General features: G+C 43.7%; 4 protein-coding genes and 1 pseudogene across 15 annotated transcripts in view; 3 read left to right on the forward strand and 2 right to left on the reverse strand.

Moving 5' to 3' along the window:
* LOC4348309 (glycine-rich RNA-binding protein 10) overlaps positions 1 to 7,542 on the reverse strand; it is a 9,533-nt gene extending 1,991 nt beyond the window's left edge. The window contains exons 1-4 of one of the 2 annotated variants that reach the window (XM_015759334.3): positions 7,483 to 7,542; positions 7,088 to 7,209; positions 6,887 to 6,955; positions 6,673 to 6,779 (exon numbers count right to left, since the gene is read on the reverse strand). In XM_015759334.3, coding sequence (XP_015614820.1) covers positions 6,673 to 6,779; positions 6,887 to 6,955; positions 7,088 to 7,196 — 285 coding nt within the window. In that variant the 5' untranslated portion in view covers positions 7,197 to 7,209; positions 7,483 to 7,542. Of the gene's footprint in view, positions 1 to 6,672; positions 6,780 to 6,886; positions 6,956 to 7,087; positions 7,210 to 7,299 lie in introns of both variants that reach the window. The other variant, XM_015759335.3, reaches the window with a different exon arrangement.
* Positions 7,543 to 16,242: 8,700 nt separating this feature from the next.
* LOC136353519 (uncharacterized) lies at positions 16,243 to 18,162 on the forward strand. The gene is made up of 2 exons (XM_066304521.1): positions 16,243 to 17,053; positions 17,525 to 18,162. The coding sequence occupies exons 1-2, from the start codon at positions 16,243 to 16,245 to the stop codon at positions 18,160 to 18,162; spliced, it is 1,449 nt and encodes a 482-aa protein (XP_066160618.1).
* An 8,104-nt stretch (positions 18,163 to 26,266) lies between these two features.
* Positions 26,267 to 38,723, forward strand: LOC4348311 (UDP-glycosyltransferase 83A1). Its single transcript, XM_015757401.3, has 2 exons — positions 26,267 to 26,843; positions 37,561 to 38,723. The coding sequence occupies exons 1-2, from the start codon at positions 26,303 to 26,305 to the stop codon at positions 38,475 to 38,477; spliced, it is 1,458 nt and encodes a 485-aa protein (XP_015612887.1). The 5' UTR covers positions 26,267 to 26,302; the 3' UTR covers positions 38,478 to 38,723.
* Positions 38,724 to 42,693: 3,970 nt separating this feature from the next.
* LOC9271085 (uncharacterized) lies at positions 42,694 to 45,517 on the forward strand (annotated as a pseudogene).
* Positions 45,518 to 47,120: 1,603 nt separating this feature from the next.
* LOC4348312 (uncharacterized) lies at positions 47,121 to 49,177 on the reverse strand. 11 transcript variants are annotated; one of them, XM_066304755.1, is made up of 4 exons: positions 48,395 to 49,177; positions 48,235 to 48,300; positions 47,522 to 47,651; positions 47,121 to 47,424 (listed from the first exon to the last, which is right to left on the reverse strand). In XM_066304755.1, the coding sequence occupies exon 1, from the start codon at positions 49,055 to 49,057 to the stop codon at positions 48,476 to 48,478; it is 582 nt and encodes a 193-aa protein (XP_066160852.1). In that variant the 5' UTR covers positions 49,058 to 49,177; the 3' UTR covers positions 47,121 to 47,424; positions 47,522 to 47,651; positions 48,235 to 48,300; positions 48,395 to 48,475. The 11 variants fall into 11 exon arrangements, with proteins under 11 accessions (XP_066160852.1, XP_066160853.1, XP_066160855.1 ...); XM_066304759.1 differs by having other exon boundaries at positions 47,266 to 47,424; positions 48,415 to 49,177; XM_066304757.1 differs by having other exon boundaries at positions 47,266 to 47,424; positions 48,235 to 48,297.
* Positions 49,178 to 71,903: the final 22,726 nt, after the last annotated feature.

Genomic DNA, 71,903 nt, shown 5'->3' on the forward strand with positions numbered 1-71,903 from the left:
TTGCAATTTTTTTCTGGTTGGATGGAATGGTCACTCTTATTGCGGGGCCCCGATCGGGTTGCGGGGCCCCGGAGGGGCCGGGGCCGGGTGATGTTGCCCCCGTATCTCAAATCGGGGCCAGGGTCGGGTGGAGAAGTCGGGGATCGGGGCGGGGGCGTTCCAGACCAACCCGCCCCGTTGCCAACCCTATTCAGACCATGAAAACAAGCAAACAAGGAATAGATCAAATGAAATAGCAGCTCATCAAATTGCACCAGAAGCCAAGAAGTATTGAAGAACAGTCTCTAAGAGAACCAGTCACACGATAATGATGTTGAAGATACAGAAATTGCAGTGCCAGGATATCTTTACTATTTGAAAAAATTCAAATGGTGGATGTCTCTCATTCGCCCTATGCTCCTCTCACCAAAATCATGAGTTGACAAACCACATGAACTCACCAATCCCCTTCTTCACATGAACTCGCCAACCCCAACAGCAACACTCAATCTATAGCGGCTTTTCTTTTTCCTGGGGGTACCCCTTCAACAATTTTCCACATTCCCCCCTTGATCGTGGAAGCTGATCCCCTTGGTGGTGACATGCAGCTCAACCAAGTGCACTACTTCACTACATGCTCCATTATGCACCCTGTGCAACTGTCCTGCCAAGATCCCAAGACTATCAACATTCAGTTCCACACTGGCTGCAACCAAAGCATGGCCATCCTGCACATCCATTGGCTTTGCTATTGCAGATGGCGGCCACTATATTCCAATAACGGATGGAAGAGACTCAAAATTGTATGTTAATTGTGTATGTATCATGAGTTCATGACCCTCCTAACATAACAAAATAAAGACTACCAAGTCTAAACCCAGTATAAAAGGTTCAAATAGATATATGCACTACATCTCCATAAATGAAACATGATATCAATCGATAAGATAATAAATATTTAGATCCTCATTATCATATAAATATTCAGGCAAGGAAGCAACAATAATCAGTTGAAAATAACAAGTTCAAACTTCAAATTTAAATTTTCAAATTTTTGTGCAAAATAGCGGTCACTATTGCGCTTGTCAGGCAGCAATAGTGGCCGTTATTTTCTTCTCGGGCTGCAATGGCAGCCACTGTGTTCCACGCCGCTATTTAGAACTGCTAGCTCATTGTGGCAGCGGTATGATGTCACCAAGAACAGTATGGATCCGACCATTGTTTCCATCATATATCAACCGGTGAACTCGTTCCTTAACATGGCCAATTTACTTGTATTAAGAATATGATGCTAACTAGTGATTGAAATATATACATTTATTTGTTCAGGGGTGATCTCGATGTTTGGGAACATATAATGGAGTTGGAGACATCACTCATGGTGCAAGACGAGATAGAGACCAAGTCCCCTACATTGTGGAAAATCCAATTCGGCCTCCCAAGATAGCATTGACTTCAAACAGCCGCCAAATTTGCAAACTAGCTCCGTTTTGGGTCCATGAGTCTTACTACTTAAAATCCGTAGTGGTGGTCTTGATTCCTGACACGGCAGACGCATGGATCGCTAGATAGAATAGCTCGTAACACCTCCGCATCGCTCCTCACCTATGCCACGCACGCCTTCTACCCACGCAGCGTCTTCGCCTCATCCATCATCCCACTCTCCATGTCCATCGATACAACATATCCATCGTCGTGCTGCCGGTGCCCTCCCATTCACGCCGACGGCCCTCTCGCTTGGTTCGCCCCTCCCCTCCTCACCATCAACACGCTGCTGTAGCCGTGCCCACGCCCGCCGGTCTGACACAACCCTCGCCATGCCGCTACATCCCTCGTCATTCACCCAACTCCTTTGCCGTCAGCCTGCTAGATCAGGGTTGTCATTCTTCGGTGCACCAAGCTGACTCCCCTCCCTCTAGCCTCCGCTCGTTGGTCATCCCTCCCCTCACCACTCAGTTTCACGCGAAGCCAATTTATCAACAGCAAGGGTCGAACCGCCATGACCATCTATCTCAGCCACCACCTCTACCGCCAAATCCACCATATCGCACGCTCACCCTGACCCTAGCAACCCCCGCACGGCACTAGGCTGCTGTCGCTTGCTCACTCATCCGACCAACATCACACAGCTCCCACCACATGTCGTGAGAATTTCAAACCTCATGCCTTCCTTTTCCCCACCGCTGCACATCAGTCCTTCCTCTATCAGTCTATCCTCGGTCACCATCCCCATTCCCACATGGTGCAAGGCATGAGGGCAGGCAGTCTGGCAATGGGCGTGGAAGAGGGGAATAGAGGAACCCACAGCAGAATGGGCTGCAGCCTTGCCCTAGCTCGGCAGGCAGCCAACCTTTTGCTGAACCAGCAGCAATGAAGGTGAGGTCAATGATTCATAGGCCGAAGTTCATTTTCTCCGCATTAGATGTTTTCCAGGCCTTTCAGTTAACTAATCTGAATACTGCTATTGTCTCGGCTGTAACCGATCTAAATTTTTTGGCATGCGACACAGGAAAAGAATTAACACCTGTCTTTGTGCTAGATGTACTAAAAGGATGTAGTTCATGTGTTATGTTTACCATTTCCTATGTAGATTTTGTTGAAGGATTAAGAAAATAAAAATTATCATATTTGATGGACTTAAAAATTCTAATTCTCTTCCATGATGTTTGTTGACCATTTATCTCATGTATCTTTTTCAGATCATTGTGCCTGACTAAAAGGTTGGATCTGAAAGATCTGTCTTGCACACATCAACGTTTGATGGAATAAGTAGCTCCTAAATCCACTCGTTGATCTATATTTTCTTTTAGCGGTATTATGGATGTTAGTAAAACTCAAAATATAACTGGCACAATATGCCTGCATAGTGTTTTCATACATTTATGTAAAAAAGATAACTTGAAAGAACTGCTCGATTTTCTTCATTTTTCATAGCATTGATAATTTAATAAAATGTGAGGCTTTACTACTAAGTATATGTATTACTGCAAATGTTTCATCTCTATGTATGGGTTGAAAAACAAAATATTATTCTCTTTTGCATTGTTAATGACAGTTTGATTGACATTAGGGTCTTTAATTTTAATATGTTCAGTAAAAAGCGAAGATGGACATCATGGCAGAATTGCTTCTTCCTGAGATGCTCAAAGATCAATAACACAATATTGTTTTGATTGAGTCATGACACACATGAGTTCACCACTATTATGCCAATGATTTCCTTCAGCACTACAGTATTGTGCTGAACAAACCACAGGAATAATAAATCTCAAGTAGATTTTAGATTCTGATGAATTCTGCCATACAAAGTGATGTTATCAATGTTCCAGTGACTTCCATAATTTAGGAACATATTTACTAACAGATGTACTTGTTATAGTTTTCTGATCGATATTTCTGCTTAGTTAATTTTCTAATATAGTCAAGCAGAATTGTGCCAATTTTATCAATTTGCCAAGCTGTTTTGCAGCAAAAGATAGTATATAAGTAGTCCTAAAGATGTGTGCTACTCAAAGATAAGCTGCTAATCTTTTAGTAACTTACATTTCACAATTATAATCTTTTTGTGGCACTAATCTTCTCTGTTTGATACATAACATGTAAATCTCACCAACTAATCCTTTGCCTATGCAGGGTTTTGCTTGAAGGATTCTGCTACTCACAATTATAATCCCTTTTTACCTCTTGAACTATTGCGGGGACTCATCATAAGTGCATGGACAATTCCTCTACTACCATGCAGTGCCCTTTCTCAGGATTAGGCACTCATGTATGCCAACCAAATGTCTTGCAACAAGCTAATCATTCTGTCTCCCATCTTATTTTTACAGCTGTAGGTGCATGTTTTTGTGGATAGAGGTGCAAGTTAGCACAGCAGGTGAGTCCTCGAAATTTTTTTATTTTTTAGACTTTTTTACTTTTTAATTTTATTAATAGACCTTTCCGAAAAGTATTTCCAAATCTGAAACGTTTGGCCAAGCCAGACTGCCTGGCGTGGCCAAATCACTTTGTCACACCATGCGCAGCTGGCATGGCAGCGTTGTCCTACCATGCCAGCCTCTTGTCACGCCACCGTGGCTGGCGTGGCAAAACAACGCTGCCAGCCAGCGTGGCCAAAAGGTTCAGTTTTCGGAAAGGTCTATTAATAAAATTAAAAAATAAAAAATGAAAAAAAAATCTGAGTCTTCATGGCTTTGTGTTAACTGTGAACTCCCTTATATCAAGCAATTGTATGTACATTAAAAAACGTAAACCGTGTCATGTGGCTGCAAAGAAAATTCCATTGCTAAAACACTTCTGAGTAATCAAAATTAATGTAGGGGAAGAATAAATATGTTGTAGTGCATGAACTATGTAGCGGTCACTAATTTTACTGTATATTGTTGTCATCAACATACTTTCTATATAAGCAATTCAAGTGATTATACGCTGACATTTGTTCTATAGTCAATAATGGAGTTCTTTTTTTCCTTCCGATGACTTATCAGCATTGTTGTCGCTAGATAATTGAATACAATTGGGCTTTACACTAAATCATAAAAGTTGACATTTGCATCTTTGATTCCCCGTCCTCTTGTTGATAGAAAGGCTACTAGCAAAACAATTGAAGAGTGCAAAGTTGATTGTTCTCTTCGGCTTGATGCAGATACGAGTATAATGGAATTGAGAATTGGACGGATTAATGGCAATCTACCATACGGAGACAATCACCTTGACAAGGCTCCTCTTATTTTAGTTGCAATAATGTCAGAGGTGAGCAGTGTTGTGATTTTTGAAGTTTTTTAACGTCTGATTCACAGCAAACAGACAATGTCAGCTTGCTACAGTACCTAATTAACGGTGATTCATTCATGTTTCTTAAAGATCAGCATATTTATGCAAACTTACAACTCGGTGTATTGAGAATCTCTTAAGAGATGGCTATGAGCATTAGTGCATTATCCAGAAATTTACTTGTATTTGTTTATGTCTTAATGAATTGGATTTGATCATGTAAATTCAGTTGTAATCTCTCGAGATAATATTCAGTTATATATATATATAGCCTATTATAGGCATATAACATGAAGTTTTGATGATGGATATTATCAGTAGACGAAAATAGAGAAATGTCACACATCAGGACCCTCTATAGTCTAGACACATTATCAGTACATAAATATCTAATTGCAAGTGCATGCTCCTTGATAATTTTCATGCTGTGATGTCCTTGACTGCTTCCTGATGCACTAACTAATTTTTGTATTTAAAGAAGCATAATTTGATTTTGTTTTCCACAGCACAACCATATTGAGCTTCGATAAGGTTGATCTATATTTTCCCCATAGCAACGCATGGGCACCTAACTAGTATGATGGAAAGCCCTCGAAGTCATCTTTTAAAACGGATCTAGCCTCGTCTCCAAATTCCATCTGAACCAGCCACAATTGAAAAAACAAGGTGTTGCGCCACCTATCATGGGCCATTGGGCTTGTAACTTCGTCTGGGACCCCGGTCCAAGTATTGGCCCAACATGAGTGCGCACCAACCTGGTAGAGAACGACCCTAGGTGCCCTTTGGTCGTCCTCCCACCTCTTTAAATAGCTAGGTACCCATTCAGGGTTTCATAGATTTTTTTTAGGTTGTGTTTTGCTCTTTAAATGCACCCAGATATTGGTCGTGATCAATTAGATCATAGTTTGTCTTCAGAACCTCTTTGCTATCAGTTCACCACTTCATTATCTAGCAAATATAAGTTTGCTTCTTCATATTTGTGCGCATTTACCTATCTAGCTACCTGAGTTGCCTCAATCTATTTCTTCTTGTGTTCTCCGTTTGCATTGCAGGAAACATTATTCGTGAATAGGTCAGTCGGGTGTGCCACGGTTGATAACGACAAGGGCGTGGTTTAGCGTTTGCGGGTTTAGACCTCACATCGTCCACGTCATTCCCCACCTGCAATTGTGGCCACAATAGTGTGACACTACCACCAATATTTAGTACCATGGTCTCAGAGCAGATATCTATCTACGAAGGCTTTGTCTAACACACTTGCAAAGAGGCACCAACGACAACAGGCCATTCATGTCTCTGCGTGTGGACCATGACAACAGACTGCTCAGCACAGCAAAAAGGACATACACACACACACACAACCGGTTTGATGAAACCCACAGACAACCATGAAGGTGCACGGCACCCAATGCAAATTGCACATGGCTCCTGGATCAGTGCGAGCCATGAAGGTTCAGTGCATATGCAATTCTGAATGTTCACATTGTGTTCCCACTGCACCACTTCTATAGAAACTTTATATTCATTTACCTTATCAATTTGCAGAAAGCCTAATATGCGAGTGCGAGAGCCAAGCTCCTCAGTGCAAACGCTTTCCAACCACTTAAACTTTCATCCATCACCTAGTCAGTCCAACAAATCTTTGCAATGCAAGAGAAAAATGGAGTTGACGGAATTCAGAATTTTAACTTTGCAAGGCAGTACATCAAAGTAAAGATCTTCAGTACCAACTAGAGTGCCTTTGAAGCAACCATACCACATACTGATACACCATATGCATTGCATTCATAAGTCAAATTGATTTAAATATTTACCAAATAAGGATGCCAGATTAATTTAGACATAAAACACCTATGCATTAAACCTCAAGTAGAAGTTGAATTGCAAACCAATAGATATAACAAAGTTTGCACAACACACCTTCCCGTCCATGCCAGTAATGGCAGCTGCAGCCTCATCCGTGGATGTGTAGGTTACAAAACCAAATCCCCTCGACCGTCCAGTGGTACGGTCCACAATCACCCTAGCTGAAAAATATCACCACTACTGATTGTTCATACGTATAGGAACATGCTTATCATCAATATGAACAAAAAAAAACAAAAACCAAAAAACAAAAAAACAAGAGACATACCTTCAATGACTTCACCGTAGTTAGCAAACGCTTCCTTCAGACTCTGGTCATCAGTACCATAAGAGATTCCTGCAGGAACAAAAAGCAGTTTAATGGCAAAATATCAGACAAATACCCCTCCAAACAAGAGAAAATATATTTTTTAGAAAAAAAAAAGAACGAAATGGATGAGCAGTGAGGAACAGAGAAAACGACAACAACCTCCGATGAAGAGCTTCGAGGAGGACATGCATCGGACCGCCTGGAACAGCGGCGAGCCCGAGCCTGCGGACTGCCTGACGAGGTTCCCAACCTTCCGCAAGAAGGCCATATCTCAGAATCCCCTGCCAAAAATCACACGAAAATTGGATTCAGCAACAGCACAGAATCTCTCGGAGGCAACAAATACAATCGCGTGATGGGGAAAAATAAACATTAAGGGCCGATCGGTTTCATCCCAATCGGCGCTCCAATCTCCGGACGCAAACAAGCAAACGGCCTGGGATCCAGCCAGGCGCTATTCCTAAGGTGGATTGGGGCGGGGAGAAGCAGGCGGACAACCAGTGGGTGGATCCGTTGATGGTGTTGGGGGGATTAGGGTTGGAAGCGTCTCTTACCTGGAGAAAACGGAGGCGGCGGCGATTCGGGTGGCAAAACCCTTGAGGCGACTGCTGCTCAGGAAGGGGAGAAGTTGGAGGATTGAGGTTTAGGATTTTTCTTCTCAGGGGCATTTTCGTAAATTGTATCAGCAAATATTTATTGTATCGGCTCAGCAGAGCAAACTAGTTAGGACTCAGGAGCAAAATTTCATACTGGATAAATCCATATGATCACCCCCTCGACTTTTTCTTTTTCCTTGGTTTAAGGGTTTTTCATATTATTGCCAAAATTAATCTTGGTAAATTTTGGTAATGCTAAAATTTTGGCAAGTTAACAACATTATTAAATTTTGGTAGAATGTGATCAATGTGTTGTTGCCAAAATTTCCTATGCATTACCAAAGTTTGGTAACAACTAAATGTAGCTATATATTTGTCAATTTTACCAATAGCTTAAAATGGCACCAATCTAAAAACTCTCCTTTACCTTTACTCATGAACCCTAATTTATTTTTGCAAATCAAATTAACATATAATCTCCAATATTACCTTATCTAAATTGATGGGCTGCACAGGTCCTACATTTGCACATCGTGCTCCATATGGCTGGCTGCAGAGGATAGGGTGGAGTCCACCGGTGATGGAGGTTTTTTGCTATTTTTCTTTTGCTCGTCGTCTCTATGACATTAAAACCAATACAATTAATTTTGAACCACAATACATTTAATTTTGTTGATAATGAACCTCTATCCTGGTATAGAATAAGCTCCCAATGTTTCATCTCAATGTATACTCTTGCTTCACACAAATATTTTATATAGATATATTTAGGGGAAGCAAATTCTATATTTTAGTTATGCATGTCTTTGAGCCAAGCTAATCCCTTAAACTTAATTGGGAACTTTACATTTTGACTATATGACACGTGGTGTATATGCGATTGGTTGGTCAACAAGTGGAGGTTGACAATCGAATCATTTGGACTAACAATGTCATTTAGTTGAATAAAAGAAATAGATCTCAAGAATTAAAAATGATGTTTGAGGCTCAAGTCAGATCAAGACTCCTAAAGACTCAAGATAAAGATCTAAAAGATGGATATCATGCCTTGATCTACATCAAGAGATTGATGAAAGGCAAAGGATAGATGGCATAAGTTGAAGGGCATCAAGTAGCTTAAATAAATGAAAGTGACCGGACATCATATGATGAATTAAGTATTGACTAAAGAGAGTGATGTTCATTTTCAACAAACTAAGGCCACGAGGATGTGCACAAGGCAAAGGTATAATAAAGCTAAGTATGTTTTTTTAGCCTTTTTACCGGTCTTGGTGTTTATAGTAAAAGTTTTTTTAGCCTTTTTACCGGTCTTGGTGTTTATAGTAAAACCGGATTGAGTATATGAATGCCATACTATCAAAAGAGATGCAAACGTGTTTGGTTAGGTTGCATTCGAACCGGTCTGTTCGAAACAATTCTCTCTAGAACGGAAACGAATCAACTTATTAGTGCATGATTAATTCAGTGATAGCTAACAAAAACTTGAGAAATGGATCAATATGATTTTTTAAAGAAACTTTCCTATAGCGAAGCCTTAGTTATGTCTCAAGTGCTCAAAATTATTTATCATTGTGTGAGTTAAAAAACCTAAACCAAGATACCAACTCCGGATTATTTCACATGTCACAACACTTACACTTGGTTTCTTTTAAACATCTCTTGAAGTTTTTGAATCATCTTTACGCTGGGTTTGATTTATCTCTCAAAACAAGCTTTCCATAGAGCCCAAAATCATCGAAATCAGACTCAGGAGTAAAAAAGTTCTTGCCTTTTTATTTGAGCAGCATCAGACTAATCGAAATACATCACACTATGCGATGATCCAGAGAATCCGAAATATCACCAAACTTGGGTCTTTGCTTAAGGACGAGAAACATGTGCTTAGACACATCAGACTATCCTATGTTAAATCAAATTGTTCGATGTCTTAGAGAGTCCAAAATATTATTGAACTTCACTCTCTATCTCTCGTTCTTATTTGTCTTTGGAGGGCGATAAAATTGGACTATCTGATGTGTGCTGAAATATTCCCCCCAACGGTCATATTTTGGGGATCTATTTAAACCCCCAATCAAACCCTTTGTCAGGTTAGCCCTTTTCATTCTGATTCTTTGTGGCTTTGAGGCTTGGGCTAAGTGCTTTGATTATTGATTTATCTCTCTCTTAAATCCCCTTTGATTTTTGTGATTTGAATCTTGTGGGTGTGGATTTGAGTTGGGTTTCTAGTGGTGAGAACAAATCTTGTTTCTTGATCATTAGAGTTCATATCCCAACAAATTTCGTGGTCATTTGTTGCTCTTGGAGATTGAGGTCTCCTAGATAGCTAAGAGTCACTTGTGAGCATCTATGGTTTGTGAAGACTTTGGCCCTATTCGTTTCCTCTGAAGTTTGAGGATAAACTTTTGGATTAAAATGGCACATTTTTCAAACTGCTAAACGATACATTTCGTGCGTAAACTTTCTATATGAAAATTGTTCTAAAATATCAGATTAATCCATTTTTCAAGTTTGTAATAATTAAAATTCAATTAATCACACGTTACTACCACATCGTTTTGCGTGAAACACTTAATCTTCATCTTCATCTTCAGGAGATTCAAACACCACCTTTGTGAGGATATGGCATTTGTGGCTCCTCAATGGAGACATTGGATCAGTGGATCCGAATTTTTAGTAAACAAATCATGTGTCTCCTCTTTTGGTTTGTATGTTCTTGCCTTATTCATATTGTGCTTTAGTTTATTCTTACCCGATCTATTTGTATGCTTAGTACTTGGTGACCATATATATTGTGTATATATTTTGTTTATCACCTTTTGATTCATATACATATGATTTGTTTAAGCTAAAAGTTCATAGATAGTGTTTCTCTCATAGTTGTTGAACATTCCACTTCATATCAAAAACTCCGATGTCAAATCAGAAACTCCGATTTAAAACTTTAGGTTCATATCGGAAACTCCAATGTCATATCAGAAACTCTGATTTGAACCCAAAGTTTTGATTGCTTATTAACCCGCTTTAAAGTTGTAATAATTTTCATAAAAGACTTATTCACACCCCCCCTTCCCCTCTAGGCAACACCTTCCTTTCAAGGTGATCAATACTTACTAAAAATTTCACCCCTACTAAAAATTTCACCCCATCCAAGAGACACCCCATCCAAATTGCGCTTTCTATCATATAAGATAATTGTTGGTATTTCTTAACGACATTACTAGAAATATAATTCCCAGCAATGGTGTAGAAATACTCCTGGTATATTATGGTTACAGAGTTCATCCGCAAGCGCACGGATAAACCATTGTAGCATTTCACTCGAGAGTATTCCAAGGGTATCATATTTATTTAATCTCGTGGGAAGATCATAGTAGAGATAACCGAACTAATAATTTATATGTTACTTGTAATAAACCATAGTCTAAGCGGGGGTTAAGATAAATCAAAGGATAGAGTGACACACAAGCAGGGAACTACTCATTCTCATACTAAGGGCCCCTTTGAAACATAGGATTGAAAAAATACAGGAATAGGAAAACACACGGGAATATGATAGGAATTCACGTGTAAAACAGAGGAATGTAAAACCATAGGAAATGTATAGGAGTATGCGTTTGAATGGGGTATAGGAAAAACACAAGAATATTTACTTAAGAACTTGGGCCCACTTTCTATTTCTAATAAATATACTGCAGCTAACACAAATTATATCCATTCATTGCTTGTTCTCCTGCAGTGAAGAAAGAGATTAGGAGCTTGATTGCCTCGATCCTACGCAAAGCAAGTGAAAAACGAGCTCAGACTGGATGGAAATTTTCCTGTGTTTCTCCCGTAGAATCAGCAACGAAGGAATATTTCCTTCAGTTTTTCTATGACCAATTCCTACAAATCAAAGGCTGCTACAGTGAATGAATCCATAGGAATTCACATCCTCCGTTTTTCCTTTGTTTCAAAGGAGCCCTAAAATATCTAAGCTAAGTGAAAAGAGAATAAAAGAGAATCTATTCTTATACTTCTAGTATACATAGTATATATACATTCTAGTTATATGATTAACTAGCTAATACCCTCTATCCTATGCCCTCCTGGTACTTCGAGAAGCCACCCTTGACTGCCAAGTTCCTTACGACAGTCCGTTATGACCATACAACCGGGGCTAAATGCGGAGGAGTACCCTCCCCAGGAAATTAACTTAGGACTATATACACGCGCGGAGAAATACCCGTACTGAGCTGTCACCATCAGTGGGCCACCTCTCATCCGCAGCATATAACCCCAAATAATAATATCCCGTAATCTAGACACCACACCTAAACTACCATATACTACTCTAATATCATCGTCATGACATAGAGTAATTGCATAAGCAAACATTATACCCGTACCTATGCATCTACCAGATAAGCTAGCAGTATAATTAGTATAACATGAACATAAAGTAAAGTTGGCATTTATATACTCGGAAAGTATTTCAATACCATAAATATATAAAAAAGAGTATTCTAATAAAAGTACAAAGCTTACAAAAGAGGAAAGGAAAGCTACTAGAGCCGGTGGCGCAGCCAGAAATTTTTCACTGGGTAGTCCTACTTCACAAGTTCATCACACATAAAAAATTTTCAAACACCGTAAATCATATATACAAGTAGTAATTTAATGTACATATGGTACAAATAAATAAAATAAGAGTAAAATTTACTTCAGGCGACCTATATTGACCAAGGTGCCAAATTAGATGAACCAGGTTTAGCCTAATCAAGGTGAGCAGCTTCGGTCATTCTGATGGTGCTCACGCTTGGCTCTGTTGCTCTTAAACAACTGATTAGGTTGATAGAATCTGATTTCCATTCAGAACAACTGAACCAAAAGGGGCCAAGTATTCCATTCAGAAGTAATTAATCAAGATCCGATGTTCTACATGTTGAGAAAATTCGAAACTTCTCCAATTGTAACAACCTAGGAACACGAATTATTCAGAGCTACACTGAAGAACATTAGAGGAATTAATATTACCCCGCAATACCCAAATTCCACCAGTGGGATGAACTATATTGTTTTGTTTCTCTCTTCCAAGATCAAAATTTTTCTCCATTGCACACTCCAAGATCGAACAACAGACGTCTAGATGGAACATGAATACAGGATGACAGGACTTGGTAGGGAGGCAGGGAGAATGGGAGATCAAATAGGGCCTCACGGGCCGAGTGGCGGGGCCATGCCACCATGGGGGGAAAGCAAGCTTGAGCGCTGGATGGGGAGAAGTTGCCTTGCCTATGCCATGGCGCCGCCTGTCCTCGTCTACCGTCCGCGAATCGATTCAGGAAGAGGGCGGCGTAGGAAGGCGGGGAACGATGGCGCGTCGAGGTGAGGAGGGGAGAGAGGAAGAGAACGGTGGCGGCGCAGCGCTCTCACGGGCGTGCGAGGAGGGACTGGAGGGTCGCGTACTCATGTCTAGGGCTTCTGCTTTCTTTTCTTTTTCTCTTTGGGCTGGGCTTCTTTTCTTATCTTGCACTTGCTCTTGGGCCAAAATTTAGGGGGGTGGGGTCCCTGGGCCAAAATCGGGGGTAGTCCCGGGCCCACCAGGACTACCCCCTGGCTATGCCCCTGACTAGAGCCATACCCGAACTCTTCCAAAGGCTTCCAGACTCCGATTTCTATTCTATTCCTACTCTACTAGATTAAGAACACTAAACTAAACTTGAGAGAATATGAGAGAGCTTTGCTTGGAGTGTGTGAGTGAAGTGAGAAGAGGAGCTCCTTTTATAGGCAAGTAATGACGGTTATGACGGTTGGAACGGTCGGTAATACCCTCCAACCGTCATTGGGGATCAATCCCAGTCGTCTATCAAAACCCTGCATCCATTGGCGCCACGGGAGGTTTGGCCGAACCCCACTAGTTCGGCCAAACTAGGGGCCGGCCCAACCAGCCCAGGTTTTGGCTGGCGGCCTCCTCTGTTGCTTCTCTGCGCAGACTTGTGAATTTTGATCCAATTCATTGTGTCAATTCTGAGTTCTTGGCCCATTTATACATAAGTCTGATTCTCGACATCGTCCGATTGATTTATCGTCTGATTCGATGGTCGATTCTCCTCCACTTTATGGTTATTCTCTGCAAAATATTAGTAAACCTAATACTAGTGGAATATTATTATTCTAACACAAATATGCATTGCAAGCATAACTAGTTCTCCTCTATTTTGGTAATATTGACGGTCGAAACTGATCGCTAACGACCGTCAACAATAATTTTAACTTTTTTTCTGTTGCAACACACGGACACATTTGTTAGTCTGCTCTTCATGATCCAAAAAAGCGAGACATAACCAATGACTTTTGTATTAGAGAAGTAAAATAGTGATGCAGAGATTCACATTATTAGAGAACATTTGAACTGGAGAAGTGAAACAATGATGTAGGGCTTCAAATACTCAAAAAAAAAAACAAAGACCCCAGGGCACATTACATCTTGTATAAAAATGTGACCCTATACCTTACATCTTGCATGACGAGGACATGCCAGCTACACTTGACGTAAACAAGGGTGATGGTTTACGTCATACATCACATGAAGGAAATAAAGATGTCGTAAATCAAGTTGATGGATTTCGTCTCAGCAAGAACGACTAAACTTATCATGGTTCAATTACGCGCAGCCATGCTAGGAAAATACAACAAGAGCTGAACTCACTCTTTGCTCAACTTAACCCAAATCTTAGTGAGAATTTTATACTACCTAAATGCTCTACCTTTGTATTTCTAAGGTTTACACCCGAGGACATCATTAGTATGCCAAGAAGGATGGGTTATGTTAAGTCAAGGAGGAATTAGCCCATGCCCAACCAGCAGCTGTCTACGCCAACAAGAAGATGGTTTACGCTGTAAAGGCTCAATTTCCATGGCTTGTGCAACCCAGCCAGTCAAGAGACGGGTTGCATGGCATAGATGGTTGGAAAGAGGGACAAGTCTAGTTTCCAACGTATCAAACCCCACCTCAATATCATTTTCCAATAAGAAGTTATAGCATTTTTACTAAAGACTGCGCAGGAGTTGAAGGGTTGTGCGCGAACCTGAGAAAACTCCTTGCATTCTCATTTATGTTAGCCTTAAGAACCAGAACGTGGCCTTTTATGTTCACACCTCAGCTAGGAGGGATGTTCCTAATATAAATACCTCTCTACTCCATCATTAGACAACTTTTGTTCAATTGAAAACCTTATGTATGAGAGATTGCTGAAGACTGCATAAGTGTCTTACCCCTTTGTTCTTGTGAGTCCTTTTGGACTTATGAGAAGGCTCCTCTGGTGCCCCTAGTTTGTGCTTTTGGCTATCGGGCCTCTTGTGTGGATTAGTCCCGGATTGTGGTTCTGTGATTGCACGGTTTGACAGGTCGGAGTCTAGAAGGCTTCGGATCGTTCTCACCTTCACCACTTGGTCGCATCCAACTTTGGCAGGTATAAAGCTAGTTATTCTAGATTGTGGTTCTGTGATTGCTCAGTGTGACGGGTGCTGATGGTCGTTAGCGATCAGTTTCGCCCGTCAATACTACCTAAATAAAGGAGAACTAGTTATGCTTGCAATGCATAATTATGTCAAAATAATAAATATTTCACTAGCACTAGGATTACTAACCTCTTGCAGAGAATGAACACAAACTGGAGAAGAATCGACATAAAAACAAACGATCATTCAATTAGACGATGTCGAGAATCAGACTTATCAATGAATGGATCAAGAACGCAGAAATGACACGACCAATTGGGCCAAAATTCACAAGTCTGAAGTGAGCAACAGAAGAGGAGGCCGCTAGCCAAAAATGGGTCGGATTGGACCGGCCCCTGGTTCGGGCAAACCAGGGGTTCAGCTGAACCCATCCTGGCGCCGTTAGATGGACGGTGTGGATTAGCCCCCAATGACGGTTGGAGGGTATTTTCGACCATTCCAACCGTCACAACCGTCATTGGGAGGCTATATAAGGAGCTCACTCTCTTCATTTCAAGAAACACCTCAAGTAAGAAGTTCATTTCATCTCTCAAGTTTAATATAGTTTCTAGAGTATAGTGGAATAGAAATATAATAGAATCTTCAGTCCTCGGAGTCTTCGGAAGAATTCGGGTATGGCTCTAGTAGCTTTTCCTTCTTTTGTAAGACTTGTACTTTATTTAGAATATTCTTCTTTATACTACTTTGGTTTTGTATTACTTTCCGAGTATATGAATACCAGCTTTATTACATACCCAAGTTATATTTATTATGGTGCTAGCTTATCTAGGAGATGCAATGGTGTGGGTATAATGATCGTATTTACGATGACTCTATGTCATGACGATGATATTAATGTAGTATTTGGTAATTTAAGCGTGGTGTTTAAATTACTGGACACCATTATTTGGGGTTATATGCTGCGGAAACAAGGTGTTCCGCTGATGGTGACAGCTTAGTATGGGAATTGCTCCGCGCGTGTATATAGTCCTAAGTTAATTTCCTGGGGAGGGTACTCCTCCGTATTTAGCCCGGTTGGATGGTTACGACTGATTGTTGTAAAGAACTCGACAATAAGGGGAGTTCGTGACATTTTGGTATCAGAGCGGTGTGAATCCTGAGGGAAACTGGCGAGGAAGAAGGCCGTACCCAATCTATCGGAGAGGATGGTGGCGGTGGAAGCAGATGAGGCTGGGTTGAATCAGCAGGTGCTGGATCTTACAGGGAGCCTGAAAAGGTATGGAGAGTTGGATTCCGAGTGTTGATGCTGGGATGAAGAAGCTTCAGGAGGAAGTCGGGGAGATTGCCGGGCGCTTGGCGGTGCTGGAGTCCAAGCCTGCAGGAAGTCCGGTGGTAGCGACGGCAACGCCCATTGGGCACGGCTCGCATCAACTACACCAGGGTATGGCAACTGGAGCCTCTCAAGGTCCAGAGCATGCCCTAGGCAAGGGTAAGCGCCAATTCCCAAATTCTCCAATTACATTTGAGTTGGGAGAAAGTTTAGAGAAATTTGGGGGAGGGTCTCAGGGCTCTCAAGCGAGTGGTCGATCTGTTGGACCGAGGTTACCCAAGACTGATTTCCCTAGGTTTAGTGGGGAGAATCCAAAATTGTGGAAGAAAAATGCTGAAAAATATTTTGGGATGTACAATGTGGCATATGAGACCTGGGCGCAGTTTGCAACGTTGCATTTCACTGGAAATGCAGCGCTCTGGTTGCAAACCTATGAAGAATTGCATAGTGTGGAGAGCTGGGCAGAGCTATGTGTAGCAGTGAATAGCAAGTTTGGTAGAGATCCATATCAGCACCACTTAGAGGAGTTGGAAAACTTGAAGCAAACTGGTAGTGTAGAGGAATGTCATAATAAGTTTGAGGAGTTGATGCATTTAGTGTTGGTGTACAATAGGGGTTATGATGAAACCTTCTTTGTTACTAGGTTTGTAGGTGGTTTGAAAGCTGACATTAAGCTTGCTATTAAGTTGCATAAACCTAGAACAGTTGATGCTGCTCTTTCTCTGGCTCAAACACAGGAGGAATTGCTTGAAGAAGCTGGTAAGAAAAGCTACTCTAGGGGGCAGTTTCAGAGACTCTTTTAAGCCTGCAATGAAATCAACTCATATGGGCAAGGGTATATTGGGTACTAATCTAGAAGATGGGAAGCAAACTGAGGAGAAATCTAAATGGGAAGATAGATTTGAATCCCTCAAGGCAGCTAGAAAGGCTAGAGGTGAATGTTTCAAATGTGGTGAGAAAGTGGGGACCAAAACATAAGTGTCCAAAGGCAGTACAATTGCATGTAGTAGAAGAATTACTTGAGGTGTTCCAGGTGCAGGAAGAAGAGTCAGACTCTAATCAGGATGAAGAGGATACAAGTGAGGAGGAGCTGGTCCTATTTGAATGTGTTGTGCATGGTACCATGGGAAGAAAAACAATCAGGCTGCAAGGTTTAATCAACAAATAGGAGTACTGATATTGGTGGACTCAGGCAGTTCAGGGAATTTCATAGCTGAACATTTGGTACAGAAATTGCAGCTCACACCATAGCTGATGGGGGAAGAATGCAGTGCAACAGTTGTGTGAAGGGGGTTGAGTGGTGGTGTCAAGGGAGCAGTTTTGTTACTGATCTCAAGGTGCTGGCCCTTGGTGGATATGATATAATTCTGGGAATGGAGTGGTTAGAGCAATTCAGTCCTATGTGGATAGACTGGAAGAGAAAGAAGCGTAGGTTCAATCTCCAGGATAAAAGGGTTACCCTGACAGGAGTTAAGGATAGGGTGGAACACTACAAGTTGGTGAATGCAAAACAACTTTCTGGGTTGGTTAAATCAGGAGCTGTATCACGGATGGTTCAGTTGTGTGTTGTAGAGAAAGATGCAGCAGAATCAGATAGTGTACCCCCTCAGGTGACAGAAGTTTTAACTGAGTTTGTAGCAAGGTTTCAGGAGCCCACCAGCTTACCACCACACAGGGACTTTGATCACAATATACCTTTGATTCCTGGTGCAAGACCAGTAAATAAGAAACCATACAGGTATTCACCTCAACAGAAGGATGAAATTGAGAAGCAAGTTGTGCAAATGCTGAATCAGGGAATTATTCAGTCAAGTTCAAGCCCATTTGCCTCTCCAGTCTTGCTGGTTAAAAAGAAGGATGGTTCTTGAAGATTTTGCATTGATTATAGGGGATTGAATGACATTACTGAAAAGAATAAATACCCAATGCCAGTTGTGGATGAGCTTCTAGATGAGTTGGCTGGAGCAAAATGGTTTACCAAGTTAGATCTGAGATCAGGATACCATCAAATCCGGTTAACTGAATGTGATGAGGCAAAAAGAGCTTTTAGAACTCACCATGGGCACTATGAGTTCAGAGTGATGCCTTTTGGTCTGACAAATGCCCCAGCAACCTTTCAGGGTTTAATGAACACAATCTTTGCTCATTTGATCAGAAAATGTGTACTGGTTTTTGTGGATGATATTCTGATTTACAGTCAGACATTGGAGGACCATGTGAGTCATCTCAGGGAGGTATTTCAATTACTGCAACAGCATGAGTTGTATGTAAAGGCAAGCAAGTGTTCATTTGCTAAGTCTCATCTTGAATACCTTGGGCACATAATTGGAGTGGCAGGGGTGTCTACTGACCTTGGTAAGGTAAAGGCTGTGCAAGACTGGCCAGTGCCCAAAAATTTGAGACAACTAAGGGGATTCTTAGGGTTGGTTGGCTATTATAGGAAATTTATCCAAGGGTATGGATTGATGACCAATCCCTTAACTAAGTTTCTCAAAAAAGATGTCAAGTATGTGTGGTCACCCTTGGCTCAGGAAGCCTTTGACTCTGTTAAACAAGCTTTGACTCAGGCACCTGTTCTTAGGTTGCCAGATTTCACTCAACAGTTTGTGGTTCAAACAGATGCTTGTGATAAGGGGATTGGAGCAGTACTTCTGCACTAAGGGCACCCAATTTCCTTCCTTAGCAAAGCTCTAGGTCCAAGGGCTCAAGCACTCTCAACTTATGAGAAAGAGTGTTTAGCTATTCTTTTGGCAATCCAAAGGTGGCGGCCATATCTGCAGCATGAAGAGTTTATCATTCAAACTGACCATCGTAGTCTGGTCTACTTAGGGGAGCAACAACTTACCACCTCTATTCAACACAAAGCTTTTGTTAAGCTGATGGGATTACAGTACAAAATCCAGTATAAGAAAGGGGTAGAAAACATTGTGGCTGATGCTTTGTCAAGGCAAAAGGTTGATGATGCATTGGGGGCCATTTCAAGTGGTCAGCCTCGGTGGATGGAAATAGTGATCGATGGTTATGCTAAAAATGCTAAAGCTCAAAGGTTGCTGACTTCTTTAAGTCTGAATCCAGGAGGAGAACCAGGGTTTCAGTTAACTGATGGGATATTGAGGTGGAAAGGCAAGGTCTGGTTGGGGCATCATATAGAAGCTCAACAAGTAGTGTTATTGGCCTTACACAACAGTGGTGTTGGTGGACATTCTGGAGTTACCGGCACTTATCAGAGGGTGAAAAATTTGTTCTATTGGCCAGGAATGAAGAAGGACATCTAAACATATGTGGGCAGTTGCTCTATTTGTCAACAGGCCAAAGCTTAGCACTGTAAATCTCCAGGTTTGCTGCAACCTTTGCCGGTGCCCACAGAAGCTTGGTCAACTGTCAGTTTAGATTTTGTTGAAGGCTTACCAAAGTCAGGTGGTTTTGATACAATCATGGTTGTGGTAGATAAATTCTCCAAGTTTGCCAAGTTTGTGCCCTTGACTCACCCCTTTACAGCTCTTACTGTGGCTCAAGCCTTCATCAAACATATCTATGACGTTTTTGGGATGCCACAAGTGATAATCTTAGACCGAGATAGAGTTTTCACAACTGCATTGTGGCAGGAATTGTTTCGTTTGGCAGATGTTAAGCTCAATATGAGCTCTTCTTACCATCCCCAGACTGATGGGCAAACAGAGCGCCTTAATCAATGTTTGGAAGCCTTCCTGCACTGTACTGTCCATGCAGCTCCTTCTAAGTGGTCCCAATGGTTGGCTCAAGCTCAACATTGGTACAACACCTCTTACCATAGTGCTTTGGATAAGACTCCCTTTGAGGTGCTCTTTGCAAGGAAACCAACATAGTTTGGATTGGTTAATATGGGAGAAAGTACAGTGCCAGATATTCAGGTGTGGCTGCAAGAACGAGCACACATGAATGAAATTCTTCATCAGCAGTTGGTTAGGGCTCAGCAACAAATAAAGAACCAGGCCGACAAACATCGTTCAGAGCGACATTTTGCGGTGGGGGACCAAGTATACCTTAAGCTCCAACCTTATGTGCAAATGTCAGTGGCTCACCGCTCTTGTCACAAACTGAGTTTTCGATACTTTTGGGCCCTTTACAATTCTGGAGCGTGTGGGAGCAGTTGCTTATCGTCTTGACTTACCGGCTGGCTCTCATGTTCATCCAGTGGTTCATGTGTCTCTTCTGAAGAAGGCAGTCAAACCAGACATTCAGGTGAGTTCTGATATTCCTCAGCATTGCTTCATTGACAATGTAGAGCTTACTCCTGTCGCAGTTCTTCGTCCACAATTGATCAAGCGAGGCAAATCTGTTGTACCGTATGGGCTGATTCGTTGGTCTGGACTCCCTGATGAGTTGGCTACATGGGAGAATTTACGGCAATTGAAAGAAAGATTTCCCGCAGCATTGGCTTGGGGACAAGCCAATCTTTAAGGGGTGGAGAATGTTATGTATCTCTGGTGTTGTGTGGTGTTCTGAGTATTGGGCCGGTTGGGCCGTGTGAGTGTGAGTGAGTTTGCAGACGTGCCGTGCAGGTTCGGTGGTCACGTCGCGTGAGTGGTTGTAACCTTTAAAGGAGGACCCATCCGTCAGGGAAACGGTATCGAGAAAGAGAAATCAAAATCAACTACTCCTCATGTGAATTGTCTCATTCCCCAACCTGTTCTTCCTCTTGTTCATCTGAAACCCCAATTTCTTTTCCAATTTCCAATTAAGCTGGCGTTCCGCCGCGAAATCTCGGTGAGTTCGTGACAGATGTATGTATAATATATATGTATACTAGAAGTATAGGAATAGGATCTTTCTATATTCTTGCCACTTAGCTTAGATAATTATGAGTAAGAGTATGAATGCTTCTGCTTAGTGTCACTCTACCCCATGAATTATATTAACCCCTGCTTAGACTTTGGTTGATACAAATAATATATAAATTATTAGTACGATTCTCTCTATTATAATCTTTCCACGGGATTAAACAAATACGATACCCTTGGAATACTCTCGGGTGAAATGCTACAATGGTATATCCGTACGCTTGCGGATGAACTCTATAACCATAATATACCAGAAGTATTTCTGCGCCATTGCTGGAAATTATATTTCTAGTAATGTCGTTAAGAAATATCAACAACGGGTCGGAATTCATGAGGCTTCGGATCGTTCTCACCCTCACTACTTGGTCGCATCTGGTAGTTATCCTCTTGCTGCTCGCGCTAGTTACCCTCTTTTGTTCGGATTACGCCGGCGCTCTTTTGCCTTGAACCTACTGCCATGAAGATCGGGCCACCCTCGCGAGTGTGTTCGCATCATTGCACCAAGTGGAAGAGGAAATTTCGCGAGATATGTAATTTCTTCCTATTGACATTATTCATACATTACAGGCACAATTCCAATTTGTCGTACAAACAGAGTACAAATTTGTCATGTCCACATGATTCTACTGGCACTACTCAATAATTTCTACCAAAAAAAGTTAGAACCACAGAAACACTCAAATTGGCATGCTCACATGGCTAATTTCTGCTACACAATGATAACTTTTCATAACTACAGAGTGCCCGAAGCCCAATTGACTAGAAGTTGACGCGTGTAGCAATCATCCAAACTTTACACACTCTGTAATCATCGAAACGATCATACTTCAAGCTTTTTTCTGAAAACAAGCAGAAAAAGCTTTGAACAACTTTTCAAGTAAGTTGAGCTACCCAAGCTAACTTCTGCTAATTAATTTCTCATTGAACTCGTTGGACTGACTGATTTCTCATGTACTATGAACACTAAGACATATGATCATGCTACTAGAGTGTGCAAATTAGTTATGAACTTACTATCCGATATGTGAATAACCTTGGGTTGTTGTCACCATGCAGTTGAGGGCTATAAATATGAGAGTTGGGAGATGTGAGGGGGTAGTTTCGACGTGTCACATTGGGTATTAAATAGGGTGTCGCATGGGGTGTTCGGGCACTAATAAAAAAACTAATTATAGAATTCATCAGTAAACTGCGTGACGAATTTATTAAGGCTAATTAATTTGTCATTAGCAAATGTTTACTGTAGCACTATATTGTCAAATCATAGAGCAATTAAGTTTAAAAGATCCGTCTCGCAAATTAGTTACAATCTGTGTAATTAGTTATTTTTTTAGCCTATATTTAATACTTCATATATGTGTTCAAACGTTCAACGGGACAGGGTGAAAATTTTTAAGGTGAGATCTAAATTGGGCCTGAGTAATGGCGACCTCTTAAACTAGTTAGGTGGTGTTTGAAAGTCCTGAAAATGAAGATGAAGATTAAATGTTATACGCAAAAAGAGGTTGTAATAACGTGTGGTTAATTAAGTTTTAATTATTCCAAACTTGAAAAATAGATTAATTTGATATTTTAGAACAGCTTTCATATATAAAGTTTTCGCACGAAATGCACCGTTTAGTAGTTTGAAAAGCGTGGCATGAGTATCCAAAATTCAATCCAACTTTTGTTGGAGAAAAGAACGGGGCCTTATGTTATGTCTGAATAACTGAAATAGTTGCAGTAGAGGGTAGCTGAACAAAAGTAACACGGAAGGTCCGAAGGAGAGAAGAAAAGAAAATACAATTTACATGTGGTTCGAATGGCTCAGGTTTCTACATGCATGATGGCTTAGTTCAAACCAAGAGTTTTGGAATATTCTACTTCATCTTTCTATTAAAAAAAAATCAAATCTGTATAAATTCTGCTCACTTCTTCTAAATTCTTGAATTGGATATGCAGTACTCCATCAGCTTGCAGCAGCAAACGTACAAGCAGATGGAAGAGGAGAAACCCTGCTTGGTCTCCAGCCGAACGGCCAGAACGACAACGGTTGTGTTTAGTTTCACGATAAAATTAAAAGTTTAAAGAAATTGGAACATGTGACGAAAAAGTTTAAAGTTTGTATGTGTAGGAAAGTAGTTTGTGTGTGTAGGAAAGTTTGATGTGATAGAAAAATTAAAAGTTTAAAGAGAATATTTGAAATCTAAACAGGGCGTCAGGGCTGATATTGTCTGCCGTCTCCTCTTCTTGGTGTCCCCTGTCCAGCTGAGCGGCAAGAACAACAATGGCGGTGGCAATAATGGCCCCACCGCCTGGCTCACTTCCTGCCTTGCGGCCTCTCTCCTAGCATGATGCAAGTGCCGCATGGGTGCTTCCAGCCCGCTGCTTGCTGCCTACGTGGCCCGCCGCCACTTCGGGCCCCACTCTTGCTCACCCCACCAATCGTGGTAGGTTCTGAATCTGTAGTCACAGGGTTGAGGCCATCGGATTGGGGTACGACGGCGGTGCACGGAAGGCATGAGCGGCAGCGACGCGTCGGAGGAGGAGAGGAGGAGGCAGCAGTGAGTCTGGTCGCGAGGACGATGAGGCCACACCGCAGCGGTGGTGAGATGGAGGGCAAAGATGAAAATTAGACAATGCGACGTGAGTGTTGAACTGGTAACGTCATATAACGGAAGGGGTATTTACAAATTTGGCACTTTTTTTTTTGAAATTTTGTAAGGATAACATTAGAATGACATTTCTATTTGCATTTTCATAATTTTGTAGTGTTAGTTTTGCAATAACGATTTAAACTTGTGGCAAATTTATACTTATCTCATAAAAAATCTACATTTTTTCTCTCGCGCCGCCCCTCCCCTTGGGCGACACGGGAGGCGACGCCCCCACCGGAGCGCCACCCCCCCTCCTCCCTATTCCGCCTCGCCGCCGCCCGAGCGGCTGGCGGCAAAGCCGCGCGGTGCAAGGACGGCAGCGGCGGGGCTTCATCTTCGCGCCATGCTCAGGGTAGAGGGGGATTGCCCGGGACGGCGGAAATTGCCCAGATCCGTGCCCCCCGGCCGGATCTGGCGGGGAGGCACTCGGCGGCGGCGGGGCTGAGCGGTCGTGCTGGCGGTGACGGCTGGAGGTGCGACGACGGTGGTCGGAGGTGGGGCGGCGACGGAGGAGCGCCGGCGAGCCTGGATCCGGCCCCTCGGCCGGATCTGGGCTAGGACAAGCGGCGGCACGAGGGCCGCGCGAAGGAGGCGGCGACGGCGTGTGGCCCATGCGGAGGGCTGCGCAGCGGCGGCGTTGGCGTCGACGGCGGAGGTGGCGGGGAGGCAGCTGGCGGCGGGGATGAGCGGTGGCGGCGGTGCTTTCGAGTGGTGATGGTGGCAGCGGCTGGTGATGGCGGAGCCCAAGCTAGGGTGGCTGACCAGAGCTTCAACACGCTTGCCAGGCCGCGCCAGTGCTTTGCAGCGGCGACGGCGCCTTCGCGGCGTCGGTGTCCTCCCTGGCGGTGGCTTGGCTTGTGTGTTGTGCGTCTGGCCTCTCTCTCTCTGCAAGATCCGGTCCCCTCCACCGGACCTGGGGCGAGAGCGCCGTGCTACGGTGGACGTCTCGGTGCACCATTGTGGAGCACTGTGACGAAGGGTGTCATCGGCATGGCGCGGAGGGTGGCTAGAAGACGGCGAAGCGGTCTTCTAGCCCGAGGATGACGCGGGCAACGGGATCGCGGCGGAGTCGACGGATTGCACTGTCAAGGAGGAGCAACGGTTCTCCGACGGGCTCCAACCCAGACTTCGTCCTCCTGCGACGGTGCCTTTGCCGACAAAGATGGCCACGTCAGTCAGGCTAGTGTGGGGGAGAGGGGATCCATTCTTCTCTCTCACCCTCTCCCCATCCAACCCAACTGCGTGGATGGCGTTGGAGCGTGTAGGGGGGTCGAGCTCCTCCTTGACGGTTCGCCGGCGGCGTGGCGCCGGCGCGGTGGCTGCGCGTCGAAGGCTTTTGACGGTGGCGGCGGCGGAGCGTGCAGGAGTTTCTTTTGGGATGAGACGAAATTCGGGAGAAAACCCAGCCTTCGGGCCGGCAATAACGACGTCTGCGGGCGCCGCTCTCTCCTTGGGGTGTTGCTGTAACTCTTGTCTCTCCCATTCTTCAGGTGAAAACCTTGTCCTGGCTCTCGGGACGGGCGACGGCGGCATCCTTGGTGTCGTTTCCTTCTTGGAGGCATCGTCTCGAAGATTTCCTGTTTTGCTTTTGCAGCGTTTGTGGTTGTAGACGCGTGGTGTGTTGGTTTTTTTTTCCTTTCTGGGCTATAGTCTTCCAGGACTATAAGTTGTATTTTTTTCCTGCTTTATCAATACATGAAACTCACTCTGTCTCGTGCGGTTCGTTTCAAAAAAAAAAGAAGGAAGGTTTCATATTGAACTGTGAGTGTCAATTAAAAATAAACAGGAGTACAAGTTAATTATTCTATAGTTGTTGTTTAAAATATAGGTCTCGCATATAAAATTATATAGCCATGACATAAATGCTTTCAAAATACCAAATTTGTGTAAACTTTTCGTATTTATAAAAAAATTAGTCAAAATTGTACTTATTGACTTCAACAACTAAAAAAATGGAAGTCTCTGATGAATACAAAGAGTTAAAGAGACTGCATCTAAATTTGTTTTAAAAGAAGAATTAACAAACTAGTGGTGATTATGTTACTTCCTTTTCAACTCTCCAACAATCAGCGCCTGGTGATCTTTTTCCAGTACCGTGCTTTGAAGATACTATTTCCTCCATCCTAAAATAAAACCATTTTTTTATTAATTATTGTTTGTTTCAAGATAATATAATTTTTAGACATCATTAGATCCGAGTTTGTGAAAGTATATGCCAATATATATTGAAACTAGATAAATTACAAACAATCAATAAGGATTTGATAAAGTGAGTATTTCGGTATTTTCCTTTTATTTTAGTATGGACGGAATGGATTACAATCAACTTATTTAGCAAATCCCATTTTTAATACGTACTAATAAATCAGCAATAGTTTACTCCAATCTCCAATTTTCCAGCATAGCAGCCGCCCATGACTCGCCCATGTCGGCGTTGACCCGTCCACAGTGATGCCGCCCCTCCCGAGCTGGGCGGTGGCCGCTACTTTATTAATTATACCTCAGGAAGAGTCCACACTCCACACACGCTGGTCGACTCCACCACGCAAGAGATGGCCGCCGCCGCCGCCGCAGCAGCAGACCACGATGCCGCGCCGCGCGCGCACGCGCTCATCCTCCCGTACCCGGCGCAGGGCCATGTCATCCCGCTCATGGAGCTCGCGTACTGCCTCATCGACCGTGGCTTCGCCGTCACCTTCGTCAACACCGAGCACAACCACCGCCGCGTCGTGGCCGCCGCCGCTGGCGCAGGCGGCGTGCAAGCACCGGGGAGCCGGGCACGGCGCCTGCGGCTCGTGGCGGTGGCGGACGGGATGGGCGACGGCGACGACCGGGACAACCTAGTCCGCCTCAACGCCGTCATGGAGGAGGCCATCCCGCCTCAGCTGGAGCCGATTCTTGATGGCGCCGGCGGCGAGGGGCAGCTGGGCAAGGTGACGTGCGTGGTGGTCGATGTCGGCATGTCGTGGGCGCTCGATGCCGTGAAGCGGAGGGGCCTCCCGGGCGCCGCGCTCTGGGCAGCGTCGGCGGCGGTGCTCGCCGTGCTACTCGGAGCGCAGAAGCTGATACGCGATGGCGTCATTGATGACGACGGTATGATAATTGATAAGCGGACAGCTCACTTGTCTTATCTATTAATTCAGCTATTAATAATACATTATTATATACATTTCCGAATATAAGTGATTTTGAGTTTTTCCCTGCAACGTTTGACCATTCGTCTTATTTAAAATTTTTTGAAATTATTATTTATTTTATTTATGACTTACTTTATTATCTATAGTATTTTAAGCATAACTTTTCGTTTTTTATATTTGCAAAAAAAATTTGAATAAGACGAGTGGTCAAATGTTGTAAGCAAAAACTCAAAATCCCTTATACTAAGAGACGGAGGGAGTATTATCTTAAAAAAATACATTACCGTTCTCCCGAAATTATTGGATTAACTGTGCGTAGCCGACAGCACATGCCCTTTTTATCCTCTTGTACCGGATCTGAATTAAGGGCGTGAACAAAGGTAGAGTCTAAGGGCAAGTCTAATATTACAGCCCACTACTAGCTCCAATTCATCTATAGCCAATCTAATAGCCAATTCATACAATATTTGCTTACTATACTATTAATATATGATCCTACATATCATACACACAGTGTGTTTTGGAGTCCGTGCTGCATCTGACTACAGATATGTAGCCTGCTGCTCTTCTCTCTTACTCCCTCCATTCCAAATTGATCTACATATAGTTTTATTGAGGTTATTTCTAAATGATCTACATATTTGTATTCATTCATTAAGTCTATTCGTTATTTGTGCATTGGAGTGAATGGACATTGATGCATGCAAGCATGCATACAAGTATTTATAACCACATGCAATATCTTGATTTGCTATTGGCTAGAAAATAGTGGTGATGGTGCATGCATCGAGTTTGTTGCTAAACTAAATATAGTATGAAAGAGTTATTAGCTTTTCTTGGTCTTGGTGTACCTATAAAATATGTAGATCAATTTGAAATGGAGGGAGTATCGTTTATCTCATTAAAATATATTTATAGCTTGCTAATAGCCAGCTATTGTGCCTGCTCTAATATAAGCTTTCCATACTAACTAATGTCTCATCCTCTTACAATAGTATTGTAGAGATAACAAGATTTCTAAACCATTAATATACTAAATATTTTTTATTATACTTCTTTTCTTTTCTCCACCCTCATGCAACAAATTTTTCGTTAATAAATGCTAAGAGTCGACTCTGAGCCATTGTCATGCATAACAACGATGTTTCACATTCACATGCCATAATATAGGGTCCCATGACTCTCATCTGGTGCCCACTTACAAAAACCATAACGGCTTTTTGGACAAAAATAATAATTAATACTATGTAAAACTTATATATACATTATATCTCAAAATTTAAGTGTTAAAGTTCCAAGTTCAAATATTGGCTTTATCTTATTCTTTTTAGCTCAACTGATTAGGGCTTATAGGTAGTAAAATAAAGCATTAGGGTTTTACTTTTAGGCTAAAGTCTACTGGATTTTTTTATATTTTAGATATTTTAAATTTTTATTTTTTTAAATAGGTTCTTAAAGAAACTTATTTTAGAAATGGACCATTTTCGCTGCACCAGTATTATTGGCACCATGATCCAATAAGATAGTACCAATGCTATTAGTGTCTTCCCCTTTGTCCCCTTCCCTCACCCGAAAACTAAGTGGCTGATATGAATGGGCTATGCACCAATGACACTATCACTGAGGACCTATTTGCAAAAACAAATTCTAAAGAAGAACTAAAATGTAAATATCTTTTCTTACAAATAGATCCTTATACCAATGATGACAGTTGCGCCGAGGATCTATTTCTAAATATTTTTATATTACAAATAAGTCATTTTTTTATTTTTTATTTTTTACTTTTTACAAAACTAGCATATTGCCCGTGCATCGCAACGAGGTTTTAATTGATGAAAATGATCATTAACATGCTATTATTATTATGTTCTGTGTACGTCATCTCTTAAATTCTACATATTTTGCTACTTCCTCCATTTCACAATGTAAGTTATTCTAGCATTTCCCATATTCATATTAATGTTAATGAATCTAGATAGATATATATGTCTAGATTCATTAACATCAATATGAATGTGAAAAATGCTAGAATGACTTACATTGTAAAACGGAGGGAGTACTAACATATGGGTCCTATGGCCTTATAATATCATTTTTCCTTCCCACAAAAAGTAGAGATGGTGTTCAAAAAGTAGAGATGGTGTTAGGTGGTCGACATGTGGGCCCTTTGGCCCCACATGTCCTTTGTTCACTCCAAAAGGGTAGGGAGTTGGTGGTGGGGTGGTAGATTCCCTACTCATCACGGCCACTACTTTTTAATAGTATAGAATAGGTCCTATATATGCTACTGTTATTGCCGCCGAGTCCCTTCATATTAGTGACTTAGCTTCAAGGGGGCGGGGGGCGGCGCCAATGTTATTGGTGTCATCATGTTCGACCAAGACGCCAATAACGTTGCTGTCGTGAAAATGGTCTATTTCTAGAATAAGTTTTTTAAGGTATATATTTTGTAAAATAGGTTTTAAAAAGGATAAAAATATCCTTCTACGGTATATCCTTTTTATCCTTGAAACTATTTTTACCTTGAATTTAAAACCCATTATTTCTCAACTCAGTCTTTAAAATATCATAAATAAATGATGATGTGTTAAAACTTAATGTACCGTGATTTTTGTTGACATGACTATCTGTCACGCCCAGAAGTTTCCCCCATGCTTTAAAAATTGGTTAAATAAATTGCCCGAAGAAATTATCTTAATTAACCTAGAGCTAAATCCCTAGTTAATAAATGCAATTAATAATCGGAAATAGTGTGGTGGAATTTTTCTTGAGTTCCCCATGCTCCAATGCATTAACAAGATTTTTAGTGGAATTTTCAGAGCCTTGGAAATAATTTTAACCAATTAAAAATCACCAAAGTGCAATATTTAATCCCAGGAAAATCCTTCTCCTCTTTTTCTTTTCTTTTCCTTCCTTTTTCTCTAGATGGGCCGTCGGCCCATCTCTCTCCCCGCGCTCGGCACCCCTTTCCTGGGCCGGCCCGCTCCTCCTTTCCCCTCCCCGAAGTCCTCCCTCCCTCCCTTTCTCTTTCGGGCGCCGACAGGTGGGGCCCACCTGTCGGTCGTCCCCTACCTCCGGTCGTTGGAGCCGGAGCTCCAACCGCCCGCGCCGCCGCCTTCTCCGCTCCACGTCGCGCCTCCACTCCGCGCCCGCACCTCGCGCCCACGTCGCCGCCCTCTCCCCGCATCTCCCGCGTGCGCGCGCCCGCAAGTGGTGGGGGATTTGAAATCCCCCAACACCCTCTCTCTCTCCTCCACCTCTTCACGTCGCCGGCCAAATAGGGGCCATCCCCAGCCGTTTCCGCCCCTCCCTCGCCCATAAAAACCCTCACTCGAGCTCTCTCTCTCATTTCCCCCACACCAGAGTTGAAGTTCTTCTCAGTTGGAGCCGTCTCAGAGAGGTTGGTTCCGTTGCTGCCGTCAAGGTTTGCCTGTGGAGTGGAGTCGCCCGCTGCTGAAGTCAAGCTTCCCGGTTTAGCTCGCTTTAATCTTTCCCGCTGCATTTGTAATCTTTTATATTTTTGTAAGACGTGGGTCTGTATGTCAACAATTGTCGTTTGTGTACCTTGGCAGGTCCTGGACAGGGATTTAATGCACATTCAGCTTAGAAATTCTGATTCGAGAATTTCTGGGTGTGACAAGTTGGTATCAGAGCCGACCTTGACCGTAGGACAAGCCAACTGGAAACCTAAGAGCCCTCTGAACCCTTTTTTTCTCATATGCATATGCCCTTTTGCACTTGGATTTTGTTTCGGGAAAATTTTGGGGTTTGTTCTTTTGATTTGTGGGAGAAATCTTGGTCGCTTATTTAATTGGATTTCTCGACTAGGGACAGTCTAGGGATTTAGTAAAAGTTTATTCGGAATTTATTCGGCAGTCGGTTGGGAATTGTCGGGTGATATGCATTAGGTCGTGTCTATGTTCAGGTGGGGTAAGTTTATGCATATCAGTATGACTATGCATCTATTTCATGCATTAAGTTATTGTTTAGTCAGTTGCATTAGTCTTTTGTCTCGGTTCGTGAAAAATGTTGTTCTATGCATAAAAATCATCATGCTCGGTTATTTATTTGAGTCTTCTTTTGCTTTGTTTAATTTGGATTTGAGCATGAATTGGTTCCTATCCCTTGTCTACTTTAGATGTCAGTCCTATCCCTCGTTTGCAAGCGCCGCCCCGAGCTTCAGAGTCGCCGCCCTTAGCTTTATCGCCTTCTTAGTCTGTTTGCTTGCTAGTTTTCGTGTTTAGGTTTGTTGCTTGTGGGTTAGTCGGCGGTCGATATCATGTGTCAGTGGTATGACTGCCTCAATTAGGAGTTGCGTGCCTCTTTTTCAGTGTTTTAATCAAGATTAAGATAATTGCACTTAAATTCATAAGAAAGATTAGTTTCTGAGCCCCCTGTTTTTCTTCCTTTTCTCATATTTCTACCTATCCCCTTCAGATGGAGATAAGGAATGGTTCACGCGACTCGAACAACGCCAGTGGCAGCGAAGAGCCGATCAATGGAGCACGTGCCAACAGTGCATCTGACAACAGTCCGTCCCCACCGCCCGAGAACCCAACAATTGCTCAGGTGTTGGACAATCAGACTCAGATGATGACAATGATGATGCAACCGATGCAGCAACAGTACCATCAGGTGTTGCAGCAGGTGCAGCAGCAAGCACAGCAGCAGCAGCAGAACCTGCAGTTTGGTTCTCCACCTCCTCAGTCCAAACTGTTAGAATTTCTTCGTGTCAAGCCGCCCACTTTCTCAAGCACCACCAACCCAATCGAGGCCCACGACTGGCTTCATGCCATTGAGAAGAAGCTGAATCTTTTGCAATGCAACGAGCAAGAGAAGGTTGCTTTTGTTTGGTGGGACAACTACATGGTGACCCGTCCAACTGGCGCAGAAGTTACTTGGACAGAGTTTTGTCATAGTTTCAATAAAGCACAGGTTCCCGAGGGAATTGTGGCACAAAAGAAGAGAGAGTTCCGTTCCCTGCAACAAGGAACCAGAACAGTTATAGAGTATTTGCATGAGTTCAACCGCCTCGCGCGCTACGCCCCTGAGGACGTGCGTACCGATGACGGGAGGCAGGAGAAGTTTCTGTCTGGTCTTGATGATGAATTGACTAACCAGTTGATCTCTAGAGATTATGAGGACTTTGAGAAGCTGGTGGATAAGGCTATCCGTCAGGAGGAGCACTGTAACAAAATAAACCGTAAGAGGAAGGCAGCTCAGTTCAGGACTCCCCAGGGGAAGAGTCAGAAGCCTCGTTTCACGATGGGACATCACGGTGGACCTTCCACCATGATTATCCGGCAGCACCGTCCCTACCACCCTGGTAGCTTCAACAAGAACCACCATAGTGGCAGTCACAACAACAGTGAGCAGCACAGCCTCAACCCTACTCCGAGTTCACTAAAGATTCCAGCCCAATCAGTTCAGCCAGCTCTGCCAGAACAGCCCAAGAGGTTGGGAGAAAAACCCGAACTCTGCTTCAATTGTAACAAACCCGGACACACGGTTGGAAAGTGCCCGAAGCCAAGACGTGCTGGACCCAAGTTCGTTCAGGCCCGTGTTAATCATGCATCTGCAGAGGAGGCGCAGTCAGCACCATAGGTTATATTGGGCACATTCCCCGTCAACTCGACACCGGCAGTAATATTGTTTGATTCTGGTGCAACCCATTCCTTCATTTCCAAGCGTTTTGCTGGTGCACAGTTATGTCTTTCGGACTCACTAATGCACCTGCCTTCTTCATGAATTTGATGAACAAGGTGTTTATGGAATTTCTAGACAAGTTTGTCGTGGTTTTCATCGATGACATACTTATCTACTCCAAGTCCGAGGAAGAACATGAGCAGCATCTTCGGCTGGTACTTGAAAAGTTAAAAGAGCACCAGCTATATGCCAAGTTCAGCAAGTGCGACTTCTGGCTTAAGGAAGTTTAGTTTCTCGGTCACATCGTGAATGCTCAAGGAGTAGCTGTGAATCCAGCAAATATGGAGTCAGTTACCAAATGGACCCCACCAAGGACAGTCACTCAGGTTCGGAGTTTCTTAGGACTTGCGGGCTATTACCGCCGGTTCATTGAGAACTTCTCTAAAATTGCTAAGCCAATGACACAGCTATTGAAGAAGGAAGAAAAGTTTATCTGGTCTGCTGGATGCAATAGGAGTTTTGAAGAACTCAAACGACGGTTGGTGTCTGCACCAGTCTTAATCCTGCCTGATCAGACGAAAGATTTCCAGGTCTATTGTGATGCATCTCGCCAGGGGCTAGGATGTGTGTTGATGCAGGATGGCAAAGTGGTTTCTTATGCTTCACGGTAGTTGCGTCCTCATGAAGGCAACTACCCGACGCATGATCTGGAATTGGCCGCAGTTGTTCATGCTTTAAAGATTTGGCGGCACTATCTCATCGGTAACCGTTGTGAGGTATATACAGATCACAAAAGTCTAAAGTACATCTTCACTCAACCTGATTTGAATCTCAGACAGCGAAGATGGTTGGAGCTGATCAAGGATTATGATATGGGAATACATTATCATCCCGGCAAGGCTAATGTGGTTGCAGATGCCTTGAGCAGGAAGAGCTACTGCAATGTTGCATGGGTAGAGCAACTATGTTGTGAGGTTCAACGCGATTTAGAACATCTGAACCTTGGTATAGTTGAGCACGGATTCGTGGTTGCCCTAGAGGCACAGCCCACACTGGTAGAGCAGGTTCGCATAGCTCAAGCAAGTGTTCCTGAAATAGCAGAGCTCAAAAAGAACATGAGAGTTGGAAAAGCCCGAGGTTTTGTTGAGGATGAACAAGGAACAATCTGGATGGGAGAAAGATTGTGTGTACCCGAAAACAAGGAATTAAAAGACCTGATACTAACCGAGGCTCATCAAACTCAGTATTCCATTCATCCCGGTAGTACTAAGATGTACCAAGACCTCAAAGAGAAGTTTTGGTGGGTCAGCATGAGAAGGGAAATAGCTTAATTCGTAGCACTCTGTGACGTCTGTCAACGAGTAAAGGCAGAACACCAAAGGCCAGCAGGTTTGCTACAGCCACTTCAGATTCCAGAATGGAAGTGGGAAGAAATCGGAATGGATTTCATCACCGGTTTGCCCAGGACGTCATCGGGGCATGATTCTATTTGGGTAGTCGTTGACCGACTCACCAAAGTGGCTCACTTCATTCCAATGCACACTACCTACTCAGGGAAGAAATTAGCAGAACTCTATCTGGCAAGAATTATGTGTTTACATGGTGTACCTAAGAAGATCGTGTCTGATCGAGGAAGTCAATTCACTTCAAAGTTCTGGCAGAAATTACAAGAAGAATTAGGAACCCGGTTGAATTTCAGCACTGCTTACCATCCACAAACAGATGGCCAGACCGAGCGAGTCAATCAAATACTAGAGGATATGTTGAGAGCCTGTGCGTTTGACTTTGGTGGAGCATGGGACAAAAGCTTGTCGTATGCTGAGTTCTCTTACAACAACAGTTACCAAGCTAGTCTGCAGATGGCACCGTTTGAAGCACTGTATGGACGAAGGTGTCGTACTCCGCTCTTCTGGGATCAGACAGGGGAACGCCAGTTGTTTGGTACAGAAGTTTTAAATGAGGCAGAAGAGAAAGTCAGAGCTGTCAGGGAAAGATTGAGAATCGCGCAATCACGGCAGAAAAGCTATGCAGACAACCGCAGAAGGGAGCTCGTTTTCGAAACAGGGGATTATGTGTATCTCTGTGTCACTCCGCTCAGGGGAGTACATCGCTTCCAAACCAAAGGAAAGTTGGCACCACGCTTTGTGGGACCATACAGGATCTTGGAATGTAGAGGTGAAGTTGCTTACCAGCTTGAGCTTCCCTCCAACATGCTTGGCATCCACAACGTGTTCCACGTCTCTCAGTTGAAGAAATGTTTGAGAGTTCCTGAGGAACAGGCAAGTCCGGATCACATCGAAATTCAGGAAGATCTTACGTATGTGGAGAAGCCGACTCGTATCCTCGAAACCAGCGAGAGAAGGACCAGAAACAAAGTAATAAGATTCTGCAAGGTTCAGTGGAGCCACCACTCAGAGGAAGAGGCCACTTGGGAAAGAGAAGATGAGTTGAAGGCTGCCCACCCGCACCTCTTCACCAGCTCTTCCGAATCTCGGGGTCGAGATTCCGTTTAAGGGGGGTAGGTTTGTCACGCCCAGAAGTTTCCCCCTTTTCTTGCTTTAAAAATTGGTTAAATAAATTGCCCGAAGAAATTATCTTAATTAACCTAGAGCTAAATCCCTAGTTAATAAATGCAATTAATAATCGAAAATAGCGTGGTGGAATTTTTCTTGAGTTCCCCATGCTCCAATGCATTAACAAGAGTTTTAGTGGAATTTTCAGAGCCTTGGAAATAATTTTAACCAATTAAAAATCACCAAAGTGCAATATTTAATCCCAGGAAAATCCTTCTCCTCTTTTTCTTTTCTTTTCCTTCCTTTTTCTCTAGATGGGCCGTCGGCCCATCTCTCTCCCCGCGCTCGGCACCCCTTTCCTGGGCCGGCCCGCTCCTCCTTTCCCCTCCCCGAAGTCCTCCCTCCCTCCCTTTCTCTTTCGGGCGCCGACAGGTGGGGCCCACCTGTCGGTCGTCCCCTACCTCCGGTCGTTGGAGCCGGAGCTCCAACCGCCCGCGCCGCCGCTTTCTCCGCTCCACGTCGCGCCTCCACTCCGCGCCCGCACCTCGCGCCCACGTCGCCGCCCTCTCCCCGCATCTCCCGCGTGCGCGCGCCCGCAAGTGGTGGGGGATTTGAAATCCCCCAACACCCTCTCTCTCTCCTCCACCTCTTCACGTCGCCGGCCAAATAAGGGCCATCCCCAGCCGTTTCCGCCCCTCCCTCGCCCATAAAAACCCTCACTCGAGCTCTCTCTCTCATTTCCCCCACACCAGAGTTGAAGTTCTTCTCAGTTGGAGCCGTCTCAGAGAGGTTGGTTTCGTTGCTGCCGTCAAGGTTTGCCTGTGGAGTGGAGTCGCCCGCTGCTGAAGTCAAGCTTCCCGGTTTAGCTCGCTTTAATCTTTCCCGCTGCATTTGTAATCTTTTATATTTTTGTAAGACGTGGGTCTGTATGTCAACAATTGTCGTTTGTGTACCCTGGCTGGTCCTGGACAGGGATTTAATGCACATTCAGCTTAGAAATTCTGGTTCGAGAATTTCTGGGTGTGACACTATCTTCTTCACTACCATGCATGAAACTATCATAATTTTTAAAGGTCATTTTTTACATAGATTTGGATTGTAATTTCACGTTGGATTTGGAATTTGTTAGTTGCATTATATTATATAAAATTTTATATTATCACGATAATAAAAGATATAATTTTTTCAAATGTTATTAATGTAATCACACATAGATATATAGATTTCTCGTGCTAAAAATATCCAACTGAAGAAAATATTAGATCTAGCTAGCTGTAGCATCTATGTTAACAAAACACAAAAGTAGATGTTTCCGCTACCGGAAAAGGCAAACCACTGTTTTATACCGGTGGTAAAACAACAGAGTTTCGAATTCATACCGAAAATAGACTTAATAGAGAGTATAGTAACCTAAATTAGACTTTAAAATTTCTTTCTAAACGAGGCTCCACAATATGAAAAAGGATGTTGGTAGTACTTCATTCAAAAAAAAATGAAAAAGGATGTCGTAGTAAATTAATTAAATTAGTAACATTAATAACTCTTATTTCCTCAGGTGAAATAAAACTAATATCATGTCCTGACACATAAGTAATATATAGGTGCATGCACAGTGACCCCTGCTTTTTATAAAGTACTCCCTCCATTTCAAGTTATAATATGTTCTGATTTTGGTTAAAGTCAAACTGCTTCAAGTTTGACCAAGTTTATAGAAAAAAAAGTAATATTTTCAACCCAAGATAAATTTATTAGAAAATATATTTAATTATTAATTTAATAAAACTAATTTAGTAATGTAAATATAACTATATTTGTCTATAAACTTAGTCAAACTTGAAGCAATTTAAATTTGATCAAAGTCAAAACATCTTATAACCTGAAACAGAGGGAGTAATTGTTTTTCAAGTATTCTTTATCTGTTTGAAATTTCCATGTATGTCCTAGTTATTACTATCAATCTTTTCTGTTATTTTTTATTTCTCATTATTTGTATTAATTGTACATAGCTACATACTAACCAATTGTTGGACTAACAGACTGGTGTAACAAAGACTACTTTTAACACCCCTCCAAAAGCGTAACAATGTTATCCATTATGCAAGCGTTACACTAGAAGTAGCAGAAAATCTAATTTACCCGCACACATTCTGTTACCCCCTTCGGCCATAACTAATTGTTCCATATCGGGAGCTCACGCGGTCCGCATTATTTTTGTATGTGACCATGTCAATTTAAATTATAGTAATTCTAACCTTATGGTTTCCTTGATCTGCACTTATTTGGTCTGGATCAGAGTGTTACAAGAACAACAATGAAATAATAAATTGATTATCTTGTTTATAGAAACTCAATTACTTAAAACTTTTAATTTTTATATAACAATAAATAGATCGGATTGAGCGTCAAAACAAAGCAACTTTTGTGTTCAGATTTGAGTAATTTCATGAAAATTTATAGCTCAGATTTTTTCAGATAATGCCTGAAACTGATATGATTTTGTTCATTATGTCGCAGGTGCACCACTCAAATTAGAGAACAACTCATTCCGTCTCTCCGAGTTCACGCCACCCATGGACGCGACCTTCCTTGCATGGAACTTCATGGGCAACCGTGATGCAGAACGTATGGTGTTCCATTACCTTACCTCCTCCGCACGGGCTGCTGCGGCCAAAGCAGACATTCTCCTCTGCAACTCATTCGTGGAGTTGGAGCCAGCCATCTTTACTCTAAAATCCCCAGCCACCATCCTCCCTATTGGACCACTTCGTACCGGGCAGCGTTTTGCTCATCAGGTAGAAGTGGTTGGGCACTTTTGGCAAACCAATGATGACACATGCCTCTCTTTCCTTGATGAACAACCCTATGGTTCTGTTGTATATGTGGCATTTGGCAGTCTTACTATCATGAGCCCAGGACAACTAAAGGAACTTGCACTAGGGCTAGAGGCTTCTGGTCATCCATTTCTATGGGTAGTTAGGCCTGGACTTGCTGGTAACCTCCCTACCTCATTCTTGGACGCCACCATGGGACAAGGAAAGGGTATAGTGGTGGAGTGGGCTCCACAGGAACAGGTGCTAGCGCACCCTGCAGTTGGGTGCTTTGTAACGCATTGCGGGTGGAACTCAACGGTAGAGAGCATTCGTAATGGAGTGCCCATGCTATGTTGGCCATATTTCACCGATCAGTTCACAAATCAAATATACATTTGTGATATTTGGCGGATTGGGCTAAAGATGGTGCAAACCTGTGGTGAGGGGATCGTGACCAAGGAGATAATGGTAGAGAGGTTGAAAGAGCTACTACTAGATGAGGGTATCAAGGAAAGGGTGCAAAGGTTGAAGGAGTTTGCAGAAACAAACATGAGCGAAGAGGGTGAGTCCACCAGTAATTTGAACGCAGTTGTCGAGCTTATGACAAGGCCAATGTCATAGAATATGGTTTAACGCAGGTTTTACGTTACTATTGATCCAATGAATAATGATATTTCATACTTCATTTTTATGGACCTGAAGTTTGCTTTGCAACCTATGATTGTTAAAACCATCTAATGTACGTGCTATATGCTCTAAAAGTAATATGTGTAAATGTGTATGGTACAAATGCATATATACTCCCTTTTTTTATGTAGTTACCAACGTCATATATATTAAATTTTGGAAGTAGTATTTATTTCAGCATTGGATATATTGTGCATGTTCGAAACAAAATTACACAAATGTGTTTGACTGAATATCATCTATATTTGTGTGACAGAATCTCAAAATATTTGGTTCATGCACAATTTCTTGGAGTTCCATAGCAAGAAGACTCGATTTTGTATGAAAATTTGAATTATTTTGTGGGCATTACAAATACAAACGGATTTTTTTGTGAAATTATTCCTACATGCATGCATGAAGTCGACTGGATAACAAGTAAATTAGGAACTAGTGACACTACTGGAGAAACCCTTTGGTGCCGGTTTCCCAGCCAGAACCAATTGAGTGGCACCAATATCCAATTACATGGATACCAATTTTAGAACCGACACCTCATAGGTTTATTTTTACAGGCGGGCTTATTAATTAAGAGGCCTGCCTATATGGCCGACCAACCACCTCTCCTCCCTCTCAGTATTTTGAAAAGCTAAGTCTTCTCTTACTCCTCATCCTTATCTCCTCAACTCCTCTCTCTCTTTTTCTCTTTGACTCACAAACTCCTCACCTCTCCTCTCTCTCTCTCACACACTCACAAACTCCTCACCTCTCCTCTCTCTCTCTCAAAGCAACAATGGTGGGGTTAGGTGGTGTGGCACACATCAACAGCGGCACGCTTCGTTTACGTCACAAACACATAAAATTTCGTCACGTTTCGTAATCTGTGACGCTCGCATGACGAAAATTCATTCGTCACCTATCACGCGTTTCTAATGGTGTTCTATAATGAAACCTTATTTTTTGGTCATTAATCTGCTGACGATCTTTCTGTCGTCATAAGTTTGTGACACTCATATTCGTCATTATCTAGCTTAAAAAACGTCACAAATCACTAAGCCTGGATGACTATGCAGCTGCCACATAGGACAACAAACGTCATAAAATTGTAGTACAATGCCACGTGGAGCTGATATGGCATGTTAATTGTGACAACCTGAATCGTCATAAAATTTCTTATGGGCTGTTAAGGTCCACGTATGGAGCAATCTGTTTATGGGCTAAGCATATAAGCTCATTTCAGCCCATTACAAAAGCCCATTTCAAAAGCCCATATAAGCTCAAGGTATAACAACCCATATATCATAATATATAAAAGCCCAATTATCATTCAATATAGCACAAGTCAATTTATCATCCCAAACACATACAGGAAAAGCCCGGTCACATACAATCGAAGCCCATTCACATATAATCTCACATCAGTACAGACCATAGCAAAATAACAAGTTTAGTACATCTTCACCAAATCAAGCTACAATTGCAAACTATGTTCAATTCCACCATATCCTAGATATCAAAATAAGGTCCTAGCCTCCTAGGTTAACTTAACAAATGCAGCCACAACAGCAAACTAGATTAACTAAATCCACACTAGGTCCACCCACAAATAACTCAGCAAAAAAATCAATGTCCAACTCAGCCAACCATACTCAGCAACAACCTCAATATAGTCCTCCTAGGCATCTATGAGACAACAAAATTTAGGAATTAAGCCGTCCAACTCAGCCAACCATACTCAGCAACAACCTCAATATAGTCCTCCTAGGCATCTGTGAGACAACAAAATTTAGGAATTAAGCCCCAGTTTGCAGAACATAAATTTAAATTTAAATCGACACCTGTTAATTGTGCATCACACAACTTTCCTGTGTCAACAGCCCTCTTATCCCCTGAGTCGGTTAAACAAGCTTTGCCAAATCGTAAGACATGAAATCTCTTCCAAAACATAAGCATAAGTCCAAAGCAGTCCTTTCATACTGTAATCAAATCTGAATTCAGAAAACAATACTAGTCTATAGACTATACTACAAAGCATCAGTCCGTGAAAAAACAATCATTTGAGATGACAAAGCCATAGAAGTCAATTTCTGCCAAGCAGATAAAAATGACATGAAAGTGTATGCCAACTTCCCAAATAAACTCAAGGCTCATGAGTGCAATATATGTCACAAAAGAAAGAGAGCTAAGAGGAACATAATCTGCAATAAAGTTAACAAATGTCATTTTCAAGCTTCATATCAATTGTTTTTTTCTTAATTATTTGATTTTATTGCTTTGTTAGCACCTGAGAGGCAGAATTTCATGTAAGTTTACCATCTTCTCCTGAAATCGGTCTCCGATAATCAGTTACGGGTTAGCTAAAGGTCACTAAACTTGTTGATAGTTTCGTTTTCAGAAGGAACAGAAGGGAGAAAGCTCACCTGGGTGCAAAGAATATCGATAGCCATTGGTGTTGCCAAGGGAATTCAGTTCTTGCATGGAGGGATCATACCTGGCCTATTTGCGAATAATCTGAAGATCACCAACATTCTTGTAGACCAAAATCATGATGCTTCCATTTAGCTGTATGTGCATAACGTCATTGTCAAGTTATTTGGCACACTTCAAGAAGTGGAAAGAACAAAAGATGTGCGGAAAAATCCTTTAGCTATTAGGTACCTCTACAACTGCAAGTTAGTATAAAGATTATCTCTAACTAGTCGCCAACCTGTGCGTTGCACGAGCTTATTATTACCTAATGTAAAATTTCAATTGTATGCTAAAAGCACTGTGTTATAGTAGCCTAGATTAAAATAGATTGTACATCAATTGGAACTTGCCAATATGAATTTTTAATTTTAGAATAAATGATAAAATACTCATTAAGTGTTCAAGATGGGGACAACTACAGTTTAATAATTGTTAATTCCAAAAGATCTAAATTAGTAAATTCTGGAAATGTAAAGAAAGCATGTTATTCTCTATTGCATGTTTTATTCAACAATTTTTGTTTATGATAAAATAAACAACCTCACCGGCCATATTCTTTTGTTTATCGACATAATCATGTACAGATCTTTGGGACAAATGCATTTGGATGAAGTAACAAGCGGCAGGTTTATTAGCCATATATAGATGTTTACTTATCAGGGGAAAAAGTTGCCATAAGGATTAATTTAATGACATGAGAATTCATAATATAAATGGCAGACTACATACAGTGTGCATACATCTACAAACAGGACATATGGAAAATTAATCATTTGTTGCTAGAAATAGAGCGAATGTTCTTAATAGGTGCAAGCAAACTTTTAGATTTGAGGAACAGATTGTTCCTAACAATCGAATATGAAACAATATTGGTTAGGACCCTGTGGTGGCCTATGCTTTTCATTTGAGTAATCCAAGCATCATAAGGATGACCTATACGTAGAAATATTTGGACTACCAGTTTGCGAGTACCTGAAGCACTGCAGCAAGACCTTCATCTCGAAGAGAATAACATAGCACATTGTACAGAACACGTCAAATTAAGTTTGATAGCACACATCTGCTCTCTTGTATATTACACGGATCAGATCGGTAGTTTAGATGGGTTTGAATTCCAGATAAACTGCATAAAGTGAGTTGCCGCTCTAAACAAAACAGACGGTGTATATGAACAGTTGAAAAATAATTTTAGATACAGTGGGAACAGATTGAATAAGGATTTAGTTCACCCTAAATTTTCTTAATAGCATGTACATTCCAAGAAACTTCTACTTCTTTTAATTCCATAACAGCTTGTACATTTAAACTAATTTGATCATGTTCACTTATAAAATCATATCAGCAGATTTTTATGAAATGACCATCAGACTATACCTCTTGAAAACAGAAAAATAAAAATGATTCTCTTCAAAACCATGCACATCTATCTAATATAAAAAGTACCAGTTCATCAAACACCTATTTTATATTACCTATTCATCCAACGGCTTATGTGAGAAGTTGGATCAACCTCTGCAATTTGAGATCCCCACGTCGAGGAGCAGCGGTTAAAAGAAAATAGCGATCCAAAAAAAGGAAAAAAGAAAAAGAGCAATCGCTCCGTCTCCACAGGACCACAGGCCACAGCCATCGAGCGCTCGCCCTACCCTGCCGCCGCAACCGCCACCTCTCGTAGGCGCCAGAGTCGCCGTCGGCCGTCTCCATGCAAGCCCGTCGTCTCCACGCGCTTCTCCGGGCGACAGGGCGGAGAATCGGGGTCGCCGTCTCCACGTGCGTCTCCAAGGTCGGGCGAGGGGACGGAGAGCCGGGTTCACCGTCGGCCGTCGCTGTCTCCATGCGCATCTCCAATCCGTCAGCGCCCCTTCACACCCAGCCCGTCGCCGCCCTCAACTACGTGCGGCGCCACCGGCCCTCCAACCGCACTCCAAACCGCTGCCAGACGCCAGCCCTCAACTCCACCTGCAACCGCTGCCATCGGAGATCAACCTCCCTAAATCGTGGCCATCGAACTGCTCCTCTCTTCAAATTGAAGGTACAATCGGATTTCTTCTGTCAACATTTCCATTTGCCCTCTCCTTCCACCGTCGCATCTTGCCGGAGAGAGTCACTGGTCGATGTTCCTTCCCCTGCTCTCTCTCTCTATATATATCTCTCTCCCCCCTCAGCCCACGCATCCAGATCTCGCCTCCCTCTACCCCTCCTCTTTATTAGCCGCTGCACCCCATCGAGCCCGCCCAACGCAGCCCGCACGAGCATCTCCTCACGCCACCGCTCTTTGCGTGTCCACCACTTCCATCCTTGCGAGACCAAGTTATGATGTCTTCTAAGTTTTCCCGTATATATATGTTACTGTTGACACCAGGTTTGGTACTGTTTTCATCTTCCTTCAAAGTTTCTGGGACAAGCAGCGTCAGTTTGTGAAATAGATGGTGTCTGATGAGTGGAAAAATAGTGAGTGGAGGGAAGAAGAGGACCATGCGTTCACATATGATTGTTTGACAAACAGAAGGTGGTGGAGGGACATGGAATTGGTGTTGACAGCTGTCAAACCAATCTATATTGTACTTCGCTTTGCTGATCAACAAAGAAATGCAACGATTTCTGGATTTCTTCCAAAGATGATTTCAGTCTTAGGTGACATACGTGCTAATTTATGTCAAAAGCAAAATCTTCGTGATAGGGTACTACAAGTAGTCAACAAGAGGCTTCGTTATCTTCTCAACGAAACTCTTATTACTGCAGGTAATAGTTGTAAGTGAAAATTGTTCTATTCATGTTGATTTCCATGCTTAACATATTGCATCTGTTTGCTTTCCTAGCTGCTGCACTTGATCCGAGAGTGCTATATACGTCGAACATGGGAAGGCAACGCAATTCAAGATTTGCTGTAACACTAGCCCTCAAGAAGATTGCAAGATCGTCGTTGGAGGCCTCTAATGCAATTGAACAATTTAACTTCATCGCAAAGAGAGGGTTGTTTGGAGGAGATGAGGCTCGGCGGTCAGCACTTAATGGTCGAATGAGTGCAGGTTTTACCTTGACTCTGGATTTTCAATTATCATTGTACTTCTTTTATTGCTCCTCTGTTTCATACCTATTCCGTTGTATATTGTAGCTGAGTGGTGGGATTCATATGGAGGAGAGCACAAAGAACTACAAAATCTTGCACGCCGCCTTGTTTCACAATGCCTGTCCTCCAGTGGCTGTGAGCGGAACTGGAGCACGTTTGCTTTGGTGCATACCAAAGTGAGAAATCGGCTGGGATACGAGAAGATCCATAAGCTGGTCTACGTGCACTACAACTTGAAGTTGCGCATTCAGCATTTCCAAAATGACATGCAACTTCTTGATGGTATGCATTCTGCCCAGGAAAGAGAAGGAGATCTGTTTAGCATCATGATCGATATTGCTATGTATGATGAAGGTAACCCAATCATGGATTGGTTGTGCAACTCTAGGAGTGAATCTGTGCCCATTCTTGATGAATTTGATGACAATGAACCTGAATTGTCGAGCCCAAGTAGATTTCTCATAGAGGAGTAATGAAGAAGTAGCTCAATTTAAGAGGAAGCTTCATTTTGATACAAGTGATGCTAATAAGAAAGGAAAAGCACGTTTGGAAGATGTTGAAGAAGATAGCGCAGAAGATTATGTGTCAGATTCTCCACGAGGTAGCCCGACTTATGCTGAATCGGGGGATAGTAGTTCAAGTGATGGTGAAGCTAATGGTAAGTTTGCAGTTTCAACCGCTTTCATTTTAAGTGCTTCAACATCCTGAACTTTCTTTCCATCTTTTATCATCTCACAGATGATGTCGATGCTGTTGTTGATGTTGGTAGTGAGGAGGATCATGGTGAACCTACTGCTAGGGGAGCACCTGTTGGTAATACATGTGTGCTTGATAAATAATGAATCAATTGTGTATGTAACATTTAAATTTAAATGGGTACCAATAAGACTTGCATCTTATTTTGCAGGTGAGCAACCAGCCCCACTCCACCCAAAATCAACAAGGAAAAGGAAAGTTTCTGTCAAGGTTCTTTTAGACAAAACTTCTAAAAAAAAAAGGTATAGCTAAACCTGACCTCATCTGTATTATATAACCATTTAAATCCAATATAGTGACTGAATTTGAGCATATGTCAACATTTGTAGTGATCTAAGCCTCCAAGGACTATGGATAGATGTACTGGACCAGAATTTGAGCATATGCCCTTCCTCTATTTTGCCCATTGGTTCTTATGCTTGTATGTATGGTTGTATGCTGCAGTATGGGCTAATTTAGAGATGTTTTGGGGCTGTGACCCTCTTTTGGCATATGTACTGCCTGTAATATTTCAGACTCCAGACTTGTGTATTTTGGTAGAAACTGGTGATATTTGGGACTATAGACTCATTTGAATGTTATGTCAGGATGGGCCAATTTAGAGATGTTATGGGCTATGTGACCCTCTCTTGGCATATATGACCCTCTTTTGACACAATCTGTCATGTTCAACTCAATCTAATGGACTATGCATGCGTGACATTGTGTTCTTGTACTGCCTATATGATATTTTGCACTTGTACTGGTTATTTACATACTATATATGTTATTTTCTATACCAAATGATCTAGATACAATCTACTTGATTTCATGCACAAATTCAGCCAAATTTTAATAAATTTTGTCCGAACTTTTTTTCGTATCGCTGATAAAATTCCGATATTTCCGATAATCCCGTTTATCGGTACCCTCCGATAGATTTTACATATTGATAAGTGAAACCCTGACTGTTGTATCAATTGACTTGTTAAGGAAGCTTGGAAAACTAAGCTCTGTAGTTATGCCCAAATGACTTGTTAAGGAAGCTTGGAAAACTAAGCTCTGTAGTTATGCCCAAATGCTTGTAGTGCCTAATCAGCTTAGATGGTCGTGTACTGTACTTGAACTTCTATAGGCTGTGAGGGAGTACATCTATAGGCAGGCAGTCAGTCAGAGTGATAGTAAAGAATCAGGTAGAATATTTTTTTTCTTACATAGGCTGTGAGGGAGTACATCTATAGGCAGGCAGTCAGTCAGAGTGATAGTAAAGAATCAGGTAGAATATTTTTTTTCTTACAGTTCACCATCCTAAACTTTAAAGGGCATGTGCAGTGAAATAAGTTTACTAGCTTTCTGTTCCCCGGCTTAGCCCTTACATAGTTACATTGTTGATTAAGCTAAAATTTTTGGCAGTAGGCTCAAGCTCAGAGCTCCAAACAGTCCAGGTTTTTCTCATTGCCATCCCCGATCATAAATATGCATGTCACCCTTTTGCAGTTCCTCATCTTTCTCTCAACGAATCAGTTGCAAATCATGTATTGACCTTTGATAAGTTTGCAGATTCGTAACGCCATTCTCTCATGATCCATCTGAATCTTTCTTGCAGAGTCCTCTAATTCTTTAGGCATGCTGCCTTTTCTTTTTGTTTGGTATTGTACTATGCAGATATAAATCTATATTGTCAGCTCTCCACATGTTTCTGGATCACTAACAAGAACCCAGGAAGGTAAGTAGAATATGAAAGTGGTCCAAGTAATTATGATAGCAATCAAGTCAGATGCTGATTAAATCAATTGTTCGGCAGGAATTATCAAGTCACCTTGGTGCTTTGCATTGTCAAATGGCAGATGTCCAATAGCATCTCAGGTAAATAGCTCCGCTTCTTATATTAATAACTTGAGCTGTATATCGAATTATCTACTCTCATTGGATAAATAATGCAGCAAATATGCATATATGTCTACATTTTTCTATTCGGTGCTGTATTCAGTAGTGGTTTGGTGGCATATGATCTTAAAAGGCCCCCTTCTTCACACACACACACACACACACACACGAATTGAGCAACACATACGCCAACGTTACATGCATGTCCTTCAGTTATTGGATCAACCACAGGAAGGTTAAGAATATTGACCATATAAGAGGAATTTCACTTAAGTTCTAATAGAATATCTGAATCACATCGTAATTCATAAGGAATCTCGATTAAGTTCTAATTAACTTTGGTACATCATGTTGCCTGACTCACTACATAATATTTGGAGTGCTAATGCCAATTCATATAGTGCTCTGCTATCACTATTTCAGTAGTGCATATACTGTTAATCAAAATAATTTCATTTTGTAACTTGTATATATATATATATATCTACATGAGGACTTTGCAAAGCAACATCTCAGGGGCCTACAATGAGTTGTTGCTCGGTAAGAAGTTTTAGTATCAAAATTCATAATATGCGCGCTACAGGTCCAAAGTACTGTCCTTGCTAGATTCAGTTCCAAAATGAGACAGTTCTCACCAGGATAACAGGTGACAGAAAACTTTGTCGTGGTTCCATAGCAGTTGCGTGTGGAGGGGCAGCAGCTTATGAAGCCACGTCTTGTTTCATCAGAGGTAATATTGAGCTAAAGATGATAAATTTAGAAACTTCAGAAGATGGCATGAACTGAACTTACTGACAAATGCTTAATTCAGAAAACTGACAAGATCTCACGAACTAACACGAGAAAATATGGTCTTTATGCACTGACTTCGGGTGTTCAGCGAGCAGGGCGTTGCAGTCTTGCTGAGCTACCAGGTCTACTTCAGTATGAGGAAGCAGTCAACCAACAACGTCGGCAGCAAGCACATGCTGGAAATGAGACTGTTAATCTTATTAAATCAAAAAAAATAGTTCATGTTATGCCATTTATTTAGTGTAATTATAGTTGTATATGTCCTTTTGTATGCTTATGCTGCCATCGGCCAATCTATGCCGTTAGGATATACATGTAAGAACTCAGAAGCGCGGTGTAGATCAATTGAAAATCGGTTGATTTTTTTCTCACAAAACAAGCATATTATAGATAAATGGTCTCTAATTTTCTTTTCAGCCTGCCTAAATTGTAATATTTGTAAAATAATGAAAGGATACTTGAAAGTTGATGTTTGACGTCGGTTCCATTGTAAAGGAATTTGAGTTCAAGTTTAGAAAGAATTTTGTTCAAATTGGAGACTCCAACGTGTTTGATCAATTGAAAGCAATCGTGACGAATTATCCAACTTATTTTTAGAGCTATATGAAATAATCACATATTTATGAGTACGTATTTTTCTTTTTAGAGCTATATGGAGTAATCACATATTTATGAGTAAGTATATGTTTATTAGTATCAAGACTCAGCAGTCTCCTTCTAATTTGATTCCATTCAATAGGTATCGACGTGATGACGTGCCTTGCACGTGCACGCTCACTAGTAAAGAAAAATGGGGAAGAGGAAGGCAGCCCAAAGGCTCGACTGCTGCAAAAAAAAAAAGTCAGAAGATATAGGGATCCAGAAGTTAGTAAGCAAAGAAAGAAATAAGGACCCAGTATTAGCAACAAAGAAAGAAAACCTGAGCGCAACAATCGCTACCCGCCAGGCATTTGCTGAGCCGCATCCAAGCAATCAACGTGGCCGAGCTGCGTTGCCGTCATCACAGGGACTCCGGAGGCAACCACCTCCACCACCTTGACGGCAGCGAGGCGGAGTCCTTGATATGTCGGCGTTGGGATCTGCCGACGGAGGAGCAGCCCGATGCAAGGCGATGCAGAGGCGAGGGGGTGGTGCCAGGCCAACGCAAGGCGTGGGAGAGGCAGGGGATCGGCGCCGACTGCTGTGGAGAGACGAGCAGGGCACGACGCCATCCCTGTTGCAAATCCCACCGGCAACGCGTAGGAGATCGGCTTGGCAGGTGAGGACAACGGCCCCGGCGACTCCGGACGATGGTGATCTGGCGGCGCAGAGGCGGGCGCGCAGGCGAAGAACGGGGGCGGCCCGGACAAGAGTGAGCGGAGGGCAGCGAGTGTCGCTGTCCTGACAAAGATGCGGCGGCTGTTGAGGGGGAGCGAGAGCGATGGAGAGAGGGGAAAAGAGGGGGGCTGTGGCGGCGTGGATCGGTGGATTGAGGGGAAGAGAGGGGGACGTCGAGGTTGGGGAACAGGGAGGAGAGGCCACCGCCGGTGGTGGACGACGCGGTGGCAGTGGATGAGCCAATGGAGGAGTCACGGTGGGACATTGCAACGGTGGAGGTAGTCGCCGTCGATGGTGGTGGGTGAGGAGATCGGTGGTAGAGTGGATGGCGGTGGCGAGGAAGGGGGCGATGGCGGCTGGGTTTTGGTGGATTTGGTTTGGGATTGGCTAGGGTATGGGGAACCAGGGATATGAAGCAATCACAACGCGGTTTTACCAAAATAACCCTAGTGCGTCATAGTAGTTATTGAATTGTTTGGATAAAACGGTCAATTCACCTTGAAAATGTTTGGCTTGACCGCGAAGTGGCTTGAGTCTGAAAATTTTTGGCACCTGCCCAAAAAAATTTGGCGCCCTATCTTTCTATAAAAAAAATAGTTTCAAAATATTAAAACTTCGAATCAACTTTTATCATACTAAATGAACTCATGTGAAAAAGTTGTCAAAAACAAAATTGTAGAACTCATTGAGATCTACCAATTTTCTTTTGGTCATTTCTCCATCCGAGTTTAATTGAACTATATAAAATTTGAATTTTAAAATAGAAGAAATTCAAATAATTTTTCGGATAGTAAATGATTTCAAATAGGACAGTTGTCAACAACAAAGTTGTATAACTTATCAAGATCTACAACTTTTGTTTTGGTCATTTTTTTATATGACTTTGTTTGAACAGTTTAAATTTAAATTTCAAATTATGACAATTTCAAGCAACATTTACAAGTACTAAGTGATTTTAACTGAAAAAGTCATCAATAACAAAGTGGTATAACTCATCAAGAACTATAACTTCTATTTGGGTCATTTCTTTATCCGAGAAAGTGATTTGTAACATTGTTCACAAAATGTACATATCTCTTATATAGTTTATAAACTATAACATAGATATGTAATTTGTGTAAACAATGTTACTATCACTTTGTCGGATGAAGAAATGACCAAAATAAAAGTTATAGATACTGATGAGTTATACAACTTTGTTGTTGATGACGTTTTCATTTGAAATCATTTAGTATTTGAAAATGTTATTTGAAGTTGTCATAATTTGAAATTCAAATTCAAATTATTGAAATAAAGTCATATAGCAAAATGACCAAAACAAAAATTGTAGATATTGATGAGTTATACAACTTTGTTGTGATTACCTTTCCAGTTGAAATCATTTAGTATTTAAAAATATTGTTTAAAGTTGTCAAAATTTGAAATTCAAATTTTATATAGGTCAATCAAACTCAGATGGAAAAATAACCAAAATAAAATAAGTAGATCTCAATAAGTTATACAACTTTGTTTCTGATAACTTTTTCACATAAATTCATTTAGTATGATAAAATTTGAACAGAAGTTTTAATATTTTGAATTTAATTGAAAGGAGGGAGAAAGAATAGACTTCTCAGCGAGAAAAGAGCAAATGGGCTGGCCCATAACAGGCCTTCTTTCATCCCATCTCTTTTTAACCTTTTTTTCTTTTTATTTTATTGTACCACTGTGAAGTAACACACAAAAAATCATACTAAATAAACTTATGTGAAAAAATTGTCAAAAACAAAGTTGTATAACTTATTGAGATCTACTAATTTTATTTTGGTTATTTCTCCATCTGAGTTTGATTGACCTATATAATATTTGAATTTCAAATTATGACAACTTCAAACAATATTTTCAAATATTAAATGATTTCAAATGAAAAAGTCATCAACAACAAAATTGTATAACTCATCAATATCTATAACTTTTATTTTGGTCATTTTGCTATATGACTTTGTTTCAATAATTTGAATTTGAATTTCAAATTATAACAACTTCAAACAATATTTTCAAATACTAAATGATTTCAATTGAAAAAGTCATCAACAACAAAGTTGTATAACTCATCAATATCTATAACTTTTATTTTGGTCATTTCTTCATCCGATAAAGTGATAGTAACATTGTTCACAAATTTTACATATCTCTTATATGGTTTTACAAACTATGAGAAACAATGTTACTATCACTTTGTCGGATGAAGAAATGACCAAAATAAATGTTATAGATATTGATGTGTTATACAACTTTGTTGTTGATGACTTTTTCAATTGAAATCATTTATTATTTGAAAATGTTGTTTGAAGTTGTCATAATTTGAAATTCAAATTCAAATTATTCAAATAAAGTCATATAGCAAAATGACCAAAACAAAAGTTGTAGATATTGATGAGTTATACAACTTTTTTATTGATGACTTTTTCAGTTGAAATCATTATTATTTGAAAACATTGTTTGAAGTTGTCATAATTTGAAACTCAAATTCAAATTATTGAAACAAAGTCATATAGCAAAATGACCAAAACAAAAGTTGTAGATCTTGATAAGTTATATAACTTTGTTTTTGGTAATTTTTTATTTGAAATCATTTACTATCCGAAAAATTATTTGAATTAAAAGGAGGGAGGCAATATAGACTTCTCGGTGAAGGAGGAACAAAAGGGCTGGGCTGGCGGCCCGAAGAGGGAGGAGGGAGAGAGAGGCTGCGGGCTGAGGGAGGGAGAGAGTAATACTTGGGCCGAAAAAGGCCCAAGGACAGAGAGAGGAATTTCAATTTGTTTTTCATTTATTTTAATAGGTTAAATGAATTTTGTGGTATTAAAATTAGTTATTGAGTATCGAATATTCACGGAAAATTTCAGATAATTATTTCGACCATGTAGAATATTAGAAAAATATTTCCGACCATGATTTTTAAAGGAAAATTTTAGTTTCCTCATTAATTCACTTGATTAAATTACTTTAACTTTAATATATTTTTTCTAGAAATGCATTATATAAATTTATGACGTTTGCTTTGTACCCTTTATGACAAATTAATATTCGTCACGATGTCCCATTGAAAAACTTTATGACGATTTCTAGTTGGTATTAACGACGAACATCTTTTTTCGTCACTAAGCCACTCCATCTCATACTAATCGTCATAAAATGGAATGTGCTAGTGACGAATAGCTCCGACGTCATGAGGAATTCGTCACAGAAGGTCATATTTCTTGTAGTGAAGGGAGATGACAACGACGATAGGGAGGGGCGGCAACCTCAAGGACAGATGATCCGTCGGAGGTCGCGACGGGAGTGGCAAACTCTCCCCCTCCCTCTTGGATCCCACTGCCTCTTTCTCTCCCTCGCACATGGATTCGCATGGGAGGGGGAGAGGCCCCCGGCCGCCCGCCCCATATGTCACCGATAGATTCGCCCATCTCCCTCTCGCGCGCAGTTCCTCCAGCGGTGGCAATGTGAGGTGTAGGTTCGGCGGCAGGGACACCAGGGAGGGCAGTAGCGACGGTGATGACGAGAGTCACCGGGCATAGGAGATGCGGTGGCGATGGCTACCGGGCACAGGAGTGATGGATGACATTCGCTGGGCACGGGAGCGGTGGCCACTTCTAGCTAGGGCTTTAGAAATTTCTTTTTGAACTTATTTTGCTGAAAATTCTTTTTTCAAGCGAGTGGTCGCCCAAGAAAGTTCCACATATTCCTTCGTGCACTTCACACATAACCACTTTGGCTTCTTCCAAACTTAAGCACTTAAGCAAAACTTCATCAATTGTCCGATAATAAAGATCATCATCCAACACAACATATTTAAGAGCTCTATACTTCAACTTCCTTATGTCGATTGAGAAGGATTTTTTAAATATTCAAACATTTCATACCTCCAATCATCGGCTTGTATAGCAACAATTTCAATCTCTACATCTTTCAAAATCAGCTTGTATCCAGATGCACCTTGAGCTAGATCATTGGCTTCAACATTCTGTTATCTGGGAATATGTTTCATAGAAACCATCTCGAACTCTTTCATTAACTCTTGACATTTTTCATTATAAACTCTCGAGACATCATTCTTGTACTCATACTCTCCAGACAATTGATTGATTATTAACAATGAATCACCCATAATTTCAATAGCATCAGCTTCAACTTCCTTCAACAATTGTAATCCCTTCAATACTACCTCATATTCTGCTTGATTGTTAGTATAATATAGTTTAATTGTAAAGGCAAACTCAAAAATTGCCCCCCAAGGCGATATAATCACTAAGCCGATACCTCAAACATGAGTGCACACTGACCCATAAAAAAATATAGTCCAAGGTACTCACTCAACATATCCAAGTGAATCATTGCGGTATTCCACAATGAAATCTGCTACCGTTTGTCCTTTTACCGCCTTAGTTGATTCATACCTTAGATCAAATTCCGTCAAATCCAAAATCCACTTTCCAATCCTCCGTTTCAACACAGGAGCCGTTAGCATGTACCTGACCACATCGGCTTTGCAAACCACTGTGCACTCATTTGAAAGTAGATAATGCCTCAACCTTGTACATGAAAAATATAGACTTAAGCACAATTTCTCCACTCGGGTATACCTTGTCTCAGCATCCAAAAGTCTTCTACTTAGATAAAATATAGCTCTTTCCTTGCCTTCAATCTCTCGGATTAACACAGAGCCGATCGTTTTTTCATCGGTTGATAAATATAGCTTGTAGGGTACCCCTTTCTGTGGTGGTATCAAAACTGGAGGAGAACTCAAATATTCCTTATACTATCTAAAGCTCTCCTTGCTTCTCCCCCCAAACAAATTCTTGATCGGTTTTGATCCTCAGCAATGGAGTATATGGCATCAAGTTCACAGCTGCTCTTCCATCAACCAACATCTTGGACGTTGGCTTCCCATTAACAAAACTGTTGACGTATAATGGCTTAAGATGCCGATGCTCTGTCCCATTAGGCTTCTCAAAAATAGCTTGCTATGGTGATAATACTAACTTGGCTAGAGATTCTTCAAAAACATCGTCACCAGCTTGTTTTGCGTTGTACTCTGCTGGTAGCACAAAAACCATGTTTATTGAAGAAGATGCTTGATCTTTTGTTTTATCGGCTCTGACCTCATCGGCTGGCACCACTTTGCTCTTAACCCACCACTCCTTAGTGCGCTTCAGCCGATTATCAATCTCCTCTTCAATTTCCTGCATCTGCTCCCTATTTCTCATCCTTTGAACTCGTCTCTTCTTGTTCTTTGTAAAAATACCATAGGGACAACATTGTGGATTTCTGACTCTAGGCTTATCTTCAGCTTTTTCCTCAAAATAATCTTGATGAATTGGCCCCAACCTCTCATGCATAGGTAACTTTTTCTGAATTGGTCAATTCTCATCTCTAACATTATTTTTGTCTACTAGAATTCCCAATATATCTCACATTAGGATCATTGCACCCTAGGCAATCTTCAATTAATGGCAATCCCGTACCCTCATTCTAGCAAAATCTGAAAATTTCACACCGCCAATGAGGATCAAAACAATAGCCATCATCTTGATACTGCCTTTGATCTTCTCTCTCTTATTTCCTTTGATATTTGTTAATCATCCTAGTAGAATTAAACTTGTTCGTCCGATATCCTCTCTTATCGGCTTGATCATTACTCCTAGTATGCACTATGTTGACTGAGAAAGGATGTCCATCAATCTTCATCGGCTTCTTGCCATCATCAAACTTGATTCTGCCTTATTCAATAGCCGGATGGATTTGCTGTCTTAACAACTTGCACTCATTAGTATTATGAGATCCTGTATGATGCCACTTGCAGTATATCCTTTTCTTCAACTCTTCAGCCGATGGAAAGACATGCCCTGCTAGAAGCTGAATAGAGTATGTTTTTCTTGAAGCAATAAGTCAAATATCCTATCAGCTTTGTTAATATCAAAGTCATATCTTTCTTCCTTCCCAGTATTTTTTACCCATTGGCAAACAATAGTCTCTTTGTTCCTAGACCACCCTGCCAAGCCAATTTGTGGGTCCTTATCTTCTGAATCAGATGTGTAACCGTATATGTTGTTGACATTATTTCTCTTTTTAGCAAACCTCTTAGAAGTTAAGATGTGTGCGTGTGTGTGTGTTTTCAGGTATGACTGTGCGCGCATTTGTGAGTGCATGTGTTTGTATTGTGTTTGATTTTTTTGCACAAGGGCTTAGAGATTGTAAATTGTGAATTCGCTTTCATGGGCGTGGACATTTGGTTAATACTAGGTTATTCCCATACTTTGCTGCGGGAATTAAGCAATTCTCAATATATTTTTTCAACATATTGATAAGTATAGATTTGATAAAATATTGTGCAAATGATATGAAAGGTGATGATTGGATATGTTTGCATGTTGATTTGCATAATTAAATAAATTATAGATGACATTGTATGCTTGCATTAGGCTAAATATGCAGATGTGTTGCCTGACATTATAAATACTAGGTGATTCCCCGTGCTTTGCTGCGGGAATTACTAAGTAATTCTCAATATTTTTTTTTGACAATCAAGCTAGGAGAAAAAGGAAAAAAATAATGAAACATCAGGGTTTATCAGTACTTATCATCAAACAAATAAATGATACCCACGCTTTAATGCGAAACATATTGATAAGTATATGTTAAATATTATAAAAATGATAGATTTGTTAAAACATTGTGCAAATGATGTGAGGGGTGATGATTGGATATGCTTGTATGTTGATATGTACAATTAAATAAATTGTAGATGATGTTGTATGCTTGCATGAGGTTAAATATGTATTTATTGCTAGTGGGTGATGATGTGGCATGATTGCATATTGAGCTTTAGATTTAGTAGATTTGCATATGGACCACCCTTTGATTTGGCTTATTTATATATCCTAAATAGTACGAAAATAAGTACATGCATGAAGCCATGTCATCAACAATCCTAAGCCATTTGATCGCGTTAGTATAAAATTATTAGCCAATGGATTAAGAAGTTACTTATTCTCATTTATTTGTGATCTATTTAATTAGAGTAAGCGGAGAGATGGAGGAGGAGAAGCGCCCAGGGAGAGGGGGGTGGATGAGAGCGGCGCGGGGATGCGAGGAGAAGCGAGAGCGGCCGGCGGCGGGCCCGCGCTTGGCGCTCCCGATTGGGGAGGAACCGTGCGCGGTCGCGTGGGGAGAGCGACCGGCGGCGGGCCCGCGCCTGGCGTGCGCGGGGGCTGGTGGGGAGGAGAGAAGTCGCGCGCGCAATGTGGGAGAGGACCGCGCCCGGTGGTGGCGGCGGAAGATTTGGTGGCTCGGTGGAGGGAGGCAAAAGAGCTGTGGGATAGAACACATCGAACCCGTTGGAACCATCTCGATCGAACGAACAGTTGGGATTAAAAGGGTGACGTGGCTTCACCAGAACTCAGGAAAATCCTAATAACTGCACTAAGTGGGAATCACTTGTATAGTATTATAGGATTATGTCAAGCTATTCGGGGTGAAAATGATACGAAAATTTGCAAACCGGGATGGTGGTGGTGACTCGAGAGGAAAAAATGGCATGGTGTGGGCAACGGCAACAATGTTGGAAAGGAAGGCACGGTGTTGATAGATCTCTCTCGCAAGTTTGCCTTCCTGCAGCAGAAGTGGTAGAAGAGGAAAATTAGAGTGGGGGGGGGGGGGGTGCGGCAGTTAGATGACATCACCTCTCGTTGACAATGGGATCACCTGATCAGGCTGCATGGCGAGGCGAGGGGTTGACAACAGTGGCTGAGAGGGAGAGGCGAGTGATTCTGGGCCACTAATGGAGGGGGAGGAGATCACGTGGTGAGAGAGGTACATGTGTGGATAGTGAGATCATAGGAAAAGGAAATCAGGGACGTTTGTTTGCACGCAAATGGTGTGGGGCATCGGATTTGATAAATGATGAGTGATGATGGCCATGGATATAACAAGCTTGTGCATAGATCGATAGATAATTTATGCACATATTCTCTATAACAGTTTGAAATTCAATACTATTATCATGCATTGTGAATATGTGATGATACAATGACATATAAAACTTGGATTAGAAAAAATACCCGTGCGTTGTAATGGGTGAAGACTATTTTAGTTTTACTATTATTGTTATACGGCTTAGCTAGGGTAAAAATCACTAGGAGAATTCGCTTCGATTTTTTTTTTTTAGAAAATCATGAGCTACAATTAGGAGTCCAACTCTCATCTCAAGTTACCATGCAAGTTTTTCTTAAAAAGATTTCTTATACGACTCCTTCTGTATTCTTTGCTTTTCTTGGTATGTCGTTATTTGCTTTTCTTGGTATGTCGTTCAATTCTGCTTCGCTTAGCTTGAACTGACCATTTCACTTTTCACGTTGCTGCTTCACTCTTCTATTATTGACCACACACTCTCTCTTTCATCAACCTTTTCCCGTTGCAACACTGTCAATTTCTAGGATCGACAATATATTTTAAGAGGTGCGCTAGATCAAGGAGAGATGGTGACGCAAGCGTTTATCCTGGTTTTCTGGTGTGGCTTTTTTTTTTGTTATTATTATGTGATTTTTTTGTTGGAATCATCGGCTTGATTTCTTAACTTTTAACTTGTGATTCTTTTTCTCCTTTTGGATTGGATTAAATGGATCCGGAATCCTAGAACGGGGTAGAAAGAAAACCGGACATGTAAAAAAAAAATTAGCGCGTATCTCTTACGGACGAAAAAATTAGCGCGGACGGACGGACTAAAAATCGCACACGGACGAAACGGACAAGGGACAATTCCAACCTGACGGAGTAGTATGCTTAAATATAAAAATTGCAACATCTCTCTGAATTCCAACCTGAGTATGCATCCATAAATGATTTTGCAATTACCTCAGAACTCAGAAAAAGAACGAGGTGATTACTTTTTAAAATAAAGAATATGCATCCATTTTGCAATTGAGGGAGGGTGGAAGCCTCTGCCTCTTGCCTCCCTCTCCAGCAATAGCCCCACCTGTCAGGGAGGGTGGAAGCCTTCGCTACAAGAAATGAGTCGTGGTTTGTGAGCGCTCAACGCAACGGTCGGAAAGATCCCACCTTCCCACACAAATCCAGTTTCGCTCTAGCCCCAAACCCTAGCCCCATCTCTACGGGTCCGGATCGGCTGCGCCCCCGCCGGAGTCAGCTGCCGCATTGCTCGCCGAGAGGCCTCGCCGCCGGTGGGATGTCTCGGCCGTCCACTTTTGCCCGGTCAGTTCGTTTCGTTCCCCTGCCACTTTTCGATTTCGTGTCCAATCTATCTGGTTTTCTGGTGTGGCTTGTAGAGGGATCTCGCCATCATCGATCGCCTACCGGAGCAACTGCCGGTCCAGGAGGCCGCTGCGTCTCGCCGCATCCAATCTGGTTCGGTTGGATTTGGGTTTCGTGCCAGCCTTACCTGGGTTTCGGTTTCTTTTACTTCTCTGAGTTGGATTGCCCAGTCTCTTGTGCCTTTTTTTATTCGAGTTCCCTTTTCCTGGTTCGCAATACCAAGTTGGTCATGTGCTGGGGCTCGTGCTTAATGACTACGTGCGTGCTTTTTCTCCTACTTGTCTGATTCCTTCGCGGCAAGTTTGGCACGATTCGACCGGTGGATTGATTTGGGTTTTCCTTTTGTTGTACTTATGGCGAGATGTGCGATTGGAGCGGTGGATTGATTTGTGCTCGTTTCTGTTGTCCTCATGACGAGATGTGCGCTTTGAGCGGGTGGCTGAGTGATTTGGAAATATGAACGGTGGATTGATTTGAGTATGTTTTGGTTTATGCTCTGTTGATTTGATTAGTTTGTCAGCCCATAGGGTGAGAGGCACATACTCATGAATAATTGATGTAATTTTGGTTCTTGTGTTGAGATGCATGTTTTCAGAGGCCGGTGGATCCAATTTTTGTTTGTTCATCTTTGCTATGAGAAGTTCATTTCAGTGCAGGATGTGATTCTGTTTTAGTTTATATTGCTTTGTCCAAGACTACAATTAGTCCTGCATTTGGGTGGCAACCCTTCTCACTAACAGAATTAGTTATGCTTTTGTTGAAGAATATGATTAAGGGATCGGTTGCTTTTGCTGTGTCATATCTTTTGATTGCTGTTGTACTTCTAAATGAGAAAGTAATATTTTTGTTGCTCTGTGGAGAGGTAACAGTTTGCTGAATTCCTAAATGTGTTTTTGGCTTTTTGATTATATGTGATATGCTTCAGCTGGTTATATGCTATATTGACTTAAATGAAGTTTGTGATTTTATTTAGAGAAAAGTTATTTTCCTTGATACTTGCATCAGCATCTGATACATGCATAGGAAAATGCCCTTGGTTTTAGATTTTTTTTCCCTCATGTTTTTCTTTGTTTGGTTGTGGTGAGTTACTACATGTAGAAGCACATGTCTTCTGGGTCAATTAGTACTACATCCATTAGGCATAATCATTGAAAGAGTACCTAATCGGCTAGCTGAAAGCTGAATATACAAAATCACATAGCCATGCCATTTTGTGCAATTGTGATGCTTGAATAATCAAGGAAAACAAAAAAAAATCAATTAGCTCATCCATCTGATTGTCCCACTGCTCACATCGTTTTTCATCTAATCCTTGGTAATTTATTATGTTCGTAATACCTGTTTTACTCTGCTATTTGCGTAGGCAACACAGAGGGAACCTTTCATTATCTGCAATTTTACATTGTAATATGAACTACTGCTATTAAAATATATTTTAGTCTCTCTTTTCTCCCTTTTTTGACATGACCTATAGTTCCTATGATCATCTTTTGTTAATGCTTTTTATCTAAGCAAAATCACGCACTGGTGTAAAACTCGAGCATGTTTCCCAAAGTTTTGTAGTTGGTCTATATATATATATATATATATATATATATATATATATATATATATATATATATATATATATATATATATATATATATATATATATATATATATATATATATATATATATATATATATATATATATATAATGTTGAACACGGATAATGGTGTGCCTGTCAGGAGGTTAGAAGGGTAAGTTCAATCGAAGTTCACTTCAATTTGCAACTTTTACCAATCTGTAATTTATAGATGCGGTCCAGTAACATTCTTCTCTGGTTACAGAGCTTTGTTTTTCGCCGATTCCCTGCCACCGGTCGCTGTCATGCTGCTCGATGATGGAATAAGCCTTGTGGTCTTTGGTCCTTGTGGTCCTTCTCTTGCTTTTAGGTTGTTTTTCCCCCTTTTAGGACAGCATCCTTTCAGTTTTGCTTTTAGCATCTTTCGGTTTTGCTTTTAGCATCCCTAGGACAGCATCTAGCATCTCCTTTATGCTTTATTCAGTTTGGATGCTCTCTAGGACAGCATTGCGTTCAAATTTTAGACTAGTGTGGGCAGCAATTAGCTAGCAGCCATCCAGCCAGCTATGGCTATATATATGTATCCAACCTCCCTCGGGAAGGTATGGCTTTTGTGTTTTGTGAATGAAGAAAACCAGAAAATTGCCCCATCTCAAGTGCCATCCTCTTCTCAATGAGAGTAAACATTGAAATTCTAACATCTGGTATCAGAGCCACACTTTCCTGTAGGCTAAACATCTCTTGTTCCACCCCTTCCCAAGCTCGGTTGAGCTCTCAGCCAGCAGCAGCAGCAGCACCGGTTGCTCCTCCTTCCCCTTTCCCTTCCCCTTCTCCACGCAGCAGCCCCCGGAGGTGCGCCATGTCCGACGCTCGGTCTCGGCGTTCGGTCGCCTCGAGCACTCGGCGTCAGCAGGACGCCGAGCTCGCCGCAGCAGAAGAGCGCAGGCGAGCAACGGCTCAGACCGCTGCAGCAGCAGCGAGGGCGGCCAGACTGGCGGCAGCGGAGTTGGCAGCAGCCAGGGCGGAGGCGGAGGCGGAGGCGGCGGAAGATGCGGCACGTGCGGCGGAGGTAGAGGTTGAGACCTTGCGCAGCAGCATCAACGGCTCCATTGCCGGCGACATCACCGCCGACAGGGAGCTTGAGGAGCTGGCAAGAGGAAGGGCACGGGAGAGAGCAGAGCGGTGGGCAGCAGCCCACCTCCACGGCGGCGGCGGCGGCCCAAGGGACCGCGCGTCCGCAGACGGGAACCCAGACGGGCGCAGGCGTGCCGGCGGCAGCCCGGAGCTCGCACGCGGCCCTCGCAGGCAGCACGGCTCTCTCTCCCCTGATCGGCGCCATGGTCACCACGGTGTCCAGACGGTGGTCAGGGACTTTGGTCCCGGCGGTGGGTGGCCTACTCTCACCAAAACCAACTACATCGAGTGGGCCGCGGTGATGAGGGTGAGGCTCCAGGTGTGGCACATGTGGGAGGCAGTCCGGTACAGTGACGTCGACTACGACGAGGATCGGCGGGCACTGGATGCCCTCATCGCTGCAGTCCCGCCCGAGATGCAGTTCTCGCTTTCCCAGAAGCGGACTGCCAAGGAGGCCTGGGACGCCATCGCTGCGGCACGCATCGGCAGTGACCGCGCCCGCAAGTCCACACTGCAGGCACTCCGCAAGGAGTGGGAGAACCTGGCCTTCAAGCCAGGTGAGGATGTTGATGACTTTGCTCTCCGTCTCAACACTCTCTTGCAGAAAATGGTGCAGTACGGCGACGACACCTACGACGAGGAGAGAGCTGTCGAGAAGCTCTTCCGCTGCGTCCCTGAGAAGTACAGACAGATCGCTCGCTCGATCGAATCTCTGCTGGACCTCTCCACGATGTCGATCGAGGAGGCGTTAGGTCGCCTCAAGGTCGTCGATGGTGATGAGCCACAGCCTCTCTCGGGGCCCATCACCATCGGCGGGAAGCTCCATCTCACTAGGGAGCAGTGGGAGGCCTCTCAGGGTGACGGGAGGAAGGGGGAGTCATCTTCCCCGACAGGCGGCCGTAAGCCGCGCAAGGCGCGGGGAGGTGTCCAGCTACGGTGGGCGCGAAGACGTGCCGAGGGTGGCGCCCGCAGAGGCGCCCAGGGCATTGCCACCGGCAACCACAAGCCGGCACGAGACGACGCCTGCCGCAACTATGGCAAGCTTGGCCATTGGGCCAAAGACTGTCGACAGCCACGACGCGGCCAGGCCCACGTCGCACGGGTGGAGGAGGAAGAGCCGGCTCTGCTCCTGGCTCACGCAAGCATCGAGCTACCTCCAGCGGCACCGGCCGCAGCGGCTTTCCTCCACCTTGATGAGCCGAAGGTACTCGTCTCCCTCTGCAACGGCTCCAGCAACGACAAGGCTGATGGGTGGTACCTTGACACCGGCGCCACCCATCACATGACCGGCCGACGGGAGTTCTTCACCGAGTTCGACTCCAGCGTCCGAGGCTCCGTCAAGTTCGGGGACGCCTCCGGCGTGGAGATCAAGGGTGTTGGCTCCGTCACCTTCACCGCCAAGTCCGGTGAGCACAGGCTGCTCACCGGAGTCTACTACATCCCCGCGTTGAGGAATTCTATCATCAGCGTGGGACAGCTGGATGAGAACGGCTCACGCGTGTTGGTCGAGGACGGACTCATGAGGATTTGGGATCGCCGTCGTCACCTTCTTGCCAAGGTAACCAGAGGCACTAATCGACTCTACATCCTCAGCGCGCAGGTCGCACAACCAGTTTGCCTCGCCGCTCGTCGGGACGACGAGGCGTGGCAGTGGCACGAGCGCTTCGGGCACCTCCACTTCGAGGCCCTGAAGCAGCTCAGTGCCAAGGAGATGGTGCGAGGCATGCCGTGCCTTGATGTCACGCCCAGAAATTCCCGAATAGAATTCCAAGCAGAATGTGCATTAAAATCCCCGTCCAGGACCAGCCGGGGTACACAAACGACAATGTTGACATTCAGATCCACGTCTTACAAACATCATAAAAGTCTTACAAAAAATGCAGCGGAAAACAAAAGAAACTGGAGCTAAGCCTTGACTAAACTGCAGCGGGAACACCACTCCACAGGCATCCTCGACGGCACGGACGAAGCCTACTCCTCGGGGAAACCTTCATCTGACACATACCCGTCCTCTGGGGTTGGGAAAAGTAGAGCAAGACTGAGTACTACCCACTGTACTCAGCAAGTCATACCGGAATAGGGGTATGATGCAGGGAATTAACAAAGAAGAGCTAGAGTGGTTCATTTGCATAAATACTGGCATTTATAAACAGGAATTTAATGCGAAAACAGTTGTAATAATTAAGCAGTATTAAACATCCGCTGTCCAACGCTAACCCACGTTGCGACAGGCCCAACCATCCACCTAAACTATCCAAGTTCAACAGATTACACTAGGGTGAGACTAATCACGGTGAATCTGGTTGACCGCCCATAACCGCGGGCACGGCTATTCGAATAGTTTTACTCTGATCAGAGGTGTACAACTGTACCCACAAGACACAGCCCCACGACACGTTTCCGTGCGCCGACATGCCACCACGACATCCCGGAAAGAGGCCGTGACAGGACCCTTCGCATAACCCCCTCTAGCCAAGCACACCACACCTCAGGTTTCACCCCCGTCCCCAGCGGGCAACGGGCAGTCCCCTCTCGTGCCTAGGTGAATCCGGAAGCGACAGAGGCCGTCGCAGGGCCCGCCCCGCTCCATCACGCCCACCCTTGCCTGGATGCGTCGACTAGAGGAAAGCTACACTACAAGCCCAGCCGTTGCCCACGCTGGCTTGTGGTAAGTACGATAAGTTCTTCCAGGGCATCCCGCGAACCGGTCCTTAACTGCCATGGGTGCGACCAGCAAAACCATGCACCCACAGCCCACCATGTGATTCATTTTAATTAACCAACACCAAAGCGGTGTCACTAATCCAACATTACCATTAGAACTAACAGTCTAAACATTAATATGATTTTCCCCATTGTGAACTAGTTGAACTAAGCATGGCTAAGCAAACCCTAGTCCTAACTCTAATCAGGTTATAACCCAAGCTAACAAAGGAGCATGGTGTCAAAAAAAGCATGGCTGTAACAATAGGTAACCATCCCATAGTGATATTGCAAAACAAATGCGGTATTTGAAAGAAAACATTAGGACATTTGCAATATAGGATCAATATGATCAAGTGACAAGCATGACTTGCCTTGCTCTGCTGCTGGAGGGACCTCGGCGACTATCTCGAAGTACACCGGAGCGTCGGAGGGATCGGAATCTAACGACATACAAAGCAAACATTGCAAACAGGCTATAAGACTACTGAAACAGAGAACAAAACCATTTTTAATGGATTCTACACATTTTCCTTGATTTACTGAGACTTGAATGGGATTAAACGGAGCTCGGATGAATTAGTTATGATTTTTAGAAGATTCACTGTGTTTATTACTATAAAAGAAAAACCTTAAATCATTTATTGCGCAATATTAACCAGGGCTGACGTCAGCACGGAGGGGTGCGGCGCCGACATGCGGGACCCACCGGTCAGCGGCCCGGGAGAGAGAGAAAGGGGTGGCGGCGCGCGGGCCCACTAGTCAGTGGCACGGGAGAAGGAAGGGGCGGCGGCGCCACGTGGCGGCCGGACCGACGGCCCCGATCTACCCAAGGGTAGATCGGACGGCGGTGGGAGCTCGCGGCCGGGGCGCGCGGGCACGGCGCAAGCCGAACCGGCGACCATGGCGCCGGCGGCGCAGTGCTCACGCGGCGGCGGCGCGCATGCGGCAGCGGCGCAAGGCGACGGCCGACGGCGACCGACCGGCGGCGGAGAGCGGCGGCTAGAGGAGGAGCGGCGGCTACGCAGCTAGGCGGCGACGCGGCGGCTAAACGGTGCGGGAGAGAGAAAACGAGGAGGAGGGCCTCACCGACAACGGTCGACGACGGCGGGCGACGGAGGACGATGGCGACGGCGGGACGAGCTCCGGAGCCTCCTAACGAACAAAAGGAGAGGGGTTAGAGAGAGAGAAGGGCGCGAAAGCGCGAGGGCGCCGGCCGAAGGCGGCGGCCATGGCGTCACTCACCGGCGCACGGCGGGGATGGGTCTCCGGCGGCGAACCTCAACGGAGGAGGGGTGGACGAGGTGGACCTCGGCCGCGCGAATCTAACGGCGGCGACGGCGCAAGACGGCGGCGAGCCTAGCGGCGGCTAGCGGCGGCCGGAGTAGCAAAAACGGCGGCGGCGGGTGGTTGCACGGCGCGGGAGCGATGGGGAGCTCGGGAGAGGTCGGCGAAATGGGGAAAAAGCGAGAGGGGGCGCCGGTGATGCTTAAATAGGGGGAGAGGGGGCCGGACGTGGCCGGGAGAGGCGGGAATCGCCGGCCGACGCGGGGGAGTGGGGAGGAGAGAGAGGCGGGATTCGGTTTTCGAATCCCGGCCATCTCGGGCGCGGGCGCGAGCGGGAGAGAGAGGGGAAAAGGCGCGGAGAGCGCGGCGCACGCGTGGGCGTGTTCGACGTGGCCCGGGGGAGGCGGAGACGTGGGCGCGGCGACGGTTGCGGGCGCGGCGGCGCGCCGGGATCGGCGGGAGGAGGGAGACGGGCCCGACAGGTGGGCCCCACCTGTCGGCGACCCCGAGAGAGGAGGCAGCGGGGCAGCCTGGCTGCCGGGCTGGGCCTCGGCCTGCGGCCGGCCCAACAGAGAGGGGGGAGGGAGGAAAGGAGAAATGGGCCGACGGCCCATTTGACAAAAAGGAGGAAAAAAGAGAGGAAAAAGAAAAAGAAAAAGGAAAAAGGATTTTCCCTGGAATAAAATATTGCTTGCTCAATTTTAATTGGTTAAAATTATTTCTAGAGCTCTGAAAATTCCACTAAAAATCCTGTTAATGAATTTTGACATGTAGAACTCAAGAAAAATTCCACATGTCAAGTCCGATTATTATTTGCATTATTTTCTTAGGGTTTTCTCCTGATTTCACCTGCATTTTCTTAGGGTCATTTATAAATTACAATTTTGGCTTGGGAGGAAAACTTCGGGGTGTGACAAACCTACCCCCCTTAAACGGAATCTCGGCCCCGAGATTCGGAGGAGCTGGTGAAGAGGTGCGGATGGGCGGCTTTCAACTCATCTTCCCTTTCCCAGGTTGCTTCCTCTTCTGAATGATGACTCCACTGAACTCGGCAAAACCTAGTGACCTTATTTCTGGTCCTCCTTTCGCTGGTATCAAGTATGCGAACCGGCTTCTCCACATATGTTAGGTCCTCCTGGATATCAATGTGTTCCGAATCAGCCTGTTCTTCAGGTACCCTTAAACACTTCTTTAATTGGGACACGTGGAACACGTCATGGATGCCGATCATATTGGATGGAAGTTCTAACTGATAAGCAACTTCTCCCCTTCGTTCCAAAATTTTGTATGGTCCCACGAAGCGTGGTGCCAACTTGCCTTTCGTCTGAAAACGGTGAACTCCCCGGAGCGGAGTGACACGAAGATACACGTAATCTCCTGCCTCAAAAGTGAGCTCCCTTCGACGGTTATCCGCGTAGCTCTTCTGTCGAGACTGAGCAATCCTCAACCTTTCCCTGATGATTCTGACTTTCTCTTCTGCTTCCGCTAATACTTTTGTTCCGAACAGTTGACGTTCGCCTGTCTGATCCCAGAAGAGCGGCGTGCGGCACTTCCGGCCGTATAAAGCTTCAAACGGTGCCATCTGTAGACTGGCCTGGTAGCTGTTGTTGTACGAGAATTCCGCATATGGCAAGCTTTTGTCCCAAGCTCCACCAAAATCAAGAGCGCAAGCTCTCAACATATCCTCCAAGATTTGATTGACTCGCTCGGTCTGACCATCAGTTTGCGGGTGATAGGCCGTGCTGAAATTTAAACGGGTCCCCATTTCTTCCTGCAGCTTCTGCCAGAATTTTGAGGTGAACTGACTCCCTCGGTCAGATACAATCTTTTTGGGTACTCCATGTAGGCACATGATTCTCGAAAGGTAAAGCTCCGCCAACCTTTTGCCCGTATATGTGGTATGCACTGGTATGAAGTGAGCAACCTTAGTGAGTCGATCCACGACTACCCAGATTGAATCGTGACCCGATGATGTCCGGGGCAGTCCTGTTATAAAGTCCATTCCAATCTCCTCCCATTTCCATTCCGGGATTTGAAGAGGTTGGAGTAAACCTGCTGGTCTTTGGTGCTCTGCCTTCACTCGTTGGCAAACATCGCAGAGTGCGACGAATTCAGCTATTTCTCTCCTCATGCTGACCCACCAAAACTTTTCTTTGAGGTCTTGATACATTTTAGTGCTGCCTGGATGAATGGAGTACTGGGTCTGATGAGCCTCGGTGAGTATCAGATCCTTCAATTCCTTGTCGTCAGGTACACACAATCTTTCTCCCATCCAGATTGTGCCATGCTCATCTTCGTGGAAATCCCGGGCTTTTCCGACTCTCATATTCTTTTTCAGCTCTGCTATCTCAGAATCATTTACTTGAGCTGCTCTGACTTGATCCACGAGAGTGGGCCGTGCCTCCAGAGCGGCTACAAACCCGTGTTCAACAATTCCCATGTTGAGATGTTCAAACTCCTGCCGCAATTCCTCACACATGCCCTCGATGCATAGGGCAGTGCAGTAACTTTTCCGGCTTAAAGCGTCTGCCACCACATTGGCTTTACCCGGGTGGTAGTGAATACTCATGTCGTAGTCTTTGATTAGTTCCAACCATCTTCGTTGCCGAAGGTTTAGATCCGGTTGGGTGAAGATGTATTTCAGACTCTTATGGTCCGTATATACTTCGCAGCGGTTGCCAATCAGATAGTGCCTCCAGATCTTCAAAGCATGAACCACTGCTGCCAATTCCAAGTCATGAGTTGGATAATTTCCTTCGTGTGGACGCAACTGCCGCGAGGCATACGCAACCACTCTGCCCTCTTGCATTAGGACACATCCAAGTCCGTGACGGGATGCATCACAATAGACTTGGAAGTCTTTCGTCGGGTCGGGCAGAATCAAAACTGGTGCGGATACTAATTTCTTCTTGAGCTCCTCGAAACTCTTATCGCACTCAGCTGTCCATTTAAACTTCTCATCTTTCTTAAGCAACTGAGTCATGGGTCGGGCGATCCTGGAGAAATTTTCGATGAATCGGCGGTAATAACCTGCCAGTCCTAGAAAACTCCGAATCTGCGACACGGTCTTAGGTGGGGTCCATTTGGTAACTGACTCCACGTTCGATGGGTCGACTGCCACACCCTGAGCTGTAATGACATGACCCAGAAATTTTACTTCCGTCAACCAGAAGTCACACTTGCTGAACTTGGCGTATAGCTGGTGCTCCTTCAACTTTTCGAGTACCAGACGGAGATGTTGCTCATGTTCTTCCTTGGATTTTGAGTAGATAAGTATGTCGTCGATGAATACCACAACAAACTTGTCCAGAAATTCCATGAACACTTTGTTCATCAGATTCATGAAGAATGCGGGTGCGTTGGTAAGTCCGAAAGACATAACCGTGCACTCATATAGCCCGTACCGAGTGGTGAAGGCCGTCTTCGGAATATCCTCTTCCCGGATTCTCAGCTGGTGGTAGCCTGATCGCAGGTCTATCTTAGAAAATACTTTAGCTCCTTTCAGTTGATCAAATAAATCGTCGATTCGCGGCAAAGGATATTTATTCTTGATTGTGACCTCGTTGAGTGCGCGATAATCAACGCACATCCTCTTCGTCTTATCCTTTTTCTCCACAAAAATGACCGGAGCGCCCCAAGGTGAAGTGCTTGGTCGAATGTACCCTTTCTGCAGCTGCTCATCAACCTGCTTCTTGACCTCGGCTAATTCGTTGGCCGCCATTCTGTACGGTCTCTTATAGATTGGAGCAGTTCCCGGTGCCAAGTCAATCCGGAATTCAATCTCTCTCTTGGGTGGCATGGTAGTGAGGTCTTCGGGGAACACTTCTGGATACTCGCAGACTATGGGTATATCTTCCAATTTTCTCAAGTTCTTCTCTACGGTGTCCACTGGGATTTCCGTCTCAATCTGATTCAACGAGACCCCTTTCTTTGGCGAGACTAGAGATTTGTACACCACTGTTTCTCCCTTCTCGTTGGTCAAGGTGACTGTGCGACTCGCACAATCGATGACTCCCTTAAACTTGGTCAGCCAATCCATCCCAAGAATGACATCTAGGTCTTTGGATTCGAGAAGAATGAGGTTGGCTAGAAATGGTGATCTTTGAATTTCTATTGTTATAGAAGGGCTGAATTGAACCGAAGTGGAGCTATTCCCTGGGGTATGAACCCGCATCGGTGTGCTAAGTTCCTCTCTTATTAACCCATGCATCCCGACAAATTTCTTTGAGATGAAAGAATGCGTTGCACCAGAATCAAAAAGTACTGTTGCAGGGATTGAGTTAACAGGAAACGTACCCAGTACGACCTCTGGTGCTGCTTGTGCCTCCTCCGCAGATGCGTGGTTGACACGAGCCTGGATAAACCTTGGTCCGGCACGCCTGGGCTTCGGGCATTTGTCAGCGAAGTGGCCAAGCTCGCCACAGTTGAAGCAGGACCCTGGTTTTGCTCCCGTCTCCTTCTTGGCTTGTGCGGGCTGGCCTGACTGTGCCGGTGCCACTGATGGGCGTGGAGCTGCACCGCGGTTGGGCTGACTTCCATGGTGGTTCTGACTGCCACTAGTGCCCTGGTGGAAGTTGCTAGGGTTGAACGGGCGGTGCTGACGGACGATCATGGTGGTAGGTCCACCCTGCTGTCCGGGAGTGAAGCGCGGCCTCTGGTGACTTCCCTGATGTGCCCTGAACTGAGCGGCCTTCCTCTTCCTGTCCATCTTGTTGCGTTGGTCCTCCTGACGGATTGCCTTGTCAACCAGCCTCTCAAAGTCGGCGTAGTCCCCAGATATCAGTTGGTTGGTCAGCTCGTCATCCAGACCCGCCATGAACTTCTCCTGCTTCTCGGCGTCGGTGCGGACATCCTCTGGTGCATATCGCGCGAGGCGATTGAACTCATGGAGGTACTCTGTCACAGTCCTGTTGCCCTGATGGAGCGCCCGGAATTCCCTCTTCTTTTGTGCCACGACCCCGTCTGGCACCTGTGCCTTCCTGAAGCTACGGCAGAACTCTGCCCATGTGACTTCAGTACCCGGTGGGCGGGTGGCCATGTGGTTGTCCCACCAAGCTGACGCAGGACCCTGAAGCTGGTGTGTGGCGAAAGCGACCTTCTCCTGATCATTGCACTGCAGGAGGTTCAGCTTCTTCTCTATGGCATGGAGCCAGTCGTTCGCCTCCATAGGGTTGGTGGTGCTGGAGAAGGTGGGTGGCCTGACGCGTAGAAACTCTGGCAACTTGGACTGAGGGGGAGGGGGACCAAACTGCTGGTGCTGCTGCTCGGCGTGCTGCATCATCCTTTGGTGCATCTGCTGGTGCTGCTGCTGCATCTGCTGCATCATGGCTGCCATCATCTGAGTCTGATGTGCCATAACTTGGGCAAGGGTCGGATTCTCGGGAAGTGGTGGCGGACCATTGCCAGAATCACTGTTGGGGTGCACACCATCAGCGCGTTCTTCGCCGTTGCTGCCCTCGCCTGTTGCACGGCTACCATTCCTGGTGTAGACCATCTGGAGGGAAAAGCAGACGGGGGAAAAGAAGAAAAACAGATGCTCAAGAACTAAGCTTTATTACAAAGGAATTAAGACTGCAATTGTTCTGATCTGAATTAAAAACACTTAAAAGAGCAAGCAAACATCCTTATTAAGACAGCCATATCATAGGCACATGATATCGACCGTCAACTGACCCCAAACAAGCAGCCTAAACACGCAAACTAACAACCAGAAGCTAGACCATCGATAAGCTAATGGGAAAACGAGCCTAATGCTCGGAACGGCTCCTGCGGTCGGTGGAGTCGAAAGCGTCCTCCTGCTCGTCACCTGGTCCCTCTGAACGACTCCTGGAGCCTGACAGATCAGTCTCGCCGCTGCCACTGGGAGTAGCGGACAACCAACCTCCGGTACCACTGGCTGAACCTCTGGCGGCTGATGCTGGAGCGAAGGAGAGAGTGAACGCGGGAGCTGGAGCTGGAGCTGCAGGAACTGCGGGCGGAACTGAAGGTGCTGCGGGAGCTGCTGGTGGAGGTGGGTTCCTGGGCGCAAGCTGGATGCGCACAGGTGCAGTCGTCGTCTTGCGGGGCGTGGTGCGGATCCGGACTCCTCCTGGCGCTGGAAGACCCTTTAGCTGAGCGTTCTCCTTCTTCAGGCGCGCTATCTCGTCCTTCAGAGCGACGATCCTCATGAGCTTCCCATCGTTCAAGGCCTTGGTCGCCTTGTGCAGGTCCGAGTGCATCCGGTCCAATCCCCTCATCACAGCACACATGTGACCAAAGGTGGTGTCGTTCTCGCCAGCTGTCGGACGGAAGGAGCTGACGCCATCACCATGGGCTCGACGGGGGTGGTAGCGGTACGCCGTGTCGTGGAAGATGTAGTCGTGGCGCTCCCGTATTCTGGCCATCATCAAGTAGGCTGCCTCCTGACAGGCGTGATCTGCTGTGCCTCCAGATGCCTCGACCGCCATGTTAGCGAGGCAAGTCCCCACGTAGCCATGGACCTCCAAGCGGACACGGTGAGGAAGCTCGCCACTGAGCGGCGGAATGGTCGTGTACTCCGGCGCGTTGGGGTAGCCCACTACCAGTGTCATGCGTGCCAGCTCTGCCACAAAGTCGATCATGCCTTCTCCGCGGTGGTTGGGTGGGTGACCGGCCATCTAGAGAAGACAAAGGAGTAGGATCAATGCATGCTCAAATCCAAATTCAAATAAAGCAATAAAGACTCAAATAAGGGAAACGAACCAGAGCGAAATTTTTATGCATAGGTCATTTTGCGTGAGAGCGAATAAATAAGACAGACTCACATAACGACAAAATAATGAGAAATTAGATACATATTAATAATAACAAACGAAGCATAAACACCTTGCAACCCATGTTATAGAGCTAGGACCTAATGCATTTCACCCATCAAATCCCAACTGACTGACGAATAAATCCCAATAATCTTACTAAAACCCTAAACTGACTTGTTTTGAAAAAATCTCACTTAAACAAGCGACAAGATTTTTCCCTCGAACCACAAGAACAGATCCCAATTTTCCCGGAACAAATCCAATTGCAAAGAACATATGCAATGAAAAGGATTCAGAGGGCTCTTAGGTTTTTCCATTTGGCTTGTCCTACGGTCA

Source organism: Oryza sativa, chromosome 10 (assembly GCF_034140825.1).
Source record: "Oryza sativa Japonica Group chromosome 10, ASM3414082v1".
Taxonomy (NCBI): domain Eukaryota; kingdom Viridiplantae; phylum Streptophyta; class Magnoliopsida; order Poales; family Poaceae; genus Oryza; species Oryza sativa.

Coding starts and splice junctions, on each gene's coding strand:
- LOC136353519 (XM_066304521.1), top strand. CDS start 16,243: ATGGAGAGTTGGATTCCGAGTGTTGATGCTGGGATGAAGAAGCTTCAG. Junction 17,054..17,524: donor GGAATTGCTTGAAGAAGCTG/GTAAGAAAAGCT, acceptor CATTTGGTACAG/AAATTGCAGCTCACACCATA.
- LOC4348311 (XM_015757401.3), top strand. CDS start 26,303: ATGGCCGCCGCCGCCGCCGCAGCAGCAGACCACGATGCCGCGCCGCGC. Junction 26,844..37,560: donor TGGCGTCATTGATGACGACG/GTATGATAATTG, acceptor ATTATGTCGCAG/GTGCACCACTCAAATTAGAG.
- LOC4348312 (XM_066304756.1), bottom strand. CDS start 49,057: ATGTCCCACCGTGACTCCTCCATTGGCTCATCCACTGCCACCGCGTCG.